Source organism: Zingiber officinale, chromosome 3A (genome assembly GCF_018446385.1).
Source record: "Zingiber officinale cultivar Zhangliang chromosome 3A, Zo_v1.1, whole genome shotgun sequence".
NCBI classification, from domain to species: Eukaryota; Viridiplantae; Streptophyta; class Magnoliopsida; order Zingiberales; family Zingiberaceae; genus Zingiber; species Zingiber officinale.
The window spans coordinates 20,843,701-20,915,249 of NC_055990.1; the positions used below are offsets into that span (position 1 = coordinate 20,843,701).

General features: G+C 38.5%; 5 protein-coding genes and 1 long non-coding RNA gene across 6 annotated transcripts; 1 reads left to right on the plus strand and 5 right to left on the minus strand.

Moving 5' to 3' along the window:
• Positions 1-3,218: 3,218 nt before the first annotated feature.
• On the minus strand, positions 3,219-6,194 carry LOC122051338 (fructose-bisphosphate aldolase 1, cytoplasmic-like). Its single transcript, XM_042612437.1, has 2 exons — positions 5,702-6,194; positions 3,219-4,461 (listed from the first exon to the last, which is right to left on the minus strand). The coding sequence occupies exons 1-2, from the start codon at positions 5,727-5,729 to the stop codon at positions 3,413-3,415; spliced, it is 1,077 nt and encodes a 358-aa protein (XP_042468371.1). The 5' UTR covers positions 5,730-6,194; the 3' UTR covers positions 3,219-3,412.
• A 13,673-nt stretch (positions 6,195-19,867) lies between these two features.
• LOC122051341 lies at positions 19,868-21,205 on the minus strand. The gene is made up of 2 exons (XR_006131431.1): positions 20,872-21,205; positions 19,868-20,750 (listed from the first exon to the last, which is right to left on the minus strand). It is a non-coding gene; the product is annotated as an uncharacterized LOC122051341 (long non-coding RNA).
• A 117-nt stretch (positions 21,206-21,322) lies between these two features.
• On the plus strand, positions 21,323-23,605 carry LOC122051339 (40S ribosomal protein S5-like). Its single transcript, XM_042612438.1, has 4 exons — positions 21,323-21,441; positions 22,055-22,326; positions 23,074-23,277; positions 23,371-23,605. The coding sequence occupies exons 1-4, from the start codon at positions 21,382-21,384 to the stop codon at positions 23,423-23,425; spliced, it is 591 nt and encodes a 196-aa protein (XP_042468372.1). The 5' UTR covers positions 21,323-21,381; the 3' UTR covers positions 23,426-23,605.
• Positions 23,606-25,136: 1,531 nt separating this feature from the next.
• On the minus strand, positions 25,137-34,756 carry LOC122051342 (AP-4 complex subunit epsilon-like). Its single transcript, XM_042612439.1, has 11 exons — positions 33,850-34,756; positions 33,231-33,416; positions 32,927-33,142; positions 32,745-32,855; positions 31,197-31,394; positions 30,977-31,108; positions 29,847-29,903; positions 29,623-29,739; positions 28,348-28,425; positions 28,047-28,190; positions 25,137-26,558 (listed from the first exon to the last, which is right to left on the minus strand). Exons 1-11 carry the CDS (start codon positions 34,456-34,458, stop codon positions 25,506-25,508), a joined length of 2,901 nt encoding a protein of 966 aa, XP_042468373.1. The 5' UTR covers positions 34,459-34,756; the 3' UTR covers positions 25,137-25,505.
• Positions 34,757-35,320: 564 nt separating this feature from the next.
• On the minus strand, positions 35,321-37,812 carry LOC122051343 (GTP cyclohydrolase 1-like). The gene is made up of 2 exons (XM_042612440.1): positions 37,381-37,812; positions 35,321-36,616 (listed from the first exon to the last, which is right to left on the minus strand). The coding sequence occupies exons 1-2, from the start codon at positions 37,631-37,633 to the stop codon at positions 35,421-35,423; spliced, it is 1,449 nt and encodes a 482-aa protein (XP_042468374.1). The 5' UTR covers positions 37,634-37,812; the 3' UTR covers positions 35,321-35,420.
• A 1,834-nt stretch (positions 37,813-39,646) lies between these two features.
• LOC122051344 lies at positions 39,647-40,495 on the minus strand. The gene has a single exon (XM_042612441.1). The coding sequence runs from the start codon at positions 40,440-40,442 to the stop codon at positions 39,852-39,854; it is 591 nt and encodes a 196-aa protein (XP_042468375.1). The 5' UTR covers positions 40,443-40,495; the 3' UTR covers positions 39,647-39,851.
• Between the last annotated feature and the right edge of the window lie 31,054 nt (positions 40,496-71,549).

Consider the following 71,549-nt stretch of genomic DNA (forward strand, 5'->3'; position numbering starts at 1 on the left):
ATATGCAGATTATATCTAAGTCTCTAAAATTTAATTCTCAATTATATATATTTATAAAAAATTTTCTTCTAAATAAAGCAAATACTGGACTTCTAGAATGTCCGCCACGCGTACTTTCTAATTTATCATAATGATCGATAGAAAAAATTTATAGAATCAGACAAATTACCTCAGTAATAATCATTAAGGCTAACTAAATTTATCATTTTCCACTCCTCAACTGACCTTCTTCATTAAGTCAGCAGGGATTTCCTAGTCCATATTTTTGTGGACCAGGAGATGAATCATATGGAATTACGGTCGGATCGTGATCGTGATTCGGTCGTAATTGGTTGTGATCCCTCCTTGGGTTTATCATCCCTCCCATGTTATAGTTTGATTTGAAGCGGGCGGTCGGAAGCCACCGGTGGGCAAGTGGCTAGATTGCTGGGCGCCGAACGGGGGTGGCTTTTGGGCGGCCTCCGACCGCTCGCTTCAAACCAAACTATAACATGGGAGGGACGGTGAATTTAAGAAGGGATCACAACTAATTGTAGCCAGATTATGACTGTTGGTGCAATATCCTTAGGTCAAAGTTGACCTGGTTGACTAAGCTTGAGTTGACTCAAGCTTGAGTCTTGATGTTTGTGTTTCAATATTTGACAATACATGGAGACTGACAATACATAGAGATTACAGATGCAATCGTCTATTTAGGGAAATTATTGATACAATTCGCCTCTGGTCAAGGTTGACCAATTAGATGTGAAGAAGAGTCAAGTAAGTCAAAGGTTGACTGGATACTTGACTGGGAAAGTCCTAATTGGAAGCTAGGCAGTTGGAAAACCTGGTGAGTGAAGCCAGGTAAAAGACCTAGTGAGTGAAGCTAGACAATTGAAAAGTTTGGTGAGTGAAGCCAGGTGAAAGACCTAGTGAGTGAAGCTAGGCAGTTGGAAATCCTAGTGAGTGAAGCTAGGTGAAAGTTCTGGTGAGTGAAGCTAGACAGATGAAAAGTCCTAGTGAGTGAAGTTAGGCAGATGGAAAGACCTGGTGAGTGAAGTCAGACACGTGGAAATCCAGGTGGGTCAAGGATGACCAGACATCTGGTGAATGGAAGTCCAAGTTGGTCAAGGTTAACCGGACACTTAGCATGAGACGGTAAGTCCAAGTGGGTCAAGGTTGACCAGACATTTGGCACGAAAAGAAAAGTCTAAGTGGGTCAAAGGGATTGACCGGACACTTGGTGAAGAAGTCCTAGCAGGTCGAGGTTGACCGGATACCAGACATAAGGTCCCAACATGTTACGGCTAACTAGATGTTGGTTTTGGAAACTTTGGACTTGAGTTTAGTCAAGTCCAAGGATGGTCAATCGATCGACTGATCGATTGAACCAGAGCTCAATCAATCAGCTGATCGATTGGGAGTGTGGCACGAGTGAAGGTTGACCCAATCGATTAGCCGATCAATTGGGAGCAATTGTCGTGAACACAAAACCTTTCCCAATCGATCGGTCGATCGATTGGGGCTGGAATTCTCACGCGATAGCAAGAAAGCCTGAATCGATTGGTCGATCGATTCAGGTCAGTTCTAGAGAGCACAGAGGCGCTCTGAATCGATCGATCGATCGATTCAAGCCTCCCCAACCGATCAATTGGAATTCGACCGTTACACAGGAAGCGAGCGATGGACGGCTGGGATGACACAGATCTGACGTGTCAATTGATTGGGAGCCATAGGAGCACGAGGTATATAGCCGTTGACGAGCTTCTTCTCCGCATCTTTTCTCCCGATCTACACATGACTTCTCCGACTACTCGCCGGTAGTTCTTGGAAGCTCTTGGAGACAAGTGTTGTTGTACTTCCAAGGTTCATGAGGCATCTACAAGTATCTAGTGAACAAGAAGAAAGGTTTTTCAATTATATTCTTTGTATTTTCTTCTTGTGTTGAGTTGTATGCTCGGATGAGTCTTGTATGAGGTTTCTCCACCTCCAGTAGTTACTGAGAAGGAGTATTTTCGTTAGTGGAGTGTGTGTCGCGTGTAGATCCTTGGATTAGTCACCTCTTCTTGAGATGAATATTGAGTAAATCCTACTTATTAGCGTTGTATTGTGTTTCGTGTTCTTTCCGCTGCACATCATCGTCATGAAGCAAGCAACGAACGCACAACGAACTATTTACCTCCTCCCGCCTAGCACCAAATGATCCTAATAATGACCATGATCGTAATTTCATATGGTCCATTCAAAAAATTGGACCAGTAGATCCCCTGTTCTCATTAAGTTCACTTGATTTTTTATTAATCGTCTAATCTGCTCGTTAAATAAAGGTTAATATTTTCGATATTTGTTATTAATTTAATTTTACTATTACGTCACTGGTCCTTTCTTATTTTCCATTATCCTTATTAATTAACATAAATGATTAATACTTTTAGATAGTCAATTTAACAGTAAATGTAAATGTTAGAGACATCTCAACAAGGATCCCTTCACAACTCAACAAAATCACAATTCATAAACAAAATATTCAAAATTGAAAATGTGAAAAATAGCATTAAAGGCAGGACTTAAAATGAATCCGCCTTTAAAATAGTTGTTCAGACTTAATTTTTTTTTTTATCAATTTGAGTATGATTTTTTTATATATTATTAAACTCTTAAGTCAAGCTTATTTGATTATTTAAAATTTTTATATTTTTAAATTTATTTAATTAATTATTAAATTTGATAGTACAAATTTATTATTTGTTGATTTGAAAAAAAATATTTATATTTTATCCATGAATATGATTCACAATTTTATTCGTGAATATAATTCATGAATAATTCATAATTTTTATTCATGAATATTAACAAATTGAAATATAAATATATTTAAAATTATTTATTTAATTAGTCTGATATATATTAACAACATAAATAAAGTCCCACTTACCAAATTCCTCCTAATTAAATTTATTATTTCAGGATACTTTGTTTTTAAATGTCAAATTCTTCTAAAAATTTCTAAATCAATCCATAACCAAAATTGCTATATAAAAGAAAAAAACTAAATCAATCCAGATAAAAATTGGTGGTATCAATTTGAGATCAATTTGCAAAGTGACAAAATCAGTAACCATTTTGCAAAAGTAAATAAAAATTTTAAAATAAGAATCCACAATCATGCCATGCCAATGTTTTAACAATGTGACAGCAATTTGTAGCTTATATTTTGCAGGTAGAAGTAAACATCCATGGAAACTAGAACAGAATTCATTGATCTTGCATTGAAGCATCTTTATGGGAGAGAAAAAGGCAACAGAAATACAAAATCCTCAAAATATAGGAGTTTCAGAGGCATTTCACTCACACCTCCCACCTTATTCCTACTGGAATTTGAAGTTCTCAAAGTAGATTAAAAAAATGACAATGTGGAACAAACAAGCGCAACTTAGTACTTGTAGTCCTTGACATGGAGGCTCTCGGAGACGCCCGCACCTCCAGCAGCATCGCCCTTGTAGGTCCCGAGTGTCGCCTCAGAGTTCGCCTTGCACCTCGCGAGGAAAGCAGCCCTCGCATTCTCGATGTTCTCCGTCTTCCCGGCCCATGCCTTCAGGGTGCTTTGCTGCAACGCCCGTCCAAATGAGAAGGTAAGCGACCATGGCTTCTTCCCGTTGAGCTTGTTCATTGCATTGAGGTTACAAGTGGCCTCCTCCTCGCTCTGTCCTCCGGAAAGGAAGACGATGGCCGGGACAGCAGGGGGGACAGTCCTTTGGAGGGCTCGGACAGTGTGCTCAGCAATCACTTCTGGCTTCACTTTCGCAGAGTCTGCTCCAGGAGTTACCATGTTGGGTTTCAACAGAGTGCCTTCAAGGAGAACATGCTGGTCATTCAGGGCTTTGTAGCATGCAGCAAGCACCCTCTCTGTGATATCTGCACATTTTGCGATATCGTGAGAACCATCAGAAAGGATCTCTGGTTCCACAATGGGGACGAGACCATTCTCCTGGCAGATGATAGCATAGCGTGCCAATCCGTTAGCATTTGCATCGATCGACAATTGTGATGGCTCATTCGGACCGATCTTGAGAACAGCACGCCACTTTGCGAAGCGAGCCCCTGCATCGTAGTATTTCTTGCAGCGCTTGCCCAGGTCATCATGGCCCTGGGTGGTGGTCTCACCATTGGTACCAGCGAGTTCGATGGTGCCCAGGTCGACCTTAATACCAGGAAGGGCTCCACCCTCCTTGAGGACTTCAACAAATGGCTTACCAGAGGCAGTCTTTTGGTAGAGAGTCTCCTCAAACAGGATAACACCACTGATGTATTGGAGGGCACCAGGGGTACAGAAGAGAAGCTCACGAAGGGCACGGCGATTCTCCTCAACATTCTCCACATTGATGCTGGAAAGACGCTTGCCTATCGTGCCAGTTGACTCATCAGCAGCAAGAATACCTTTCCCCGGGGTGCCAATGTAGGCAGCATTGGCAATAAGCTCATCTGCAACAGGAGAGGACGCAGAGGTCAGAGTATTCAGCATCTTACTTCAACAAAATAACGATCTATAGAAACATCGACAGAATTACAGCTATCGACTCTGCAGATAACATTCTCACCTAGACAAAAGGTTTCAGAATGGTAGTAATCTAATATTATGCCAACGATCCATTGAAATGATACAAATATATTGACATCCTAGATATCCACAACTTTTTCCCGTTGCACATCATTGAATTAGGTCCATAAACAATTATGAGAAAGTATTTTGTTCTTGCTGAAATGTTTCTGTTAATTCCTTTACATGACTACATAATATATTCAAAGAAAAACACACACAGATTATGTTCATTGAAAAATTGAAATAAGGATCTTTATGTGCAAAACCTTCAACAGCAATGGTGTAAGATTTTTAGGAGTTTTTTAAAAGTAGATATGAAAGTAGAGTGCCTTCAAATTTGCTAGTTGAGAAAGAAAAATATATGATTTTAGGAATTCCAGCATATAGCGGATGAATAATTATTCAAGCAAAATCTTAAAATTTACAGATATGAAGAATTTCGGTAAACATCTTTCAATAAAAATTCTAAGCTAGAATACAAATTAACAAAAAACCAGCTATACTGAAAAAACTCAAATCATAATGAATATGTATCCTCTCATAGTGAGATCAAAAAATAAAAAATAAAAAAGGGAAAAAAAGGAGAGGGAATTGAAAATTTCCTAGTCTAGGCACTAACAGAGAGAAAATGAAGATTCAGTTGGGAGTTCGGAATGCATAGAAACTGGATCCAAAAAGAAAATCTAAGATCGTCATGTATGCTCGCATCCAGACATTTCAGTGTTAGAGAGATGAATCCACTCCCCATCACATTTACTTGATCTATAAATGGGATATTTGTTTTTATCGAAAACAGATGATCAACGAGACATCCAAGGAGAAACAAGATCTATGCAGATCACAAATCAACCATCAAAGCTTGTTCTGAATCCTAGATTTTAATGAAATTATAGTCCTATGTGATTCCATGCGCTTTGAATAGTACCAAATCTTGCGCGCAATGGATACAGACTACGACAAACCGATTCGAACAAATTCATATTCAGAAATCAGCGAAACTACGAGAGTAGTAATTCTCCAACACAATATCAACACTAGGTGTTAAAAAAACTCGATCAAAGCCGATAATTCATCAAGCACACATCGGAGAACAAACCCCATGATCAAAAACCGAAACTTTACCGTGGTATTTTCCGCAGTAGGCAGACATCTTCGAGCTCGGAACGCGAGATTTTGCGACGAGAACCGAAGAGGCGATCGAGAAGCAGAAAGAGCCACGAGCGACCGATCGATCGATGAATGATCTCCAACATGGCGGGTGGGCTCTAAATATCAATCGGGAAGCGGAGAGTGAGGACACGAGAAGCAGGTCGTCGTCGATAAGCACGGGGCGATCGTTAGGGTAAGCGGTCGCTGGCGTGCAAGATGGCGTCCTCCTGATGGCTTCCCTAAAACAATAAACGCTACTTGCATAGTTCTACCCGTATCATTCACCTCTTGTAGAGGCTTACCTAAAGTGGGACCATTCCCTTCTTTCCGAGCGCCCACTCACCTTGCGGGTACAGAAGCGGGTGATCTCCGATATTTTCGAGGCTCGGAGTTGGTTTCAACGCCCGTGCTCCGAGCCGGGCCATGAAAGGGATGGCTTCCGGTTTAATTAATGAAAATAAATATTTTAAAAAAATCATAATTTATTAAAAAAAAGGAAAGTCAATGGCCATCAAATTTATTAGTAGGTGTGGAAAATACACAATTGGGAATTATATATTTAAGAAAAAAAATTGTAAGAGAAAAATCGATTAGCTCAACTGTAGATATAAAAGTAACAAGTTGTTCATCCAAATTATACAAAAGGGAAGACACTATTTTTTTTTAATAGAGAATTAATATAATTATAAGGTTTGTTAATTAATCTTTTTTTTAAAAAAAATATATACTTACTTAAATTCACATATATCAAGTGATATTGTTTATATAAAGAATAGCTAATCAAATTAAGGTTTGAATTGTCCATTAAAACAAATAAGCTCCCTTTCAATTTTTTTAATGTGGTAGTGTCCTCTCAGTATTAATTTTGGCACCGTTCCTGACTTGGAGGAACTATAATTTCTACCTTAATTTTCTTAATATAAAAATAGAATTCAATTGCAAATTCTATTCCCAAGCGGCCAAGTTTGATTTTATTTCAAATTTGGACTTCTTTTATGCATGCGACATTTATAAGCAAGACATATCCCTTCTCTTTTCTCGCTGAGGCCATGATAATCAAGACCGGTCATAAATTTAGAAGGATCCGGCGTAAAATAAAAGACTTTTGTATTCATAGAAAAAAATAAAATAAAATTGCACAAAGTGGAAATGGATAATACACTTCACCATTATTTATTTCAACAATCATTAATTGTGAAATAATATATATACAGTAAATATGATTTTAAACTTAGATTTAAAAATATGGATCTCATTTTATATATATATATATATATATATATATATATATATATATAATTATTGAAGTAATAAGTTAAATGGGTTAATATTTGTAGTTGGGTCAAAAGTTGAATCAGTTTATTAGTAAATTTTTTCACCAATCCTTTATGTAAAATCTTATTCCGTCGAAATTTTTGTCACATTTTTCTCCTTCTCGCTTTCCACTCAATGCCTGACGACGACTCCTCGCATTTTCTCCCCCTCGCATTTTCTTCCCGATGCGCTACAGCCATCCGATGGTAGCCTTCTCCTTTGTCGTTTTCTCCTCGATGCATGACAACAACCTTCTCCTTCAATGTTTTCTCTCTGGCGCACAAGAGCCACCCGACGCTAGGTTTCTTCCCTCTCCACCCCTTCTTTCCTATGTTGTTCAATTAATGTTTTTCCTATAGATATCTCTTCTTTTTGTTTTGTTTTGTTTTGTTTGTTTGTAAAAAAAATGATGATTTGCTAATCACAACTCCTTTCTTCAACCTTGTTGATGCGGTGATAGAAGGAGACCTACTTGACACGAGGTTAACTATTAAGGTGGAGGTCAAAGTCAAGGGGGTTAACATCCAAGTGTCAAAGGGCCGAAAGGGGGACAATTGTGACGGTCGATCGGGTCAGTCAAGGTCCGATCGGTGAGAGACATGCCCAAGCGGACCACCTGTCTAGCTCGGGAGAATATGCAAGACAACTGATGCTCAGTACAGAACAGCAAGACACCAAAGGAGATGAGATAGTTTATCTAAACGGAGGAGGACATGTTACTACATAGTCACCACACGAGAATGCAATTGAGGTCGACAGAGCGAAGGGGTCATGGCTGAGCGACTATCTCACTTGGCCAACCAGCGGGACCTGTCAACGGAGCGGAGTCCTGGCTGAGCGGCTATCCCGCTAAGCCAAGCAACAGGATCACTGTAGTATCTCTTGACATCGTTTTAGAAGATAGTGCCGCTGACACGAGGCATGGTCGAAAGGCAGATCATACAGAGGAAGCTTCTACTGTCTTGTCAGGGATATGCATGCCCTGTTAAGGTATGATGTCGGAGGTACTTTCTTGATAGGTCCTTTCATGAGATGTATTGGAGAATGCACCCATGCCTCAAGGAGCATACACGTCGCCCACCAAGATTCTATATAAAGGAGGGTCCATCACCGGCCAAGGTACGCGTGATTACTGTTTAGTGCTAGTTCTACTGTTGCTTTGCTTCTTCTACACTTTCGGTGGTTGATTTGAGCGTTGGAGGGCCAACGCCAAGGACTCCTTCCTTGACTCGGCATTGACGTTACTTGTTTTACAGAACGGAACGAGATCTACAGCCAGTCAGCGAATCCACCACATTCCTAGCTTTCCACCTTCCCACTTTCGGATAGGATCATTTTGGTGCCATCTGTGGGAACATAGTCTGCATCCAAACGAGAAAATGAAGGATGTTGGATGATTCACCACAGTGAAGCTGACACAAGAGGAGCTTGATATGCTGATATAAGCCTGAGCAGCCAAGATAGTGGAGTAGCAACAACAATAGACGCTGGCCGAACGCCAAGCGCAGGAGCCTGCAACATCAGCCGCTGGTCGACTAGCTGAGCACAGTGACCGAGCAGACCGAGTATCCGCTCGGGATAATAGTAAGAAGTCGGCTGGCACATATGGGGAAGCACCCAATGCACCTATCCCCTTCCACCAAGTGCTATTCAAGACCCCTTCGGAGGAATGGGGCCGAGCGAACAAGGATCGGGGGTCTTCTTCAGATGATGCGTCCGTTCGACATGCAAGGAAAGGGAAGGTACCTAGGGAAGATGATTCGCCCGAACGAATCAATCAGCAATTTTCGGAGGGGATTCTGAATGACCCTCTACCAACTTGGACGACCATTTGGCCAAATTCGACAACGTGACCACACTTCATGAGTACACCGATGGAGTGAAGTGTTGGGTCTTTCTCACCACACTCTCTGGCTCAGCACAACGTTAGCTCAAGAGGTTGCCGGATGGATCAATCCATAGCTTCAAGGACTTCCGAGGGTGTTCCTACACCACTTCACCAGTAGCTATCGCCATCAGAAGACGAGCGTGAATTTGTTCTCGCTGAAGCAGGGGACCAAGGAAGCGTTGAGGGCCTACATCCAGCGCTTCAATCAGGTGGTCATGGACATCCCAGCGGTCTCCTAAGATGTGCTGGTAAACGCCTTCACCTAGGAGCTCACCGAGAGCAAATTCTTTCGATCGCTCATTTAAAAGCTGTCAAGGGACTTCGACCACCTACAAAAGAAGGTCACTAAATATATCAACGTGGAAGAAGCCCAGGCAGCGAGGAGGAGGGAGACACCCGTCGAGCCCACAGTAGCATTTGGACGATGGCAACTGAGTGGCCATCAACCCCCTAAGATGCCTCGATAGGGAGGAGCCCAACCACACCCTGAGCCCAGGATGCATGCTGTGCAACATGTGGCGGGCGGTCGCCCAAAGGCTATAAAAAGTAAGTATGGACGCCAATGTTTTGTTCCTTCCATCAGTCAATGACACACAACACCCGGGACTGCTATGACTTGACACTGATAGCCAGCAGGTCAACCCCAAGGGGGTATCGCCGTCGATCACCATCTCCTGATCAGAGATACAGGCACCGATCAACAAGGTGAAGGGAAGAAGAAAGGACAACAGTCGAGTCCCGACACCACCAGCCCCAGCGAAGGAGTAACCAAAGTCTCGCTCGAGCATTCACTGAGCGGGGCAAGCCTTCAGCTCGAGAGGAGGAGAACAAGAGCAATGCCTCTCGAGGAGAAATAGGAATGATCACTGGTGGGTCGATCAGTGGTGATTCTAATCGGGCGAGGAAGTCTCACACTCGGCGACTCGAGATTCATGTCGTGCGCTGCAACAAGGAGAGGGTCGAAAGGCTCAAGATCAGCTTCGGCCCGAGTGACCTAGAGGGAGTGGAGATCCCTTATGATGACGTGCTGATCATTCGAGTGGTAATCGCTAACTACGTTATTCATTGAACCTTTGTTGACACAGGGAGCTCGGTGAATATCATATTCAAGAAGGCATTTGATCAACTATAAATCGATCAAAGTGATTTGTTGCCCATGACGACTCCACTCTACGGATTCATAGGCAATGAAGTGTTTTCAATCGGCCAAGTCCGCCTAGTCGTCTCGCTCGGGGAGGAGCCGTTGAAAAGGACAAGAACCACAAATTCCATTGTGGTGGACGTGTCGTCGGCCTACAACGTCATACCGAGCCGACTAACACTCAATGAGTTCTGAGAGGTGGCATCCACCTTATGCCAGAAGATCAAATTCTCGGTGGATGACAAGGTGGGCGAAGTCAAAGGTGACCAGTTGGGCACTCGACGATGCTATGTCAAGATGGCCAAATTCAAAGTAAGGGCCGCTCGGAAGAACCCGCTCTTGGAGGTGAACGCTATCACAGAGAGACCTCATAAACTGGACTATGATAAGACGGAGGGGGGGGGGGGGGGGGCAAATTCACCCAAGCTAGTCGGAGGCAACTACCTTCATCGCTGCCAACCTGGAAAGTGAGAAGAAGGCAGAGTTGGTTTCCTATCTCAGACAAAATCATGACGTGTTTGCCTGGTCGACACATGAGCTCCTTGGGATTTCTCCGAGCGTGGCTCAACACAAGCTTCACGTCCGACCGGACGCTAGGTCCGTGAAGTACAAAAAGAGGGACTTCAGCGCGGAGCAGAAACTAATCATCCGGGCGGAGATCAAAAAATTACTGGAGGTCGGACATATCCGGGAAGTCCAATTCCTGAGCTGGCTCACGAATGTTGTGCTGGTCTTCAAGCCAAGTAACAAATAGAGGGTCTGCATCGACTTTCATGATTTGAATAAGGCATACCCGAAGGATTTCTATTTGCTGCCAAGGATCGATCGTCAGATGGTGGATTCTACGGCGGGCTACGAGCTGATCTACATGCTCGACACTTACCAAGGGTACTACCAAGTGTCGCTCGCCCGGGAGGATCAGAAGAAGGTCAGCTTTATCACGACTGATGGAACGTATTGCTATAACGTGATGCCATTCGGATTGAAGAACGTCGGCGCCACCTACCAGAGGCTGATGAATAAAGTATTCTATTAAGGTATTGCTAATCCAAGACATTGAAAAACCCACTAAAATCTGCTTCAGGCGGAGAAGCTTCTTACAACAGTTAAAGCTCACAATTACAAAGCTAAACTCAAATGGAATCGTTTACAAGTATTATATATAGATTATGAGATTAGGGCTGTATTTATATCTCTAGTCGGGGTGCCTAGAAGGGTTTCAGGTGATTGGACGTGAATAGAATTTTATCCTTTTCGTAATTGATCGCACCACGTCAAGTTTCGATAAGGTTTTTGGTCCGGGCACTTGGACCCAGTCTGGGCACCTAGACCAAAGTTAACCTCTGTGTTTTTCGTCCAGGCTCTCACTCCAGCTTTGGTTGGTTGGGTGATTTCGGTCATCCGGAATAAGGCTCACCCGAACTTATTTTTCGGCCTTTTCAAGCAACCTTCTGCTCCGGCTTTTCGTCCCTCAGAATCGCCGCATGCTTCCTTCTCGTCCGCCAACGTACTTTTTCGCAACGCCTCATCCCTCAGACACACCGAGCACGTCGACTCTCTCCCGTGCCGTCCTTCTCGCTAGCTGCATCTTCGACTTTCTATGCTCCTAAGCTCCTGCACACTTAGAAACAAGGGTTAAACCACAACGAGACCTAACTTGACTTGGTTGATCACATCAAAACTATTGGTGCGGGAAGTATCCGACGATCGAACTTATGTTTTGATTATGTCAAAGGGTTCAAAGTTAAGGTGTGTTGTTTTCTGATATGTTGAATGAGCTTTGCAGGAAAAGTCCTAAGTGTACTTAGGCAAAAGTCCTAGCTGCGGTTAGGCAGGTGGAAAACCTAGGGGGCGGTAACCCTAGGTCCTAGGGGGTAGTAACTCTAGGTGGAAAGTCTTAGCGGGTCGGAGCTTCGGACAAAAAATCCTAAGGGGTGGAAACCCTAGGTTAAAATCCTGGAGTCGTGAACCGGGTAAAGTCTGAATGGGTCGTGGACCGGACGTCCAGCATGAAGACCGGAAGCATCGAGCGCAGAGCAAAAGTCCAGTCAGTCTAGAGGACCAAACTGGCAAAAGGTAAAACTCTCCTGAGTGGAGTAGGTGAGGGCGCGTTCCCCGAAAAAGGGAACAGTAAGCGCGCGTCAACCTAGGGTTTTCGGTAGGAAATCCAAAGTCAGACCTGGACAGTTCGAAGACTATCAATTATTGCTTTTACTATATTTTATGTGTGCTAACTTTGTCTTGCAGGGTATGTGTGTGTTTTGTGAACTAATATGCTTTGCAGGGACAAATGAGCAAGGCAAGCCTCGGATGAACAGTGTCTGAGGCGCCTCTATGGAGCTTGGAGGTGCCTCGGGTACAGAGTGTGAGCTGGCTGCGAAGAGGAGCTGGAGGCACCTTGGACCAGAGCTTAGAGGCACCTTGGAGTGACCATGGAGGCGCCTCAAGCAGGATAAGCGACGAAGGTTTCTTCGCTGATCCACGCGGATGACTCGGGAGGCTTGGAGGTGCCTCGGAAGGGCTTGGAGGCGCCTCCAGCAGTGTATAAAAGGAGCTCTCGAGGCAGCAGTTAATCAAGCTTATCCCAAGCAATCTTTCTGCAACCTGCTGCTAACGAGACGTTCCGATAAAGCTTCAACTCGACGCTGACGACCCAGAGCTTCAGATTTAGTCTTTTGTTGTCGATATAATTTTTATTATTAATGCTTCCAATTGTACTTAGTTTGTAACATTTTTATGAGATATAGGTGTTGCCCAAAGTAAACGTTCAATGAACGTGGGTCTTGGAGTAGGAGTCGCCACAGACTCTGAACCAAGTAAATACCTTGGTCCTCTGTGTGTTTGTTTATTTTATTTCCGCTGCATTTACTTGAACGATTTCCGAATACGAAACGCGTAAAAGTTACGAGTTCTATTCACCCCCCCTCAAGTACGATCTTGATCCAACAATTGGTATCAGAGTGGAGTCATTTCGATTTGGTGCAACCACCAGTCAAGCAAATTTTTTCATGGTCTTTTCAATTTTTCAGAGTCGATCGGAAATAGTATAATTGCTATATTCCAATTTGTTTTCTCGTTCGAATCGATTTTTTGCTCGAAGCTGGTGCAATACCACTCGAGTTCGTTTACTTTTATCATACATCCCGCACTTGTAATCCAGGATCAAGTCCTGAGATTTGTTTTTCGTTTTATTGTGTGCTAGATTCTTTAATGGGTCTCCAAGAAGGTTTCAGCACAGTCTACCTGTCACTCTTTTCCGGTGAGGACTTTGGATATTGGAAGAACCGGATGGAATACCACCTTAAGACGCAAGTCGAGATGTGGATTATTATCCAGACTGATCTCGAACTTCCACGTGACGACACTGGAGAACTAGTTTCATGCATCAACTGGGATACCAGCATAAGGAAGAAGGTTGAAGCCGACACCAAAACAACTTGTATGCTACAATGCGGGTTAACAAAAGAAGAACTAAACAGAGTCAGACAATTCTCAAGCGCAAAAGAGCTATGGGAAAAGCTAATTGAGCTGCACGAGGGCACTCCCGATACTAAGGTAAATAAACGCGACTTAATTTAAATAAATTATATAACATCAAAATGTAGGAAACTGAGACGGCGAGCCTGCTGCATGCGCGCATCCAGGACCTCCTTAACGACCTTCATGCGATCGGCCAGAGAATAGAAAATCGCGACGTAATAAGGTACGTGTTTAATGCCTTTCCGAGGAATACATTATGGGCATCAATGGTAGATACCTACAAAGTTTCTAAGGATTTATCTTTAATTGAACTTGATGAACTTTTTTCTAATTTTGAATTGCATGAGCAGACTAGTGCACGTCCGGTCGAGAAAGGTGTTGCTTTGGTTGCAGGTACAAGCAGAACCCGGGAAACTAAAGCAAAGCACAAAACCAAACCTGAAACCAAAGACGAATTGGAAGATGACGACGAGATTGTTTCCGAGCTATTACGGCTCGTACGAAGGATCTGCAGAAATAAGAAGGCGACTCAAACGAACCCGAAGGACAAATATGGAGTCACCTGCTACGGCTGTACTCAGAAGGGGCACTACAAGCCGGATTGCCCAAACAAAAAGTAACGGAGAAAGAAGGCATTGAAAGCAACTTGGTCTGAGTCATCAAACAAATCAGAGACTGATGAAGAAGAACCGTCGAGCTTCCTCACGTTACCAGTGCAAGCAAACATCATCGAAACCGAGTCCGAGTTCGAGTCTGAAACCGAGAGCGAGTCTGAGCGAAGTCACGGATCCGCATCTGTTTTCGAAGGACTGAACCCTACTGTAAGTTTGCTACTCGCCGAAACTCAATTAGATGAATTAAAGAATTTAGTGCCTTATTTATTAAAGAAGTTGGCTAAATCCAACGTCCGGGTCAAGTCACTTCTAAAAGAGGTAACAACCCTTAAGGAAGTGACTGACTCGAGTTCCTTAACTGAGCCAGTTCAAATTTAAAACTCAACTCAAGTCCAACAACGTGAGGAAAATAATTCTAATTTGAAAACTGAAATTAAAGAACTCAAGGACACGTTGGAACGGTTCATCCTGGGTTCCAAGAATCTTGATCTGATTCTTGGAAAACAACGAGCTGTTTTCAACAAATCCGGACTTGGGTTTAAAACCAAAAGAAAATACAAAGCATATCTATCCTTAGTTAATAGAAATAAAAGAAAAATTGTCCAAACATGGGTGCCAAAGTCCAACTTGGTTAATCAAGTTGGACCTGGTCACTATTGGGTCCCCAAGGATCAGATCCATTTCCTTGATAGACCATATCGAGGCTATGATCCAGGGGAAGCCAATAGAAAAACTATCTCAATAAATAGATAAAATTGATTGATGTCTGTTTATTTATTTTCCTTGCAATATACATGCTTAGACTATGATAACTTAAGGAACTAGACGTAATTTACACTTGCTAGTTAAATCTAGGAGTTTCAAAAAGAAAATTAAATATATATTCTTTGAACGGTTCTGTCTAGGAAGGGATGGATGATCTCATATCCAAGAAGACCTAGAGCCTCGCCCTGACCTAGGAACCAATCATGGAAAGACATATTTAATTGACTAATTGGAAAACCTAAGTTTAACTCAAATGTAAATTAATCCTTAGAAATAACCAAAAATCAAAGATAACCATCTCACAAAATTACTTAAGATTACCTGATTGATATCTTAGAATCGGATGAGATGGACCTAAGGTTAACTTAGTTGAACAAATTCAATTTATTCAATGTTTAATTAAACAATTTAATTTTAACTTAAACAAAATCAATTTCAAAATTATTTGAAAAAATCTTTTAAAAATTATTTTAAAAATTCTTTGAAAAAAATCTTTTAAAAATTATTTGAAAAAATCAATTTAAAAATTATTTGAAAAATCCTTTTGAAAATCATTTAAAAATTATTTTAAAAATCCTTTTGAAAATAATTTAAAAATTATTTAAAAACTCCTTTTGAAAATTAATTTAAAAATTATTTTAAAAATCCTTTTGAAAATCAATTTAAAAATTATTAAAAAAAAATCCTTTTGAAAATCAATTTAAAAATTATTTTAAAAATCCTTTGAAAAAATCTTTTAAAAATTATTTTAAAAATTCTTTAAAAAAATCCTTTAAAAATTATTTTAAAAATCCTTTCGAAAATCAATTTAAAAATTATTTTAAAAATCCTTTTGAAAATTAATTTAAAAATTATTTTAAAAAATCTTTGAAAAAAATCATTTAAAAATTATTTTAAAAATCCTTTTGAAAATCAATTTAAAAATTATTTTAAAAATCCTTTTGAAAAAATCCTTTAAAAATTCTTTGAAAAATCCTTTAAAAATTATTTTAAAAATCCTTTTAAAAATCATTTTAAAAAAAAATTATTTTCAAATCATTTTAAAAATCTTTAAAAAAAATATTTTAAAATCATTTTAATAATCTTTTAAAAAAATTATTTTAAAAAATTATTTGAAAAATTATTTGAAAATTTTAAACCTTTAAAAATTATTTGAAAAATTATTTAAACCTTTAAAAATTATTTGAAAAATTTAAACCTTTAAAAATTATTTAAAGAAAGTTATTTGAAAAATCATAAAATAATTTGAAAAATTGATTTGTTTAAATATTCGCTAAGTCTTGCTAAAAAGTTTTCAAATTTAGATACATATTTTTCAAAGCAAGTATTTAAAGAAGCTAGGTTTTTGTTGAAAGAACTAAGTCTTTTCAAAACATTCAAAATTTGCTAAGGTTTTTTTTTTCAAAACATTTGTTGTTAAAATTTTAAACATTTTCTTTCAAATTTTAGCTACCCTTCAGGGGGAGTTTAAAACTAAAAAAGTTAATATTTTTTAACAAACCTCTCTTTGCTCGAGTTCTTTTTGATTTATGTCAAAGGGGGAGAGGAGAGTCAAAGTTAATTTAAATATATTTATATAACCTTTTGATCTAGGGGGAGCCTTGGAGTAAGTGTTTGTAATTTAAATATTTTTTTTACTCCTATTTCTTGTTAGAAATTTTCATAATTACTGTTATGTTTTACTTAACTTTGAATTTTGTTGCCATAATAAAAAAGGGGGAGATTGTTGGTGTGGTAAGCATCCAATGATCGAACATATGTTTTGATTATGTCAAAGGGTTCAAAGTTAAGGTGTGTTATTTTCTGATATGTTGAATGAGCTTTGCAGGAAAAGTCCTAAGTGTACTTAGGCAAAAGTCCTAGCTGCGGTTAGGCAGGTGGAAAACCTAGGGGGCGGTAACCCTAGGTCCTAGGGGGGTAATAACTCTAGGCGGAAAGTCTTAGCGGGTCGGAGCTTCGGGTAAAAATCCTAGGGGGTGGAAACCCTAGGTTAAAATCCTGGTGACGTGAACCGGGTAGAAGTCTGGACGGGTCGTGGACTGGACATCCATCATGAATACTGGAAGCATCGAGCGCTGACCAAAAGTCCAGTCAGTCTAGAGGACCAAACTGGCTAAAGGTAAAACTCTCCTGAGTGGAGTAGGTGAGGGTGCGTTCCCCAGAAGAGGGAACAGTAGGCGTGGGTCAACCTAGGGTTTCCGGTAGGAAATCCGAAGTCAGACCCGGGCAGTCGGAGACTGTCAATTACTGCTTTTACTATATTTTATGTGTGCTAACTTTGTCTTGCAGGGTATGTGTGTGTTTGGTGAACTAATATGCTTTGCAGGGACAAATAAGCAAGGCAAGCCTCAGATAAACAGTGTCCAAGGCGCCTCCATGGAGCTTGGAGGCGCCTCGGGTACAGAGTGTGAGCTGGCTGCGAAGAGGAGCTGGAGGCGCCTCGGACGGAGCTGGAGGCGCCTTGGACCAGAGCTTAGAGGCGCCTTGGAGTGGCCATGGAGACGCCTTAAGCAGGATAAGCGACGAAGGTTTCTTCGCTGATCCACGCGGCTGACTCGGGAGGCTTGGAGGCTCTTCGGACGGGCTTAGAGGCGCCTCCAGCAGTGTATAAAAGGAGCTCTCGAGGCAGCAGTTAATCAAGCTTCTCCCAAGCAATCTTTCTGCAACTTGCTGCTAACGAGATGTTCCGATAAAGCTTGAACTCGACGCCGACGACCCAGAGCTTCAGATTTAGTCTTTTGTTGTCGATATAATTTTTATTATTACTGCTTCCAATTGTACTTTGTTTGTAATATTTTTACGAGATATAGGTGTTGCCCAAAGTAAAGGTTCAACGAACGTGAGCCTTGGAGTAGGAGTCGCCACAGGCTCCGAACCAAGTAAATACCTTAGTCCTCTGTGTGTTTGTTTATTTTATTTCCGCTGCATTTACTCGAACGATTTTCGAATACGAAACGCGTGAAAACCATGAGTACTATTCACTCCCCTCTAGCACGATCTCGATCTAACAAAAACTACCTCGAGGTACTTACAATATAGACCATTATTTTGGCACAACAAGCAATTTAAGTTTTTTATGTTTCATATCCTAATTTGAAACATGACAAAATTGATTCATGAGTTGTTTGTAAAATGAAAGCACATAAAAAATTAAAGAATGTTGGGAAGACATTGTTATCAACAAGAGGAAATTGCAAATACATTTCAGACTGAGGAATATATTATTCCAACATTACGAGACCCTATGTGGATGCCAGTGAATTTCATGAGAATGATGATGATGAGGAGGAGGACGAGGAAGAGGATAATAATGACTTTGATTTTTGACATGTATGGTCAATTTTTTATGATTAAATTTAATTTTAATGTACAAATTTATAAAATTCATAGCTTAATTAGTTGTCTATATACTGTCTCATTGTTAAATTTATATATTTTATCTGTGTATGTTGTGTATTTTTTTTCCTATAGGTCATTAGAAGTGACATTATCGTCGTAGATTCTCTCCCTCTCATATCTTCATTATGCATATTGTAATTTTTTTTTCCATATTCTTCATTAAGCATCAAGTTTTTATTTGCTTTATTTTAATTTTGATTTTTGGTTGACAATTTCGATGGGGTGATCATAGACAATAGAGTTCTAGCACTAGCCAAACTTATTCGCTACTGCCAACACGGTACCTATACCCCCCCCCCCCCCCCCCCAGACAGGACATTCACATGGCCAGTCTCTGACAAGACCATTCCTTTCACCTTCCCCACTCCAGTCGCCAACAGGACCTTCCCATTCACCTTTGTCACTCTAGTCGCTAGTACCCACCAGACACTAATCATCTATTGAGATTATCGACATTCGACAAGATATAGTCCCTTTCGAAGACTTGTAAGTATTAAAAATATTATAATTTTTTAACCATCTTAATTATTTAACGTTATTTATTTGTAACTTTATGATAGGTTTGAAAATTCTGTATGTGTTATTCACGAAATTAATTAAATCATGAATAATTATTGGAGAGGGGTCTGTATGTGGTTGGTGGTGCGAGTTTAAGGTAACTGATTAATTTATATATAAAACAATTAAGTGAATATATAATCAATTATTTTTTTTCATTTTAGTGGTCATTCACTTGAGACTCTTATAAAGAGATGAAAATTAAAAGAATTTTCAAAAAAATATGGCAACAATCGGCATGTATTGAATTATGCCAAGATTAGTAGGAAAAAGTCAGCCTTCATCACGTCAGACAATTGGAGTAAGAGATCCAATTTTTGGCAAACTAATGAGAGTAAAAAAAGGAGTCATCAGAATAAAATAAATTAAACTTATATTTTTGGAGACTCATTTGCAAAATATGTGGGAGTATCTATAAATATCGAAAAATATTCACGCAGATTGATATTTTTTTTAACTCTATAACTAGTTTTTAAATCAATTTTAAACTATTACATTATTTCTAACTGTATTATTTTTAGTCGAAGGAATTGGGAAAGAAGTCAGAATTTATAGATACTTTTGTCCACATTTTTCCAAAAAATTAAGACTTGGAGTGGAGATAGAGCTAGAACAACTAAAGTTTGAGTTTATCTTTAATTTTAATTTATAACTTATATTTTATTATTTATGTACCTGTTCTAATTTAGATTTTAATTTTTGAGAGATATGATGAGCTATTGCTATCACATAGAAGTTCAGATGATGACGATGATAATGAGGGATATGAGCCGTCTGCTAGTAATAATTTGGATTTATGACTGGAGATACTGTGGAGCCAAAGGGGAAAAGATATTAGGTATGAGTTCTACGAGCAAAATTCATATTGTTGCTCGTACACCTTCTTCTACTCCACTAGTATTAATAACACATATTCATAACTTAATTTAAGAGGTTAGCAATTTAAAAGACATAATATATTAAAGGGATCAACAAATTGTAGAAATACAACAAATGACACAAAGTGATAAGGAATTTTAAGAAATGTACTGACAATAAGAATTTATTATTCAACATTTTTAACATTTAGCTCTAGTTCAAGTCAGATTCCTTTCGGTACTAGTAATGACGGTGACGACAATGACAATGCATTAATGTTTGTAATTAGTATTTTAAAAATTTGTTATTTTATTAAGTTTGTAAATTCTTCATTTTTGTATTTTTGATCAATATTATTATTCTTATTTCAAACAGGCTTGGTGAGCCCAAGAAAGATTGTGGTTGGAAATCCACGTAATAATAAGTAAATTTTTACATATTTATTTTTGTTAGTTTATAAAAAAATTTATTTTTATTAAAAATGATATTTTTTATTTATTTATTTTATGATGCAAGTAGAAGAAGAGGATTGAAATGAAAGGATCTTCCGAGGATGAGTATCTTCTATTCTATATTTCTCCCGTTTGAGACATTTTGGTATGAGATTGTAATTTGAATATCATAACTTAGAAGCATGTTTGGAATATTGGATACACGGTAACTTAGTTGTTGGTTGAAATTTGGTTGTACTTACTTTTATTGTTAATTGTATTGTTGGCTTATGTTTGTATTCGTTTGGATATGGCGGAAGATATTTGGATATTGTTGATGATGAATATGTTTGATAGAATGTTATTGTTGTTTTTGTATTCATTTTATGTATCTATTCGTAAGGTTGAACATATCATTTTTCTTTTATATTGTTTTCAAATTTTGATTTTCATCCTAAATTTGTAAAGAACATAGATTTTTATCACAAATTTAAAATGAATATGGGTTTCCCTAGCAAATATGCGAAATCCCGACTTACTCTGCGGCGATTCTGTCCACGCCCCGCCTCCAAATCTGAAAGGGCCGCCGGAATCCGAGTCGAATCGATCCGGCAGCAGCCCCTAGAGGTCAGTACGGCGACACGATGCAGCGAAGGACGAAAGCCGAAGAGGGGTAGTATGATTGAAAGACGGACCTTTACCAAATCGAAGGCAATAAAACCACGATCGCAGAGACGGAGCGAGAGAAGGTACTTTTTTTTTTTTTTTGCTTCTGTCTGTTGACGCAATTCATGGATCTTTCTCCTCGATCAACCTCTACCTCGTCGCTCGAACTGAGATCGACAAGAGAGGCAGAGAAGACGGCCCTGCCTCTCTCTCTCTCTCTCTACGATTTCCTCGGCTTCACTCGGTTTACTGCACTTCACTCCTTTTATTTTATCGATTTTTATAAAACCCCTATATTAAAGATAAAGTATCAAATAATAAAAACAAAACTTACAAGGAGTTTTTTTTTTACAATCTGATTTTTCTGAGGTATTTTAAAATAATAGAATTTGGAGGGCTAAATAAATTTTTTAAAACAGATCTTGATCAAGTTTTTTTTTTTTTTTTTCTATCTATATATATATCGTTGTGCCGCATTAGGTTTTTCGCCGCCACTGCTCCGCTTGTCCGTTCGTGGCCGCTCTCGCTCCTGGGCGTCAATGGAGATCCAGCAACAGGAGGTTAAGCTGTTCAATCGATGGTCCTTCGACGATGTTGCGGTTTGCTCTCGCTGTTGTTTCTTTTTTATCTGGTAGCATCTGGTTTATTTTGTACTGTCTTCATTCCCTACTCGTCGACTGCGTGAGATCGATTGCGCCCTTTCTTGTTTGGTTTATTGGATAAAATTGTCAATCTTGTATAATCCGCTTTAAGTACGCAAGGCGATATCGTAATCGATTCCTCCATTGTGCTACTTCAAACAAAAAAGTTTCTTTTGACGTTTTGGCGTAGAGAAAATAGGGCTGTGTGTTCAAGTATTCACTGAACGTGGGTTGCAGTTTTCTAGAGAAGGAACTATTGATCGTAGGGAAAATAGGCTTCGAGAATTCAATTCATAAACAAAAGAATTCTACTGTTTCTGTAGATCTGGAGGTTTTAGACAACATTATTCTAATTCTTCCATAAGGAAACAAATCAACTTTGCTTTATGATTGCATAAACTTGTCGTTCGTACTACAGTCGGTTGCATGCATCAAATCACATTTCTTTCAATTTTTCATGATGATGATATCTATAGTAAATTTTAGATGAATTGGCAAATTTTAAAACGTGCATATTGTTCATTGTTTCTGCTAGAAGTTAATTGAAGGATATTTTCTCTGATATTTGCAGGTCAGCGATATCTCGCTTGCTGATTACATTGCTGTGACTCCCCCGAAACATGCTACGTATCTTCCGCATACGGCTGGGAGGTACTCTGCTAAGAGGTTCCGAAAGGCTCAGTGCCCAATTATTGAGAGACTTACGAATTCTTTGATGATGCACGGGCGGAACAATGGCAAGAAGCTAATGGCTGTCCGCATAATCAAACATACAATGGAAATTATTCATCTGCTTACTGATGCGAACCCGATCCAAATTATGGTTGATGCCATTATCAACAGGTAATCATCCACGACTAGAATCTCACTGAAGAAGATGGGCATTGTGGATTCAATGCCTTTTCATTTTTCTTTCTTGATTTGTCATTTATTTTATAGAATATTTTGCACCCAATAACTTTTTAACTTGCATAAGCCAAAGAATATATGTTGGAAACCTATTGGAAAAACACATTACTTATTCAACTTGTAAAGGAGAAATAACTCTTGAATCTCATGGGAAGTTTTCCTTTGGCTATTGCCTGAACTGGATATTTAGCAGCTGAGCAGCTTCTTGATTGTGGTTGAATTCATCACAAGTTGATTTGGAGAAATATATTAATTTCCAAACAAATTGTGGATTTTTTTTATCGTTATACAAGCAATATTCATAGTTGTGCTTCTTTTTCTTTGAATTTGCAACATCTCATGTCAGTCAGATAGATGATTTCTAGCTGAATTCTGATGCACACAGAAATGATTTTGGATGGCCTTGTCTTCCTTGTAAGTTTCTTCTCATATAATAGTGAGAGTGCTTTATGTAATTTAGAAACAAGTACACCATGTTTGATTAACTAAGCCCTTGTTTGTTATCAGTTTCTGTTTTAGCTCAGGATAACTTCGATTTCGATGTTTCCTGCTAAAACTTGCTCCTTGCAATTGTGCTTTCATCAGCTTAACGACTTTTATGTTGCAACTGTAGTATACAAACTTCATTCTTTTAAGTATGATGATTGATGATCACCTATGCTCTTCTTATTTGCATGCCAGTGGTCCAAGAGAAGATGCCACTCGAATTGGCTCTGCTGGTGTTGTCAGACGTCAGGCAGTTGATATCTCTCCGCTCCGGCGGGTTAACCAGGCAATATACCTCCTCACCACTGGTGCCCGCGAAAGCGCTTTCAGGAACATAAAGACCATCGCCGAGTGCCTTGCCGACGAGTTGATTAATGCAGCTAAGGGTTCTTCCAACAGGCGAGTTGCTCCAAGATCTTTCTCTTTCCTAATCGTTTACTTAAAGATTCAATTTACTCCATACAAACCTCACATTGTGGATGTGTTCAACAGCTACGCGATCAAGAAGAAGGATGAGATCGAGCGGGTTGCCAAGGCCAACCGTTGAGCATGCCGACTCGCCAGCATCTCAGAAGTCTACGTGTGCACTCCGATTTCGTCCTAGGTCGTATTATGTCTTTTTGAGTTAAATGAGCTTTTAAATTTGCATTTCTTTTTAGCTAAACTTTAAAAAGAGTTTGGTGCTGGAACGAGTAATTGAATAATTTGTGTGGCAAATTTGTGATGATTTCGTTAGTGTTAAAAACTAAAAAGGCCTCTGTTTTATTCATATTATTAAAAAGGGATTTTCTTTTTTAAATTTGTTAAAATAATACTATATATATTTTTAATTTTATAAATAATTAATGATGATTTTTGGTAAAACTTTATTACTCTCTAAATAGAAACTCTTTTGGTTTTTTTTAAAAACATTTTCTGTGTCAAATGCACCTTAACTAAGGAGTTCCCACAGGTTTAACCCACACAACAAGATGCATGCTGGGGCCCCCTACCGACTTTGAATTGACAAACAGAACCCACCTGGCCACCCATAAGGTAGGTCTATTTTGCATTCACGCTTGATCCTTCATCTATTTTTTCGCTAAGCACTTATTCCACCACTCGAACTCTCGTCGAGCTCCAAGCTCCCTAACTAGGGTTCAACTATTCATCCTTTTCATTCATCCTCATCAAGGGCAAATTGAGATTTTCATCACTCACCTTTTCCCACCCATTTCCGCCCCAAAGTGCACCAATCAAATGCCAAGGAAAAATGCCATCGACTCCGTGCTCTCATTCAACGAACAAGTAAACACAATAGGAAGCCATCTATATCGGTCCCATCCTGGAGTGGTAAATATGCCAAGCCGAATTAAGTTTTAAGTATTCAAGCTTATTTGATAAGTCAAATCGAGCTTAAAATGAATCAAATCATTGAAATCTGTATTTAAGCTTGCATGATTTAATTTTTATGAATTTAACCTTAATTTATTTAAATATTATCGAGCTCTCAATTCAAACTTATTTACTTATTTGAGTCTTTTATTTGTTTAATTTATTATTAAATTTGATAATTCAAACTTGTTTGTTCATTTTTAAAATTTCTTTGTTTATTTAGCATGTTAATAAGAGTTTTATTAATGAATATAATTCGTGAATATTATTCATAAATATTGTTCATGAATATTAACGAACTGAATACATATATGTTCAAATTTATTTATTTAATTTAACGGGTTGTTCAAACTTATTTATTTAACCAATCTTGTATATACTGAACGAATATAAATAAACTTTTACCAAGCTGAATATCAAACTTATTTACAAACGTTTAATTCATTTACAGTCCTACCTCCTCCCATATAAATAGGCCCTATATGATGAGGCCGGATCCTCTGGACCGCAAAGAGGATGGACTACTTCATTCATAGGTGGGATTTCATAGACCCCACCTGTTATACAGGTTGGGTCCATGAGATCCCACCTATTAACAACTCTTGGTCCAAGAGCGGACTAGAGGTTGCGGTCTAGAGGATCCCGGCTGCTATATGACAAGATTAGAGACCACCGTGATCAACCATTGATGGGTATGTGCCAAGAGGGCGAGCTTTATTACTAACCATTCCCAAAGAAATTTCATCATGCAACACAAGGAATACATTCAAAAACTGCTTGCACGAGGACCAATAGAAGAAAATAAATGTTGAGAGAGAAAATTTAAATTCTACAGAAAATACAAAGGATTGAAAGGGAGAAGAAAATTACCAGTGCAGCAAGTCTTGAAGAAGAAGCTCATTAACGCAAACCAATGGATGAATGATGGCACCCTTTTTCTCACAAGTCCAAGTGTCTTTTCTTCTCTACATAAAGAACCAAGTACATCTACAAATTGGCCAACATGTTATACACCTTGTTTAAGGAACAGTCCTATTTCTTCACCTCAAAAAAGAGGGAAAAAAAGAGAAGGAATTGACATTTAGATTTACTCAATACGCCTTGAAGCTTGTGTTCTCGTCTATGGCTTGAAGTCAAGCAAATCTAAGCAAGCACATCATCGATTCACTCTCGTTGTATGAGAAAGAATCCACAGGAGTTCTTGTCAAGATCCATATTATGAACAAACAAGCAAAAAGCTCACTGTGCACTTTTCAGCCCAACAAGTCTCTGAACAAGTTGGGGTTGTTTCCGGTTGGTGTCACACCTACCTGCCTGACGGTTGCATCCTTGCCCAATGCATCTTGAAGATTTGGGCCCTTCTTTACTGCCGGTGTGGGTTTTGCAGTGTGTGAACCCTTATCGGTGGAATAAACGCCTTCAGAAACCAAACCGGACGAACTGCTCCTAGATCCGCTTGGAGGTGTATCCATGTACAGCGTCGCCATCAGATCAGGTGCTTGGACACCACTAGTTGTGATAGAGTTATCAATCACTGCTTGTGCTGGTCCTATAAGCCCTTCCAACTCTTTGAAGGGATCAATAGTTGGAGCACTTATTGGGACTGGCTCCCCAAAATCAAGTAGATCAGGAGCAGCAGTTTTCACCTCAGAATTTCCAGGACTGACTGATCTAGCCACACTGGATTTCTCAGCATTTGCATCACTCCCTTTGGGCATCCTCTGGCCAGATGTTGGTTTCTTTTCAGTTTTACTGGCCGAAGAACTAAAAAGCGAGGCTGCTAATCTTTGTTTTTCTGCTGAAACTTCAGGCTGTTGTCTCCTTGAATCATACACGGTATCTCTTGACTGAGACCTAATACCATCCTGATGTGCCCCGATCCCATTTGTTGTCTTCTCTGCAGAGGTAGCACCGGATGAAGAAGATGAATATGTAGGCTTACCCCACTTCTTCTGAACACCGTCAAGGCGAAGCTTAATTCCAACATCTGCAGAAGAGGCTTCAGGGCCAGTAGGCAGCTTAGAACCCAAGTTATTTTCTCTGTAGTAAGTAGTCCCAGGCACTGGAACAAGATCCCTAGTTTGAGTCAAGACAGAGGCTTGAGGAATAACAGGTATAGAAGATGGCTTTGGAAGCTCATATGCTTCAAATCTAAGTGTATGGCTTGAAGCTTCTTGCTGGTATGGACTTCTAAAGTTGCTTACACCAGACATGCCTAATTGTTCACTTTCCGGAAGGTATGGATTTGCTCCCATCTCAATGGATTGTTGCACAAAATTATTCAAGAACGAAAGCTCTTTGTCAACCTAAATGAAAAACGCCTTGTTAGCTTATTGGAGTACTAAGGGATTAGAAACATTCGCCTTTTAACGTAAAATAGTTGCAATTGAGCATCAGAGTAATTTTCAGAAGCTAAGAGACCATGTAAGTTCTTCAGGAAACTAGACAGCAATGTTTGGTTTGTAAAAATTTCCAACGTTATCAAGAAAAACCAATCATGTTGCCATATTTGTCCCAATTACTTAGGGTATGGGAACATCCAGTGAACTCTAATCAAGGCAATATATTGGTACTATTCAAATCAATTATTTTATTATTACATTATCCAACTAATATTTCATTTAGACTAGCTTTTCTCCTAACACCTACACTACAATAGATTCAACTCTTTTATGTTCTAACAATTTAGTAATTTTGAATATTTTATCCCATCACAATTAATTTTCTCTCAGTTTATCATTCATTGTAGCTGCACGCGCCGCGCGCACACACACAAAGAAAATATGGAAAATGAAAATAAAAGTAAAACAAACAATTTTTGTATCACATCTTGAATTTCTTTAAGATGAAATTATTTCTTATACAAAAGATGACTAATTATTTGGATGCGCACCACAAGTGGCAAAACTACATTTATTGTGATTTTTGATAGCACTCGTTTTCTTGAAAAAGATTCTTACAAAATAAAAGTTCAAATAGATTATTATTTATTTGAGAAGAAGATAAAAATTGGAAACTTTTTTTTTAAAACTAAAGGTTACCCGGTGCACGAAGCTCCCGATAATGCGAGGTCTCAGGGAAGGGTGGGACTATATTAGATCTATTGTACATAGCCTTACCCTTGCAAAAGGTTATTTCTACGCCTCGAACCCGTGACCACAAGGTCACATGACAATAATTTTACCATTGCGCCAAGGACCCCCTTCTTTTTTTTTAACTAACAAAACCTAATTTTCTACAAGCACAAACAAAAGAACCCAAAACTCCAGACTATTCAGCACTTATGGTAAAAAGATTTCTAGAGTGACAGACAATTAAACTTTAAAGAAAAATTGCAATTGTACAAGCTCTTCAAGCTGTTACACCCTATAGTCACATAGTAATTAGCCTGCACCATAAGCTATTCCATCTTACAGCTAGTAAAACTTATGTTCATATGAAAATATCCATTTTGGAGAACTATAATTTAACATCACCCTCATGGCGAAGGTAGGATTGAGCTTGATTCATGAACCCAATGAATTGATAGGTAATGCAAGTTATAATCCATGCACTTTACACAAGCAAGTCTTGATGACCAATTGATCATGACATGCACTCATGCTCTGGAAAACGTTAAGCTAATAGGTAGAGATGCTATCAAAGCTTAAAATGCAAGAAAACTCTATTTAAAGATTTGAGAACAATCAAACATCCATAACCCAACTACAGAAGACCAAATGCAATGAGAAGATAAATTAATCATGCATGCAATGAATTGTGGCAATGCAGTTCAGAAGCTGCATAATGATTACCTCAATATCCTCACAGCTTGCATCTAGTGGCAGGACACTTCCAACCGCTTGACTATCTAAAGACAACAATGCTTGTAGTTCATAAGCACGTTGCTGTAAGTCTGTTGAATGTGATGCAGATAGTTCATCAATGAAGGACTGACACTGCAATAACACAGTACAAACAATTTACTGCAGTGCTAGTAAAAGTATATAATTTAAGCAAGCAAGACCCAATTTACAATACAATGAAGAGAAAGTTCAATTATAGTCTCCAAGCATATAATTGCAAATTCAAATATGAACCATCTAAAATCAATACCTCAGGCAACATTTCCACTTTTCTTCCTGCAGCAATCTCAAATGCACAAATCTTCATGATTGCTGATATTGCATAAGCCTATCACAAATTTGAGCAAAGAAGTAATAAAATAAGCTAAGATCCTTGCCAAATAGCAGGTCAACGAATAACAAAATAAGAAGATTAATATATAACCACTAGTAGACCATACTACCAAAACAATGTCACACCTATAAATATATCCATTTCGGACTTTTACATAAATAAATAAGCTCAGAGCAAACAGTCACTGAATCATGTATCAGATAATTGATTCAGAAACTCTAAGGCAACATCTGTTTCAGTTGGTCCAAGAGCCTGGGTTAGGCGATTTGATTTGAGGTCTCTGACAGTGTTCGCCTTTGGTCCCATTTGGTAGAGCAAGAGAATAACACTCTCCTCTTATAAAAACAGTGAGTCCTAAACCTTTAATTATTCTCTGTTATATGTTTTTTCATGAATGACACATCTGAAATGTTAAAATTAAAAACTAAAAAAAAAATGAAATTAGTATTTTTTAATTACTAGTTTAAAATTCATGGTACATAATTGTTGGCACAGGTACACAAATGGGTGATGCCACCTACTATGATACACATTTGCTCTTTTCATCACTTGTGTCCCATGTCAATCATTAGTTTCACCAAAGCTTCATTATGGGAATTTCCACCACTCTGATCCATTCACCTACTTATTATTCTGTGATACTTCATTATATTTTAACATGCAAATATAATCTTGCTGGCTTCCTGGCAGATACAATTAGACATAAGCAGGACTTCATAAAAATTCTCTAGGACAGCTTTTCGGTTTTTTTTTTCAAATTAACAGATTATATAAATCAAATAAGAAGAAAGATCACTAAGAAGTTTGATGAGTATATCAAAAAACAAAACAATAGAAAAATGGATCATTGACTACCGTGTTCTTTTATTATTTGAATTAAGGAAAGCAAATCCTGCTGTAGGTCTCGATGATACAAATTCTTAATAAGGAATCATTAAACCAAAAAAAAATGCCAAGTGTTAATACCAAATCCGTGTAAGATGCTAACAATCTAAAAAACGAAACAGACATCAATGTTGTAGATATATGAAAAGCATTCCAGCACAAGTCTAAATTTTCCATTGTACACCAGAAATTCTTCTCTATGCCTAGGCTGAGGAATTGTAGGCAATCACAAACATGATAACATATCAATACTGATGGAAGTAAAGTTCTCTATGTCACACGCAAAAACATGATTAAGAGATTGACCTTGACAGTATCATTGCATAGATGGGCCTCAGTAACATCACATAACTTTCCAATTATATAAGAAACAGCGTATTTCCCATCTGCAGTTCCATACTCTCCAAGAACCCAGCATATGACCTGATCTTAAATACATTCTTTAAGTGCATTATAAAGACACAAAGAATAGGTAACCAAATGAATATCAACAAAGAAAAAATTAAAATATAAAGAGAAATACACAAGACCTGCAAAAATAAAGATGGGAGCTTTGGCTCGCCAAGAATGCGCAAGTAAGAATCCACCTGCACAGAAGAAATAGATGTTACAGCTATTCATTAGGGAATAAAACGATGAAAATACAACAGATAATCAAGAGAGACAATGACTCCATGCAGAACCTCTAGTTTTCTATTATTCAAAAGAAATGAGCAGACTAACTTGTCCAGTAAAAAAAAAGGACAAACTTTTGGTGAAAATAAGTATGAGAAACTTTTTATTTCAAAGTTTGCAAAATATAGTTATTTGTTCTAGCTACTATTATTTTTAGCACCAGTGTCAAATAAAACAAGCCAATATTAACTGTGTCTACTTGGAGATGTGAAGCCTGATTGTCGTACAATGCAATTTTATAGGCCACATGGAGGAATGAGAATCAAACTCACCAGTGAACTTGCCAAGGGTGGCAGCCCTGCAAGGGCTATAGAACTAAAATCAGAAAAACTCCAACTTCAGCTGACCCAACCTAGTGGCATGATAATTGATGACCCTACTGCGTGTTCTGCCAGTTCTGTTTGATGAACAACTTACCCTAACGAATGCCAGCCAATGGTGCTATTTTGAATACCTTAGTGCATAGTAATCCTAGAAATATGGTGTTCCTAACCCATCTTCTAGAATTTTTGAATCAATCTTTTATATGACATATCAATGATAATTATGTGATCCACCTATTACGAGATTTGGTATGCGGGCAAATCATAATATATAAAAGAAAGGATAAAATCATCTCATGATTATTCTGCACTAGAGGTGTGATATGATGCATATTTGATGACATCATCATAAGAATCTTCCCTTACGGCAATGGACATAATAAGGTTTGTGAACCATACAAAACATTTCTTCCTTAATCTTGTTTTTTTCAACATTTTTAATCTTCTCTTACTTGTTTCGTCTTATTTTCACATTGTAAAGGAGATTGTCATGTTTCAATAACTGGTAACAGAGAACTATGCAGTTTAGTTACTGGTATTAAAGTCATACTGCGATTCTAACAAAACATACTCTACAAAGTGAGACATTAAATTCCAGATGACAAATGTATAGGCATTCAAATCTACCCAATAAGTGAAAAATCTAACATCCACAAACTTACTGCAGAGGATCTGAGCTGACTGTCAGCGCCTTCATCGTCCTCTCCAAATCCTTCAGAAATTAGCCGCATCAAATTATGTGCCACTCTAACATTTACAAGATCCCCTGCATGCTCAAAGACCTTATTCATGGTCTGGAGAGTAAATTAGTCAGAGACAATGCTGTGAAAAGTTTCAAAGATTGGTACAAAGTCATAAGATTTAAACAACATGGAGTATTACTTGGATAAACCATTGGTTGCTTGGTGCAAATTGTTCAGCAAGCGCCACACAGCGTGATGCAATCTCTGTTTTGTAGTGATTATCATTGATACTTATCATATAATCAATCATACGGTCAACTATTACTTCAACATTTGAGGACTTTGTCATTTTATAGAGTAATTCAAATGTCTTGCGCTTTAAGGTGTCGTCAGGGTCCTGTAGGAAAGAATCCATGAAAATTGATTCAGTAAATTACATTGTTCATATATTAGTTTTTGCAAACGCTGGGTAGATAAGTAATTTGCACTGATATATAAATGAGTCTGAAACATTAATATTAATGTAAGCTTGATTGTACACAAAACCTTAAACCAAATAACATTTGTATCGATCCATTAGAAGGAGATGATTGATAAATTTTTCTGTGACCTGGATTTCTTGTATGGCAGATTGATACATTTGATGTGTAGGAAGTTTAGGGTGCATATTGATCTGGAGTTTTCTTGTATGCTAGTTATTTGCTTTAGAGGCTGTGAAGTTTAAAATCGTTGATTGTTGAGTTGCTATTTAGTACTTGAGAATGTAATTGATAGGTGAAACTATATCTGCTTATCTGGTGCTTTGTAGCTGTTTGGTGTGGCTGGAAGTTGCTGAATCATACTAGCTTGATACCAGAGAGCTTCTGCTATGACTGGGCTGTCTGATATTCATGGCTCTTTGAGAGGGTAGTTGCTGGTTTGGGATATCCTATATGGCGGCTTCTTTTAGATGATGTTAGTTCCTTGAGGGGATGCTGGTGGTACCTCATGCTGGTTGGGTTACTCAAGTTCGACAATTTCTATGTTTGGCATGAAAATTCTGGAAGCAGTTATGATTTATATAAATTGAGTATTAGATCATGTTAAAATTCTTGACAGGTCTTTTTCTCTGCTACTTGTTTACTTGAACCTGCTTATTGGTAACTGTGTTGGAATTGGAAGTTTATAGAGAGAGTTGTATGTTGAGAGGGCTATACAGTCTAAATAGTTTTCCTCTGATTGAATACAAGTTCACTTGCATTTATGCCAAAAAAAAAAGAGATGATTACTTATTGTGCACAAAATAGAATAATCATTCCAGAAGAAGATGATTAGTTATCCTACAGCAAACAGAATAATCATTAGTATCAATCCACCAGAAGGGGATGATTAATTATCCAGCAGATATAAATTGACCCACACCAGGTGCAGTAGGCATGATCTTTGCCTGAGATGAATGCTAGATTAAGAGAATGATAGATTGCTAGAAAATGACCAAATTGATGGAAAAAGTTTATTGTTATGAGTGAAGCAGTGTACATCTAGGTTTACCATATAGCTTGACGCTTAAGGTTGCACCAGTGCATTATCACCTTCTTCACTAATTAATAAGTGGCATTTACTCTTACAATTATGAGCACAGACCAAGTCAATTGATTACAGAGTTAGAAATTATTATTATGATTAATGCACAATGTTTTATAAAAAAAACTCATGAGATGAAACTATCAGTATTTCTATTATGAATACTTTTGAGAGCATCCATCACCTCTAAGCAATCAATTACAGCAAGTTGGTGTTCTTCAGCAATATCTGGATTTATTTTTATAAGTCTTCCAAGAGAATCAATGCCCATGTATTTGAGATTATGACTATCACTCTGCACAACAAAAGTAGCATAATGAGATATATCTTAATATATCATCAACCAAAAATGAAAATTGAGCATGCCTTCAGAAACTTGGAAGTGGCTTCAATAGCAGAATCCATCAATTTAGCATTTGGGTAGATGGATGAGACACAACATATACATTCATACAGCACAGCATTCCCGATGTTGCTTGATGTTTCACATTTCCTGAATATGTCACTAAGTACATTATAAATGTGGCCACTTGTCTGCTTATCACCACTACCAAGCAATGCAAGAATCTTTAGCAGTTTTATCTGCATGAGAAGATATATGATGCTGTCAAAACTAAGCTGGAAAAATATAACTTCAGTCAGAGATCAAGTATTCCATGTAGCAGAGTACCTGAATAAATGGAGCAGGCATTTGATGATAATCGTATGTCTTTGGAAGCTTTCTTTCAGCTACCTGCTTAAGGACGCTAACAAAGCTGGTGACAAGATCCTTATATGAATTTACATCTTCAGTAATGAAATCAAAAAGAGGATAAAGCGATGCACCCATCACTCCAGGATCATTATCACACAGCTTCTGCAACAGAGATAAAAAGCAATGTGTCAACTCCCAGAAAATTAAGGTTTGTAAGATACAATAAGAGCACTTAAAAAACAAAGAAAAAATGTATTTTGATTGATTATGAAAATAGCATATACTGTTTAATAAAATAGTGCCATATCACATTAGAAACCAAACAAAAACTCACAAGGTTTGTAAATGAATAAACATAACTCAAGTTGTTGATTGCTCAACCATTATAAAATCAAGTAGCAACTTTAGATTTAAACCTGATTAATTCTTCTCCTATACCAATATTTCATTTCTTCAATTGGTATATAAACAAGGGTAGGATTTAAATGTTATATGAAATCAGAGAAAACCTACAGTGCCATTCTTTTGCACACAGGAATTGAATGTTATATGAAACATGCAGACAGAAAGGATATGGAACTGGGAAAGAAGTTACCTTTCTGAAGTTGGAAATGAGGTGGGACACGGAGGAGGGCGAGCGCTGGTAGAAGCGATGGAGTGCCATCACGGCCTTCTTGCGGACGGCCTCCTTTGGGTGAGCAAGGAGGTCGACGACCTGAGGAAGAACAGCAGGGATAGTTTCCTCGTTGATGAGCTTGCAGGCGGCGGTGAGGGCGGCGCAGACGATCAGATAGTTATCGGAGCGGAGGTCCTTCTGGATGGTATTGATAATTAGGATGATGAGGTCATGATCGTCGCTGAGAAAGAGCGTGACGGCGAGGTAGCCGGTACGCTTGAGAGCGAGTGAGTCGTCGTGGGTCATCTTAACGGCGTGGATGTAGCCAAAGGAGGCGTCATGGCCGAGCATCTCGGCGTAGACGAGGCGAATAATATAATCCTTCATCCTGCGTCGTGGGACGTCGGGCTCGGCGATCCGGCGTCGAAGGGTCTCGATCTCCAGTAGAATGATGCGGTCCTCCTCCGCCTTGGAGCGCGCCTCCCCGATCGACTTCACCAGGTCCAGGAACTCCTTGGACTGGCCAGCCCATGCACCGCCCTGGGAGCCCATCGCCAACTCCCGTCCGATCGTCTTCAGCTGCTCCATATGCGCTTACAGATTTGCTACTTTAACCAGACCCCAAATCCACCAGATTCAGCTTGCCTAAACCCTACGACGGATCTCCTCCGTGATGGATCGAAATGCCCTGCCCGCGCGAATTGTCCCCGAATCCAAGCTGGTCGGGAAGATTCAGCGCGTCGAAGGCGTAAAGGATGATAAACTCGGATCAAATCGGAAAGGGTGGGCAGATTCGAGATGGAGATCGAGGTTGAGATCTAGAAGACCAACGGAGAAAACGAAGGAAACGTGATTTTTGTTTGTTTTTCTTCTGCCTTTTCTTCTCTCTGATTATTGCTGTGATTTTACACACAAATATTTGGCAGATTTCAGTTCAAGTCCACTAATTTTATTGTTTCTTAAAACACCCTTATGCTTTTAAAATCAATAGAAAAACCTCTAAAGTTTCCAAATTATTACCAACGAAGAGAATACGAGAGGAGGAAATTTATCACTTTTAGTGCCTCGAACCAATAAATATTATTAGGTTGAAATGATAAATATATTATAAATATATATAAAAAATGAATATCTAGATGAACTTGAAATTCTAAGAGCGTCATAGAAATAAAGGTAAACCTCAAGGTTCAAAATGCAAATTTCTGAAAGTCTTTACAATTAGATGAACTTTGTGTTTCTTTAAGTTTTAGCCGGTCTAATCAAACCGGGTCGGCTGGGGCCGAAGAAAGCAACGTTACGCCCGTTCGTTGCGGCTTAACCAATACCGTACACGTGTGCTCTACCTAAATTGTCTTTTCCTTCTAAATAAACAAAAACAAATTCGCGATTCGATGGACGAGCGCGGTCTTGGAGCCTGTGTTTACTTCCACTGATGGGTATTCGGTCTTCATAGATGAACTCTTTTCTAATTGCTTAGTGAAGTAGTAGCACAAAACCAATGAAAAGTTGCATCATAAATGTAGCTCGATCGAAAACGAAATTCATCGAAATCAAACCGCAGACGAAGCATTGCTTGCGATTGTCTGCAAAAATAGAGCCTTCACTTTCGAATCGCTAGAAAACCGGCCAAGAACAGCCATAGTAGCCGTGTTGCTCCCTACTTTCTCGATCCCTCTCGATATCATGCAGTTATGCCGGGCTTCTACTACGACCATTGCTCCACCATTGAAGTTAGAATGCACCGCTTCTACTATCTGTCTGGTTAACCTCTCTTGCACTTGGAGCTTGCGGGAAAAGAAATGAACCATTGATCGCAGAGCTGACTGATCGATAGGAGTAGTTCCTCGTTCGATCAAGTATCCAATGTGCACCACGCCATGAAACGGTAAGAGGTGGTGCTCACAAAGTGAGAAGAAAGGAATGTTTAGCGCCGTCTGCATCTCGCTCGTGCCATCAACATTTCCTTCTTTCGCACCACAATCAAAGTCGCGGTTAGAGCTCTTAAAATTCAGAAGCCATTGAACATAACGGCACGGAGTGCCCGCGAGTTCTTTCCTCAAAGGATCTGCACCGAGGGATCGGAGAATTGAAGATACTGCTGTCACCATAGAAGCTTGTGACTGTGAAACTGCTGTCCTGGAAGAAACCTTTCCATTTTTGGTGTTTCTCACGCAATGTCCATTCGACTGAGGCAGCTCCTGAGACCTTAAGGGGCACCAAGGATAAACATGAGAATTGTCTGTATCTTCTCTTTCGATGACTACACCTCTTAGTCTCAGAAGAAATGAGAAATCATCCCACAAAGAGCTTTTCTCTTCTTTAAAATCTCCAGACCTTGAAGAAACTGATATGGTTGAATGAGTAGAATCGATATCACTTGAATGGTCTTCGGGCAGCTTCATGTGGCGACATTGAAGAGCAACAGCCACACCAGCTGGTTTAATGCTGCTATGCAATGCCGCACAGATTTCACTTGCGAGTCTTTTAGGTTCCTGAAGCCTCCTCGCGAATACATCTGCGGCGCGCGAGAGCTTACTTAGGCCAACGACGCGCCCTCCAGAAGGAATGTAACCGACATGGCACTTGATGCTGAAGGGAAGCAAGCAAGACTCGCAGTATGAGAACAAGTTGATGTCGCGAACAACCACCAGTCCACCGGCTCCTCCTCCATGACCGATTCCCAAATTCAGTCCGGATTCAGGAAACAAAGCATCCTGCACACTGTCCTTCACATTTTGTTTGTAACCTAAGACATTGATAGAATTATTCCAAACATCAATAAAAAAAACCAACCCTTTAATGCCACACATTAATGGAATTAGTAGGAACAATTTGTAACACAAGAAACCGAGACAATTGCAAGATAAGAATGCCGTTAAAACTTAATGGTAGAAATTTTGAAAACATATTCATGTTTCATAAGCAAGTCAAATGGAAAGGAAACTTCAAATGGTCAATCAATAACTTTACGCTGAGTATGAATGAAAGATTTTAAATTCAGATAGTAAATCCAAAAAAAAAAAGGAGTTTGAAGATTTGCTTAGTTTACAGAGAGAAGAAGAACATTCTGACTATAGACAACAATCAAGATAACACATGAGTCAACGAGTTTAAGATTGAAAAGTAAAATAATTTACAACAGCATAGACAATTCCATCACTGATAAAATAGACAAACCTATGGAAGTGTTGAATGGCCTTAGCGAATTGACTTGAGAAAGAACAAACAACAAAGGAAATACAATAAATGCAAGTGGAACAGAACAGCTGCTAAGCCTTGACGTTCATGAAGTCCACCAAACATATTCCTTATCCGTGTAAAGATGGCATTGAAGCCAGTGTCTACGTTATTTGTATTGAAGAAAAATAAGAGGGCAGACAGATCTGTGTAAAACGAAGAGGGACGGAAAGGGGCAGAGAAAAAGTTCCGCCTTTTGCTCCCAAAATGGACAAAGAACCAACAGCATAGCAGCAGATCTACACAAAAGGAAACGAAGGAGGAAACACACACCTCTGGTTCCGCCACGGAACGCCTTGGCTACACGCTGCGGCGTCCTCCGGAGGCCCTCCCGCTGGTGGTCCTCTCCGAGGCCCTGCAGCAGAACCTTCACGGCCTCCTCGATCGACCGCATGCTGTCGGCGTCTGCATCTGGTTCGATCTCCGATGCCGCTTGATCCGTCGCCTCGTTCTCCTTCTCCTCCTCCTCCCATCCGACTCCGTCTTCGAGATCGACCTCAAAGCAGCCGGAGTCGAGCGCGCCCATGCCTACGCCGAGCGAGAGGGAGGAGGCAGTGGCGAGGGTAGAAGAAGGAAACGGAGGGAGGGGAGGCTGCGCCTCCAGATGAGTGAATCCACGCACCGCCGCCCTCGCTTGCCTTTTATGGTGCTACGATTCCACGAAATTGAAGCCCGAAAGCGTACAGGGAGGACGACGCAACAGTCCGGTCTAATTTCGGTCCGGTTCAGTGCTTTCATTCGATGAGTCAAATCCAATTAAAATTTAACGAAAAATTTATTTATTACATTTTTTTTTAAAAAAAATATAGCCTAAGAGCCGAGACACTAAAGGTTCCCAATTTATTGCTAAAATATTTTTTTTTCTATTATTTAAACAATAATTTTAAATAACAAATAGACATTTTGATAAAAATATTTTTTCAATATTAATCAAATGTTTTAAAAAAAATAAAATATGCATCAAGGTAGGTTAGGTTAGGTTTATGGTGCACTTTAATGGTAGGTGTGGAATGTGGTAGGTGAGTCAAGAGTTTGGAAAAAGTTGCTCTCTCGCCAATTAAATCAAACCAAAATTTAACTTTTTAAGCATCACAAAATGTTGCATTTTTTCCAATAAAAAAATGTGCCATTTTCCAAAAAAAAAAAAAACACCAACTTAATAAGAGTAATTATATCACAAAAATCATGCCATATTTTTATGTAGAGGGGTTAGACTGATGCCTATGCCATAAGAAATTCTACCAACACAATGGATAGAACTAATAGATTATTAACGGAGTGAGTAAAAAATAAATTAAATAGAGTTAAATTCTGAAAGTTCAATTCAATTAATTCTGAAACTAAAATATCATCTTATAATCAACTGACATATCTGACTGATAAAATAAACTAATTTCATTATCCAATATCAATCGATAAACTGATTCTATTATTTAATATCAAATATCAATCCAATGATTTCATCATTATCGATTAATTTGATAACCGCTAAATTAACCCATTTGATATAGTGATCAATTTCGGATGTGTACCCTTCAGAAAAAAAAATTCCTCCCATATTCTAATCATTTGCCAGTTGATTATAAATTAAAAAACTCCCCTCCATCTCCTAATCACTTACAGATTGATTATAAATTTACCATTTACCCTCTTTCATATAATCTAGAAACATATTATAAGAGGTGTCTGATGTGAATGTAATCGTTTTTTATTATAATATATATTTTTTTGTTCCTATGAGATGTTCAATTGACTAGAAGATGATAAATTTATTATAATAAAACAAAGATCAATTTATGACGAATATATACTCTCAGAGGAAAACTCCTGTCTCCTAACCATTTAATTTATTTTCCTTCCCATAATTTGAGAACAGATTATAAAAAAAAGTTTTAAATGAATATAATCCTTTTTTCCTATAATTTATTCAATTTTAATGACAAAGATAAGATTTGTGTTTAAAATAAAAAAATTGTCCTAATTAGTTTGTTAGGATTGATAACACCACATGTGGAATGCTATTTGGTGCAAACCTAAAGAAACTAAATGAATCACTTAATTCATTTAAGCAAGGATTGACCACATTCAACCCATCCAGATTCTCTGGTCTAGTGGAGGACCACTTGCATGCATTGGAGTAGTTTGAATTCTCTGTTTCGAAATATCTCTATCCTATGTTTCCTTGTTAATCGGACGGTCATGACATCCTTAAGATGTGTAAGAAGACATCCTTGAAATATAATCTGACTCATCCGATTGGTAAGAAGAGATATTTCTGACCTCGCATTGGTGAGGATCCGCTCTTCTACCATATCAAAATAACTCCGATAAATCCCTTCGATCGGTCAACTAGTGAAAATTAGAATGATGTTGACTGTGATTAGGAGGAAACCTGAGTAATGAATGAAACAGATACTAATGGATCCAATAGTATTACAGATAAACAAGGAGGTTAATAGTTCATGATTGATTCGATGATGTTTCTGTCTTTTGGCACCAGTGAATGCAGATATATCAAGGAAGATGATGATAAAGATCATAAAGTAGAAGTAAGATTTTACTAAAATTTCAAGCCAAGCACTGAGATGACATAACAAAGCCCTATTTTACTAGATAATCAGAGATCATCGGGCTTCGATTCACAATCATACATATCGAGATTGAAATCTTTACTTGTAGATAGAGATCGCAAATTTTAGGGCAAGATTTGGCAAATCCCTAATTGATACTTACCCTAACAGATCTCATGAATGGCTCACCGCATCGCGGTGAAGGCCAGGGAGTCGGAGGGGGAACCGGACAGCCTCATACGAATCGTGGTCGTCGGGGCAGTTCAAGCCGCAGCCGCAGCGGGGGGAGATGTAGAAGTTGCTCATGGCGAAGTCGGCGGAGGCGATGCCGACGGAGAAGCGGAGGGAGTCAGTGAGGCGGCGGACCTCGATGATGTTGACCCAGAAAAGGAGGATCTTGACGCTGACGCCGTGGAGGTCGGAGAGGCGGCCGGGCGAGATGACGCCGGTGATGGTGGATTTGTAGCGGAGCTGGTAGGAGCCATCGAGGGAGAAACTGCAGGTGCCGTTGAGGTAGGCGGAGAAGGCTCCGGTGGGAGCATTGAGGTCGTACCCGAGGGCGCCCTGGGGTAGAAGTCCCGGTGGTAAGTCGTACGATGCGAGGGCCTCGTAGGCCGTCAGATTGTCATTGCCGCCGCCGCCGGCGGCGGCGGCATCAGCGGCGGAGGAGGAATTGAACAGGAAGAAGAAGAAGACGACGACGACGGAAGTGGCTGATCGAGGGGCCATCGTCAACGGCGAGCAGATGCGATCGTTCGCCCCCATCGGCTCCTTGCTAAGAACGCACTCAATCCACGGCCCTAAAGAAGGCGTGTCCGTGGTGTGGCCCCGACCCACGATATTCAATGTTCGTTAATAGACTCGTAGGTCAATTCGTGGTTGAAGATAAATATCCTGCACTTGACGTCAGTGTGCAGTTTAATTTCTTTTTTTTTTCTTTTATATATATATAAATCAAAATTGATGTTACATTGATTATGTACTTATTATAAAATCAAAACTACAAATTTAATTCAATTAAATTCTCTTACTTGTGAGAGACGAGAACTTTACTGTCTAAATAATCAGTCTGAAAAAATTTGGAACTTCATCTGAGAGGTCTATGCATTACTAAAACTATATGCACCTCATGCATTAATAATGATCTGCTCTAAATATAATAACACTCCTTTTTCCTTCCTAAAATTTAAATAATTTTTTCACAAACTATTTATGGTTTTTATAGTATAGCTAAGAATTCAACACATTGGAAATGAAACAAATACAGATGACCAAGTATAGGATGTATTAGAAAGACGTGAACTTAGTCTTAATACTTGATATTTAATGGAATAGGAAAGATAATTAAACTTCTTATCTATTAGTTACTGCCATAGTTTTCAGGTAATTGAACTGCCCAGAAGTATTCGATTATCCATTCCTTGCTTTACATCCATATTAGTATATTGACACTAAGCTTTTGCTAGTGCAAGAGAAATTTTATTTTCACTAGCAACAAATACTTCTAATATGTCATATGTGGAAATATGTAATCAATTTATGGAGCTAAAATGTTCAAAACTTATAAGCTAAAAAAAAACAGATAACCTGATGAGGACAGTCTGAAATCTTCGAAAATAGTTCAAGATAACCTGATGAGGACAGTCTTCCTTTCAAGATAACCTGACGGCGCCGGTCGCGAGCGGAGTTCTGCTCGCGGCGAAAGCGAGAAGATGAGCGAGGCGACGGAGTCGGACTGTAGAACAAAGGGAGACGCAAGGGTGTGACGACGCCGAACGCGAGCAGGACTTGCGAGCGAAGTGGAGTTCTGCTCGCGGCGAAAGCGAGAAGATGAGCGAGGGAGACGCAAGGGCGCGACGACGCCGGTCGCGAGCAGGACTTGCGAGGGAGGGAAGCGGAGGGCAAGGGCGCGACAGCGCCGGTCGCGAGCAGGACTTGTGAGGGCGGCGGGAGGGGGAGGGAAGCGGAGATTTAGGGCACAAGAGAAGATTTGTGAGATTTAGGGCAAAACCACGCGGACCAAAAAAAAAAAAACAGTGACACGGAAAGTCCACGGGAGCAGGTCCGCACCGTTTCGCACGAGTTGTTCAACAGGGGAACAACTCTGACATATATATATATATATATATATATATATATATATATATATATATATATATATATATATATAATCGTTTACTTGCGGAACGATTCGTGCGAAACGCTGCAGACCTACCCCTATGGAGTTTCCGCGTCAATTTTTTTTTTTGCGTCAGTTTTTTATCCTAACCCTAATTTCTAACGCGCACAAATCTTCCCCTCACCTCCGCCACCCTCTACTTCGGGTTCTGCTCGCGGCCTTGCGTCGAGAGAACAGGAGACTCCGCTTCCCTCCCTCGCAAGTCCTGCTCGCGACCGACACCGTCGCGACCTTGCGTCTCCCTTTGTTCTACAGTCCAACTCGCCGCGTCCTCCTTCGTTGCGACGCACCCGCCGAAACGTACTCCTTACTCCTTCCTCCTTCGTCGATGAGTCCTCCTTCCTCATTCCTCATTCGTCGTGACGCACCCGTCGCAACGAAAATCCACCGCCGCAATGAAAATCCTCGCTCTTCTTCTTGCTTTCGCCGCGAGCAGAATAGAAGACTCCGCCGCCCTCCGCTTCCCTGGCTTGCAAGTTCTTCTCATGACCGACGCCCCCGCGGCCTCGTCTCGACTTGTGGAACAGAGCTAGGGTTCCCGCCCCTCACTTGTCGCAGCATTCCTCGTCCAGAAGCCGTCGGTGTATCTAGGGTTCTCGTCTCTCAACACGACGAATTTCACGGAGCTAGTGTTCCACACGAATCGTTCCACAGGCAAACTCCACGGAGCTAGGTTTCCCGTCCCTCACTTGCCGCAACCTTCCTCGTCCAGAAGCCGTCGGTGTATCTAGGGTTCCCGTCTCTCAGCGCGACGAATTTCTGTTAGAGTGTATACTGAAAGCCTAAGCTTTTGTAAACATTTGTCTTGAATAAAGAATCACATTTGGTCAAATTATCTACATTTGTTTGTAGTTGTTCAATTAATTTATATTGTAGATAACATAGCATGTGGTGTCATATGCAGAAGATAATGTTATCAGTACCTTATAAATTATAAACAGTAGCTCACGACCAAAATGGAAAGGAACAAACCATTAGAAGGTCGTAGTGTAATTAGGTATCAGTTTATCTTGACTGTATAATTACACTAGTACACTTAGAGTGTATTGAGTAGGACCATTTGAGGTCGTTTCTTTTATACTGATTTTATAAAGAAACAAAGACCTCGGTTATTATGGAAGTGTGTGCTCTTAATCCTAATATAATAACAAGCACATATATTTGATATTTATTTCTTTAATTTATCAATGGGTGAGATTTAGTTCGATGAATCAATAAGCCCGATAAGTTGGGAAATGGTATCACTTATAGTGTGTGTTGTTGATTATAGAAGGAAACTGTGTCCTAGAGATACTAGGTTGAGAATGTCCCAAGAGGAGCTCATAAGGATTGTCATGTTAAACCTGCAGGTGGACTTAGTCCGACATGACGATAAGGTTGAGTGGTACTACTCTTGGACTTAGATATTAATTAAATGAGTTGTCAGTAACTCACTTAATTAGTGGGCATTCGATATCTTAAACACAGGGAGACTAACACACTCATAATAAGAAGGAGCCCAAAATGTAATTTGGGATTGGTGCGGTAGTTCAATAATAGTTCTCTAGTGGAATGAATTATTATTGATAAAATTAAGTTGTGTGTTCGGGGCGAACACGGGATGCTTAATTTTATCGGGAGACCAAAACCAATTCCTCCTCTCGGTCCCTATCGTAGCCTCTTATTTATAGAGTTCTATACCCACCTATACCCACCTTATATACCCACCCAATAGGGGCCGACCAAGCTAGCTTGGGAACAAGCTAGGGCCGGCCTAGGTGCCTAGGTATGAATTTGGGTGGCCGGCCCTAGCTTGAACCCAAGCTAGTGGGGGCCGGCCAAATTAAATTAAAAAGGAATTTTAATTTTAATTTTTATTATGTGGAAGAAATAATTTATTAAAGAGAATTTAAATTAAAATATCTCTCTTATAAAAGATCTACAAAAGATTAAAGAAAGAGATTAGATCTCTTTCCTTATTTGTAGATTGGTGAGATATTTTATTTTCTCTTTAAAATTATTCACATGATAATAAAATTAAAATTATAGAAATTTCCTTTTATTAACCATTAAGAGATTTTTAAAGAGAAATTTTATTTTTTAAAATTTCCGGAAACAAATTAGGAAGTTTTAATTTGTTGATTGAAACTCTCCTAATTTTCTCTTTTGATTGTGGCCGGCCATCACAAGTTGATTGGGAAATTTTATTTTATTTTTCTCAATTAATTCATGTCAAGGAAAACTAAGGAAATTTTATTGTAATTAAATTTCCTAATTTGCCTAGGCCAAGGAATATAAAAGAAGGGGTGAGGGTGCCTTCAAGAGATACAACATCTATTATTCCTCTCCCTCTTTTGTTCCTTGGTATGGTCGGCCATCCTCTCCCTCTCTTCCTCTTGTGGTGGCCGAACCCTTCTCTTCCATTGGAGCTCTTGTGGTGGCCGGATACTACTCGGAGAAGAAGAAGAAGAAGGAGAGAAAGCTAGCATCTCTTGGAGCTTGGTTAGTATTTTGGTTTTCCTCCTTGGTGAAGTTTTTCCTTTGTGGCTGAACCTTGCTTGGAGGAGAAGAAGGTGGTTGGTGGTTTCTCATCTCGGAAGATCGTTGCCCACACAACGTTCGAGGTTAGTAGAGGAATACGGTAGAAGATCAAGAGGTTTTTCTACAAGGTATAACTAGTAATTTTTATTTCCGCATCATGCTAGTTATTTATGGAAATAATACCAAATACAAGAGGCTTACGTTCTAGAATTTCGAATATGTTTTTTCGATGCTGTGTTCTTTTGTTTTTTCTTTTCCTTGTGATTTGATTGTTCTCTTTGGTTAACCTAAAGTTATTTTAGGAAATTAAATATTAGCTTTCTATAAAAGATTTTGTCTAGTCGGTGGTGGTTGCTCCCATATCCAAGAAGATCATGTGCCTCGCCACGTTAGTACTGAGAACCAATTATGGAAATTAATATTTAATGGAATTAATAACTTAAGGAGACTTGGGTCGAACGTGTAAAGTTCCGTAGGAGATCCAAGTCAAAACCTAAAAGAACAAATAGATTAAGTTTTGGATCAAACGTGTTAAGTTCCGCAGGCGATCCAAAATTTTAATTTAAAAGAACACATGGTAGCTAGGAAAAGGTTCAGACCTTTGTACAAAATTTTTGTACAGTGGAACCTATAGGTTTTCCGAGTAGCAACCAACAATTGGTATCAGAGCTAGGGTTTTGCCTCTGTGTATTTGGTATTTAGTTTAATTATGCACATGTCATACATAATTTAGGCAGAATAATAGTAGGATGTGCTAACTTTGTGGATGCAGGATCCAACTATTATGACTTTTAGTTATTATGTGTGTGATTGGACCCTTGGACATGTCAAGGGCATTTATCTGTATGTGCATGATTGTATTAAAATACAGCAGGAGCTGTATTTAGTTTTATTAGGATTTTATTTTTTGATCTAGATACATGTACATTCCTTTTATGGAATATAGGATCAAAATGTAAAATTCTATTTATGTCGCGGATCGAATCTTGCAAAGCGTGGAACCTTCTAAGGACCAGAGGCACAGCGGAACTAGGAGCAAGATGGATGCGACAGCTAGACCCGGTGGCGGTGGCCAAATATGGCAGCAGCTTGGGATGACAACACACGGAGAACAATTAGAGATAAAAGCCATAATAGTTGAAAATTTAATTTTCTATTTATTGCTTTTATATAATGCTGTGTGTGCATGTTAGTTTACAAGTTTTAGTAGGCTAGCATAGTTAAAATTCCTCATTTATAAATAACTAAGTGGGAGAGGGATTTTTAAATAAATCCCATGGTCTCCATTACTGGTTTGTAAGTGATGCAAATAAGCTTGCGCGTTGGCTCTGAGTGCCTTCCTCCATAACGGATGAGCTTGTTTGCGGATCACTAGAACAGACTTCCATTTTTGGATGACTATAGGAAGTTAATTAAGAGCGTGTGATCTTCCCCAACGGAAGAGGCATAATCTTATTAATGGACTTAGTGTCAAGTAATGGTATACACTTTAACACATCTAATAGTATCCTCCCCATCGGAGTCACTGCTATTATTTGTGTGACCAAAAGATACCAACTATTAATTTTATTTGTCAAAAAGTTAGGTTGACAAGATAATAAAATTAATGGGATAAAACCCTCCTTTTACAAATGTTGAATTTGTATACGTCCACACTAACATGACATACAAAATTCACGGTGTTTTAAGGTGTTGGTTAATTTAAAATAGTATTGTTTGAGGAATCAATATTATTCTAAATTTAGAGTTCTGACCAAAAGTTATTTGTGATTCTTAGGATGTCTTTCAACCCACTGTCCATCATACTTCAATAGAATAGACTTACTGGACCAAACTACATAGATTGGAAAAGAAACCTGGACATTGTTCTTACTGCTGAAAGCTATAAATATGTACTGACTGAGCAGTGCCCTGATGCACCTACTGGTGAATCTACCCAAGATGAGATTGAATATCATAGGAAATGGGTAAAAGCAGATGAGATGGCGCGGTGTTACATTTTGGCTTCAATGTCAAATGTATTGCAACATCAGCATCAAGATTTACCAACAGCCTATGATATTATGAACAATCTCAAGGAACTCTTTGGTCATCAGGATAGGGCTTCTAGGCAAGAAGCCATGAGAAAGATAATGACAGCCACCATGCAAGAGGGTACTCCTGTAAGGGATCATATCCTAAAGATGATGGCTTATCTGAACGAGATACAGATCCTTGGAGGAGAAATTGATGGGGAAACCCAGATCGATATGATCCTCCAAACGCTACCTAGAAGTTTTGAGCAGTTTCGCTTGAACTATAATATGAATAAGAGGGTTTATTCATTAGCGGAACTACTGACAGAACTTCAAGCAGCAGAAGGATTATTTCGTCACAATGCTCAAATTCACTATGCTGAAAATGGTTCTACTTCTAAACCGAAAGGAAAGAAGAAGAAGAAACAAGTTGGTTCAAGAAGAAAGTGAATAAATCTCAGTGTACGAGATTTAAAGCTGGAAGTGCTTCATCTGTAAGCAGGCAGGACATTGGAAGGCGGACTGTCCACGTAGGAACCAAAACAAAGGTATATCTCATACTCTAGTTGTTGAAACATGTTTAGCGGTGTTATCTACCAGCACCTGGTGTGTAGATACGGGAGCCACTGATCATGTCTGCAATTCCTTGCAGGGGTTCCAGGAAACCCGACGACTATCTGAAGGAGAAATTACTGTCTACATGGGCAATGCTACTAAGGTGGCAGCTGTTGCAGTGGGAGACATCTACTTATCTTTTAGTAGAAATAGAAATTTGATTTTAAGAAATTATCTTTATGTACTCAGTTTTAGAAAGAATTTAATTTCAGTTTCTAAACTGTTTTTAGATGGATATTCAGTTCTTTCAGTAACGATGTAGTTTTTAAAAGAAATAAAGTGATTATCTGTTCTGGTGCATTAGTTGGCAATTTGTATACTTTAAATCCAATTTCTTCCACAAAGCAAAATATGAAAATTTATAACTCATCTTCTAACTCTAATAAGAGAAAAGAACCTTCGGAAATGAACCAAGCATATCTTTGGCATCTAAGGCTTGGTCATATTAACTTAAGTAGGATTCAGAGGCTTATAGCCGATGAACTTTTGAGTTCATTTGAGTTGGAAAATTTTTCAACTTGTGAATCTTGCTTGGAAGGTAAAATGACCAAGAGGTCGTTCAAGGCCAAGGGGTATAGAGCCAAAGAAGTGTTAGAGTTGGTTCACTCTGATTTGTGTGGTCCTATGTCTGTCCAGGCAAGAGGGGGTTTTGAATATTTTGTCTCTTTCATAGACGATTATTCAAGATATGGATATATTTACCTAATGCGCCGCAAGTCCGAGTGCTTTGATAAGTTCAAAGAATACAAGGCTGATGTGGAGAAACGACTAGGTAAAAGTATCAAGACACTACGGTCAGATCGTGGTGACGAATACCTCTTAGGAGAGTTTAGGAATTACTTATAAGAGGCCGGGATTCAATCCCAATTGTCTGCACCTGGAATACCCCAACAGAATGGTGTAGCAGAACGAAGGAATAGGACTCTTATGGAGATGGTTAGATCAATGATGAGTTATTCAGAATTACCAAATTCGTTTTGGGGATATGCTCTGGAAACAGCAGTATATGTTCTGAACTTAGTACCTTCTAAATCAGTTTCTTCTACTCCCACAGAATTGTGGAATGGGCGAAAGCCCAGTCTAAGACATATTCGGATTTGGGGTAGTCCAGCACATGTGCTGAAACCAGATGCTGATAAGTTAGAATCCCGTACAGAAGTTCGCGTGTTTGTAGGATATCCCAAAGGAACGAAAGGTGGTTTATTTTATAGTCCTAAGACGGAAGGTCATTGTTAGCACCAATGCCCGCTTTTTAGAAGAAGACTATATAATGGATCACAAGCCCAGTAGCAAAGTTGTTTTAGAAGAACTTAGAGAGGACATGTCTACTTCAGTACCAACAGTACAAGATGAAGTACCACAAGAGACTGCAACACGTGCCACACATGATACACAACCACAGACAGTGCCTCGTCGTAGTGGGAGGGTTGTCAGGCAGCCTGAAAGATTCATGTTTTTGGGAGAGTCTTCGGACTTGATCCCGCGTAAACATGAACCTGATCCACGAACATACGACGAAGCACTCCAAGATATAGATGCAGCATCTTGGCAAAAGACAATGAATTCTGAAATAGAGTCTATGTACTCTAATAAAGTCTGGGAGCTTGTAGAACCACCTGATGGTATAAAAGCCGTTGGATGCAAGTGGATCTACAAAAGGAAAAGAGGGACAGACGGGAAGGTAGAGACCTTCAAAGCTAGGCTTGTTGCGAAAGGGTACACTCAGAAAGAGGGAATCGATTATGAGGAAACCTTTTCACCGGTAGCCATGCTTAAGTCTATCCGGATACTCTTATCCATTGCAGCTCATATGGATTAAGAGATTTGGCAAATGGATGTCAAGACAGCTTTCCTTAATGGAAGTCTTGAAGAGAACATTCATATGAAGCAACCAGAAGGGTTCATTGAAAAAGGCAAAGAGCATCTAGTGTGCAAGCTCAATCGGTCCATTTATGGACTGAAGCAAGCTTCAAGGTCTTGGAACATCCGGTTTAATGAAGTAATCCAGTCATATGGATTTATTCAGTGTCTGGATGAGTCTTGTGTATACAAGAAGTGTAACGGAAACGTGGTGGTATTTCTTGTACTATACGTAGATGATATTTTGTTAATTGGCAACAATGTCAAGGTATTATCAGACGTAAGGGTATGGTTGTCCAAACAATTTGATATGAAGGACTTAGGAGAGTGTGCACACATTCTTGGGATCAAAGTGATAAGGGATCGCAAGAAAAGAATGTTGTGTCTGTCCCAAGCTTCATATATAGACACAATCCTTGCTCGTTTTAGTATGCAGGATTCCAAGAAAGGTTTCTTACCTTTTAGGCATGGAATAGCTCTATCTAAAGAGATGTCTCCGAAGACATCAAAGGAGATAGAAGACATGAAAGCGATTCTGCTTCGGTGTAGGAAGCCTAATGTATGCAATGCTATACGAGACCCGATATCTGCTTTGCCGTGGGCATGGTCAGCAGATACAAGGACATTGGACTGCGGTAAAGCATATATTAAAGTACCGAGAAGGACAAGAGATTATATGCTAGTTTACCAAGCACTCCCTGTGGGTTACACGGATTGATTTCCAATCGATAGGGATAATAGAAGTCTACATCAGGCTATGTGTTTACTTTAGGAGGTGGAGCCATTTCATGGAGGAGTGTTAAGCAGAAATGCGTTTCGGACTCAACCATGGAAGCTAAGTATATAGCAGCCTCTGAGGCAGCTAAAGAAGCAGTATGGCTCAGGAACTTTCTAATGGACTTAGATGTGATTCCTGGTTTGCCCAAAATCATCATAATTTATTGTGATAATAGCGGTGCAGTTACAAACTCGAAGGAACCACGAGCTCATAAGGCAAGTAAACATATAGAGCGCAAGTACCACCTGATACGAGATATCGTGAAGCGAGGAGAAGTTGTCATCGCCAAGATTGCATCAGCGGATAACCTGGCAGATCCTTTCACTAAGGCCCTTCCGGCGAAAGCTTTTGATCGGCATGTGGAGGGAATGGGAATCAGATGTATGGTAGAAGATATGGCAGCTTAGTCATTAGTATAAGTGGGAGATTGTTAGAGTGTATACTGAAAGCCTAAGCTTTTGTAAACATTTGTCTTGAATAAAGAATCACATTTGGTCAAATTATCTACATTTGTTTGTAGTTGTTCAATTAATTTATATTGTAGATAACATAGCATGTGGTGTCATATGCAGAAGATAATGTTATCAGTACCTTATAAATTATAAACAGTAGCTCACGACCAAAATGGAAAGGAACAAACCATTAGAAGGTCGTAGTGTAATTAGGTATCAGTTTATCTTGACTGTATAATTACACTAGTACACTTAGAGTGTATTGAGTAGGACCATTTGAGGTCGTTTCTTTTATACTGATTTTATAAAGAAACAAAGACCTCGGTTATTATGGAAGTGTGTGCTCTTAATCCTAATATAATAACAAGCACATATATTTGATATTTATTTCTTTAATTTATCAATGGGTGAGATTTAGTTCGATAAATCAATAAGCCCGATAAGTTGGGAAATGGTATCACTTATAGTGTGTGTTGTTGATTATAGAAGGAAACTGTGTCCTAGAGATACTAGGTTGAGAATGTCCCCAAGAGGAGCTCATAAGGATTGTCATGTTAAACCCTGCAGGTGGACTTAGTCCGACATGACGATAAGGTTGAGTGGTACTACTCTTGGACTTAGATATTAATTAAATGAGTTGTCAGTAACTCACTTAATTAGTGGGCATTCGATATCTTAAACACAGGGAGACTAACACACTCATAATAAGAAGGAGCCCAAAATGTAATTTGGGATTGGTGCGGTAGTTCAATAATAGTTCTCTAGTGGAATGAATTATTATTGATAAAATTAAGTTGTGTGTTCGGGGCGAACACGGGATGCTTAATTTTATCGGGAGACCAAAACCAATTCCTCCTCTCGGTCCCTATCGTAGCCTCTTATTTATAGAGTTCTATACCCACCTATACCCACCTTATATACCCACCCAATAGGGGCCGGCCAAGCTAGCTTGGGAACAAGCTAGGGCCGGCCTAGGTATAAAATTGGGTGGCCGGCCCTAGCTTGAACCCAAGCTAGTGGGGGCCGGCCAAATTAAATTAAAAAGGAATTTTAATTTTAATTTTTATTATGTGGAAGAAATAATTTATTAAAGAGAATTTAAATTAAAATATCTCTCTTATAAAAGATCTACAAAAGATTAAAGAAAGAGATTAGATCTCTTTCCTTATTTGTAGATTGGTGAGATATTTTATTTTCTCTTTAAAATTATTCACATGATAATAAAATTAAAATTATAGAAATTTCCTTTTATTAACCATTAAGAGATTTTTAAAGAGAAATTTTATTTTTTAAAATTTCCGGAAACAAATTAGGAAGTTTTAATTTGTTGATTGAAACTCTCCTAATTTTCTCTTTTGATTGTGGCCGGCCATCACAAGTTGATTGGGAAATTTTATTTTATTTTTCTCAATTAATTCATGTCAAGGAAAATTAAGGAAATTTTATTGTAATTAAATTTCCTAATTTGCCTAGGCCAAGGAATATAAAAGAAGGGGTGAGAGTGCCTTCAAGAGATACAACATCTATTATTCCTCTCCCTCTTTTGTTCCTTGGTGTGGTCGGCCATCCTCTCCCTCTCTTCCTCTTGTGGTGGCCGAACCCTTCTCTTCCATTGGAGCTCTTGTGGTGGCCGGATACTACTCGGAGAAGAAGAAGAAGGAGAGAAAGCTAGCATCTCTTGGAGCTTGGTTAGTATTTTGGTTTTCCTCCTTGGTGAAGTTTTTCCTTTGTGGCTGAACCTTGCTTGGAGGAGAAGAAGGTGGTTGGTGGTTTCTCATCTCGGAAGATCGTTGCCCACACAACGTTCGAGGTTAGTAGAGGAATACGGTAGAAGATCAAGAGGTTTTTCTACAAGGTATAACTAGTAATTTTTATTTCCGCATCATGCTAGTTATTTATGGAAATAATACCAAATACAAGAGGCTTACGTTCTAGAATTTCGAATATGTTTTTTCGATGCTGTGTTCTTTTGTTTTTTCTTTTCCTTGTGATTTGATTGTTCTCTTTGGTTAACCTAAAGTTATTTTAGGAAATTAAATATTAGCTTTCTATAAAAGGTTTTGTCTAGTCGGTGGTGGTTGCTCCCATATCCAAGAAGGCCATGTGCCTCGCCACGTCAGTACTGGGAACCAATTATGGAAATTAATATTTAATGGAATTAATAACTTAAGGAGACTTGGGTCGAACGTGTAAAGTTCCGCAGGAGATCCAAGTCAAAACCTAAAAGAACAAATAGATTAAGTTTTGGATCAAACGTGTTAAGTTCCGCAGGCGATCCAAAATTTTAATTTAAAAGAACACATGGTAGCTAGGAAAAGGTTCAGACCTTTGTACAAAATTTTTGTACAGTAGAACCTATAGGTTTTCCGAGTAGCAACCAACAATTTCATTACTGGTAAAACCTCATTTTTAGAAATGTTATTATTTCTGTTTTTTTATGGTATCTGTTTGAAACTGTAGCAACGTCCGCACCTAATTGATGTTCGGTCTTAGGACTTTGTTCAGATTGACTCTTCAAATTTTTCCAATGATAGTATTTTGTTCAAGTAAGAGAATTTAATTGAACTTACAGTTTTAATTTTATAATAAGTGCATGATCAATGTGACATCAATTAACAATATCAGTGTAGATGAATCTGTGATTTGTTATGTAACATCACTTAATTTTTTTTATTTGACACTGTATCATCAAGTCTAATTGAAATTAATTGTATCATATTATACATTAAAATGATATATAATTATTGTGATGTAATTTTGTGTTGTAAGGAGTGACTATTGTTGGTGCGGGTAGCACTAACGGTCTAACCTAGGTTTTGACGAATGACAAATAGGTTAAGTTAGTTTTGTTGTTATCTGACACTTTGATCGAGTGTGCAGGAGAAGTCCAGACAGGTCGACGGACTAACCGGATGTCTGGCACGAAGTCCAGCTAGGTCGACGGGCTGACCGGATAGCTGGCGAGAAGTCCAAGTGGGTCGACGGGCTGACCGGACGCTTGGCAAGAAGTCCAGCTAGGTCGACGGGCTGACCGGATAGCTAGCAAGAAGTCCAGACGGGTCGAAGGGCTGACCTGACGTCTGGCAGGTAAGTGAGGTAAGTCACTAGAGGGGAGTGACTGCGAGGACGCGCTCCCGGGAAGGGAACATTAGACGTCGATCCGGCTTAGATTCATTTCGGATGTCTAAGTCGAGATCGTGACTAGATTCCGGTCTCGGAAAGACGGAATCTAAGTCATACTATTTGTGCTAATTCATACTATTATAAAATGTGCTAACAATCTATTTTGCAGGATATATATTGCCTCGGACTAACTTTGTTTTGCAGGAAAAGAGAGCTTTTTGGAACAAAGTGGTCCGGGCGCCCGGAGGGGATCCGGGCGCCCGGAAAGCAAATTATATCCAGGCCAAGTCGTCGCTACGTGGAGCATCTCGGTTTGAGCAGCTACGTCACATTCCAGGCGCCCGGAAGGAATCCAGGCGCCCGGAGCAACATATAAAAGAAGCCCCAAGCAGGAGCTTCAGAATCATCTTTCACATCTGAGAACTCTGAGATTACTCGCTCTGCTGCTCTGTGCTCCAACGACGCTCACAAAGCTCCGACGACACGTTCCCGGCTCTTTTAAATTCCTTGTCTGTCGGTACAGCTTTGTTTTTCTTTTCATTAGCATCTTTTTGTACTTAAATTATAATTATCCGAATTGCTAGTGAATTGCCCAACGAAAGTACTCAAGGAGTACGGGCCTTCGAGTAGGAGTCGTCACAGGCTCCGAACGAAGTAAAAACACCCTGTGTCTACTTTACTTTTCCGCTGCGCTTATACTCGATATTTTCGAATCGATATTCACCCCCCCCTCTATCGAATCTAACGGTCCTGCAACTATGAATGACTAGCACATGAACTAAAGATGATTATTTCATTTTCAAATAAGTCCTCTTTAACATAAACAAAAAGTATGTTGTCTTGAAAATGTTTCACTTTTTTGTGAATTGAAGGAAATTTTAGGCCTGATGTGATGTATGAATTGCTTACTTCTATCATAGTGACAACCGTGTGTTTCCCAACCTACTATTTTTTTTTTGTTGTCTGTAACATTTATTTTTTAGTTGGATAACATCAGTTGCTTGTTTATTATATAACATCTATTCATTATCATTTCTTAATCTTCCTGATTGCATTCTTCAAAATGACACTGGTCCGTTATCATGAATCTGTTACTGCTTCATGACACTTTTTCATTAATTTGTCTCACTATAAACACTGATATTTACTTATTACAAAATATGATGTCATAAAATTTAGGTATTTTAATGCAAATTGTGGCTACTTTTAATGCAAATTGGTCAAATTTATCATAAAATTATATGATTTCCCATTACTTAAGCAAATGGCTATTGTTTAGCTTAATTTGGTCAAATTTATCATAAAATTGTGTGATTTCCCATTACTTAAGCAAATTGCTATTGTTTAGTTTAATTTGGTCAAGTTTTTTACTTTTTAGGTTGTGCTTGAATGACATCATCAAGTAACAACAACATCAACCATACCAAATATGAAACTGTATGATGCAGGGACTGCGGACTAAAAGCATTGGTGCTAGTCTCTAGATCAATCAAGAACCCAGGAAGACTATATTATGGATGTAAGCATCATGGATGGTTAAAGTGGGTGAGGTCTGATACTATACTAAATGAAGATACTAATGATATACATTTTAGGATGTTGCCAAGAGCGGAGTCAAGGGTGGGGAGTGAACACATTGCTTATCCTGATCATAATATGGGAAATTGGAATGTACCGCTTATGGTCTGGATATTAGTGATAGTGAACTTAATTCTTTTGGCTATATACTTGTTTTGTTTGTTGGTTGACCTAGTTAAATAGTACTAGTGTTGTAAAGTGATAAAGAAATGTAATTATGGATGATGTTGACATTTGTTTTTTTTATTTATGGATGATGTTGACATTTGTTTGCCAAAATTTATGTTGTAAACATGTCTCTTGAACTTGTTCAGATTGAATGAAGCTTGTGCTATTGAGCTTGGATTCCACCAACATTATTCACTATAATATTGTGAAATGAGATTTTGACAACCTTGCATTTATCTTTTCTTTGGGAATTTGGGGATGAAATTGTAGTAATTGTATGTATTGATGGTATTGGATTCCTATCTATTTACTGATCAAGTTAGATTCCTATCTATGTATTGTTGGTGCGGGAAGTATCCGACGATCGAACCTTAGTTTTGATAATGACAAAGAGATTCAAAGTTAAGTTTAATTGTTATCTAATATGTATGATTGAGTGTTTCAGGATAGTCCTAATTGTGGTTAGGCAGGTGAAAACCCTAGGGGGTGGTAATCCTAGGTGGAGAAAAGTCCTAGCTGCGGTTAGGTAAGGAAAAACCCTAGGGGGTGATAACCCTAGGTCATAGGGGGTGGTAACCCTATGCGGGAAGTCTTGGCGGGTCAGTGCTTCGAGCAAAAATCCTAGGGGATGGTAACCCTAGGTTAAAATCCTGGTGTCGCGAACCAGGTAGAAGTCTGGATGGGTTGAGGATCGGACATCCAGCATGAAGACCGGAAGCATCGGAAGCTGAGCAAAAGCAGAGTCGATCTGGAGGATCGTACTGGCAACAGGTAAATCTCCCGAGAGGAGTAGGTGGGGGCGCGTTCCCCTGAAGAGGGAACAGTAGGCGTCGGGTCGACCTAGGGTTTCCGGTCGGAAATCCGAAGTCAGACCTGGACAGTCCGAAGGTTGTCAATTCATTTGTTTACATATTATCTATTGTGTTCTAACTCTGCTTTGCAGGAGACTAACCTTTTTGTGTAGAGTTAGAAGTGACCGGGATCGGTCGACCGAACCTTGGGATCGGTTGACCGAACCTTGGGATCGGTCGATCGAACCTGGGATAGGTGTCGATTGGATCAAGCCGAGGTGAGCGGGTCAGAGGAGACTGATCGGTCGACCGGACCCTGGGATCGGTCGACCGAACCCAGGGACAGAGTTTGACCAGATCGAAGCGGAGCGACAGATCGACGGATCAGATGCGGTGGAGATCATTTGATCGGTCGACCGAACATGAAAATCGGTCGACCGATCCACTTCAGGTCAAAGCTGATCCCGAGACTTGGGGATCTGGATCAAATCTTGCAGAGCTATAAGAGGAGGCCTCGAGGTGCAGCTTAGACATCAATTCGAACAGAAGAACGTGTGACCTTATACGCTGCTCCGAAAGCTTCAACTAGACTCTGCTACTTCGACAATCGGCAACCACTTCATATTTGTATTTGTCGGTATAATCTTTAAAAGTTTAATACTTGTACTTATTCACTTGTAAAAGATTTCCGCTATATAGTTGTTGCCCACCGAAAGCGGTCAACGACCGCGGCCCTTCGAGTAGGAGTCGAGGTAGGCTCCGAACGAAGTAACTCCTCTTGTCTTCTGTGTTATTTCTTTTCCGCTGCATTTACTTTAACTATTTCCGAAAACGAATTCTGAAAGCCACGAGCGCTATTCACCCCCCTCTAGCGCTTTCGATCCAACAATTGGTATCAGAGCGGGGTAGCGTTGATCTGGTGTAACCACCAATCGCGCATCTTTTTCGTGGTTATTTTCAGTTTTTCAGAGTCGACCGGAATTAGTATAGTTACTATTTTCCGATCTATTTCTCGTTTGAATCGGTTTTGCTCGAAGCTGGTGCAACACCACTTGAGTACATCTTATTTCCTTATTCCCGCACTACTAATCTAAGACCAAGTCTTGGAATAGATTTTTTGTGTTTTTGTTGTGCAAGGTATCAATGGCCCAACAAGAGGGTTATAGCACTATCCGTCCCCCGCTCTTCACCGGAGAGGACTTTGGTTACTGGAAGGGCAGAATGGAGAACTTCCTGAAGATCCAGTTCGAGACGTGGATGATCATCAAGACTGGTTTGGATCTGCCAACGGATAAAGACGACAATCCTACACCCTGCGAGGACTGGGAACCTGCATTAATCAAGAAGGTGGAGGCAAATGCCAGAGCAACTTGTACCCTCCAGTGCGAACTAACAAAGGAGGAGCTAAACCACGTCGGTCCATTCTTGAGCGCCAAGGAGTTATGGGAGAAGCTGATCGAGCTTCACGAAGGGACCTCCGATACCAAAGTAAGTAAGCGAGATTTATTATTCAATAAATTGTATAACTTAAAAATGCAGAAAAATGAGACAGCAAGCCAGCTTCACGCACGCATTCAGGACCTCCTAAACGGCCTTCACACAATCGACCAAAGAATAGAAAATCGCAACATAATAAGGTTCGCACTTAGCGCTTTTCGAAGGAACACCTTGTGGGCATCCATGGTTGATGCTTACAAGGTTTCTAAGGACCTCTCTTCAATCAAATTAGATGAACTTTTTTCAGAATTAGAATTGCATGAACAGACTAATGCACGCCCGGTCGAGAAAGGTGTTGCTTTGATTACAGGTACCAGCAGAACGCGTGAACCAATGCCAAGGCGCAAAACTAAGTCCAAGTCCAAAGATGAATCAGATGCAGAGGACGATGATGAAGTTGTTTCCAAACTGATAAAGCTCGTACGGAAGATATGCAAGTCGAAAAAGGTGAATCAAACAAATACGAAGGACAAGTCTGAAGTCACCTGTTACGGCTGTAACCAGAAGGGCCACTACAAACCAAATTGTCCAAACAAGAAGAAAAGAAGGAAGGTATTAAAGGCAACCTGGTCCGAGTCATCAGATGAATCCGAGTCCGATGAAGAAGAACCAACAAGCTTCCTCGTGTTGCCAGTACAAGTAAATATTGACGAAACTGAGTCCGAATTCGAGTCTGAAACCGAGAGCGAGTTGGAAACTGAGTCCGAGTGAAGCCACGGATCCACATCCGTTTCCGAAGGACCGAACCCCACTGTAAGTGCCTTGTCGAAACTCAATTTGATTTGCAAAAGTTAATTCCTTACTTGCTTAAGAAATTGGCTAAATCCAATGTTCGTGTCAAGTCACTCCAAAAGGAGGTAACAACCCTTAAGGAGGTGACAGACTCGAGTTCCTTAACTGAGCCTATTCGAATTGGAAGTTCAACTCAAGTCCAACAACTTGAGGAAAAAAATTACAATTTGGAAACTCAAATTAAAGAACGGTTCACTATGGGTTCCAAGAAATTGGATCTGATTCTTGGAAAACAACGAGCCGTTTACAACAAATCCGGACTTGGATTTAAAACCAAGAACAAATATAAATCATATCTATCTTTAGTAAATAGAAATAATAAAACCATAGTTCAAGCATGGGTCCCCAAGGATCAGATCCATTACCTTGATAGACCCTATCGATGCTATGATTCAGGGGGAGCCAATAGAAAGACCATCTTTACCAATAGATAGATTGATGCTTGTTTATTTATTCTTTTTTACATTATGCATGTTTAGATTTAGGATAGCTTAAGGACCTAGGCATAATTTACACTTGTTAGTTAAATCTAGGGGTTTCAAAAAGAAAATTAAATATATATTTTCTTTGAACGGTTCTGTCTAGGAAGGGGTGGATGATCTCATACCCAAAAAGGCCTAGAGCCCCGCCCTGACCTGGGAACCAATCATTGAAATATATATTTAATTGACTAATTGAAAACCTAATTTTAACTCAAATGTAAATTAATCCTTATAAATAACCTAAATTACAGATAACCATCTCACAAAATTATATAAGATTACCTGATTGATAACTTAGAATCGGGAGAGATGGATCCAGGTTAAAATTAGTCTTAAATAAATTCAATTTAATCAAATGAATCGACTTAATTAACTTAAATCAAATGAATTAATTATTTGAAAAATCTTTTAAATCAATTTCAAAATCTTTTAAAACTTAATTTCAAAAATCATTTGAAAAATCCTTCGAAAAATCCTTTGAAAATTAATTCAAAAATCATTTGAAAAATACTTTGAAAATTAATTTCAAATATCATTTGAAAAATACATAATTTCAAAAATCATTTGAAAAATCCTGTAAAAATTAATTTCAAAAATTATTTGAAAAATACTTTGAATATTAATTTCAAAAATACTTTGAAAATTAATTTCAAAAATCATTTGAAAAATCATTTGAAAAAACCTTTGAAAATTACTTTCAAAATCATTTTAAAAATCCTTTGAAAAACTAATTTAAAAATCCTTTGAAAAACCTATTTGAAAAACTTATTGAAAAATCCTTTGAAAAACTTATTTAAAAATCCTTTGGAAAAATATTTGAAAAACCTATTTGAAAAATATTTGAAAACCTCATTTTAAAAATCCTTTGAAAAATTATTTGAAAATCATTTTAAAAATCCTTTGAAAAATATTTGAAAAACCTATTTGAAAAATATTTGAAAAACTTATTTAAAAATCCTTTGAAAAACTTATTTAAAAATCCTATTTGAAAAATATTTGAAAAACCTATTTGAAAAATATTTGAAAAACTTATTTAAAATTCCTTTGAAAAATATTTGAAAAACATATTTAAAAATCCTTTGAAAAATATTTGAAAAACCTATTTGAAAAATCCTTTGAAAATTAATTTCAAAAGTCAGTTAAAAAATCTTTTGAAAATTAATTTCAAAATTATTTGAAAAATCCTTTGAAAATTAATTTCAAATATTATTTGGAAAATACATTGAAAATTATTTAATTTCATTTCTTAAACTTAGAGTTTAGAAGGATTTTTTCACTTTTTTTTATTTATAAAATGAATTTTTTTTAAGAATTTATAAACAATTTTTAAAAATTTTTAAAATGAATTTTTAAAGAATTTTTAAAATGAATTTTTTAAAGAATTTTTAAAAGAATTTTTTAAATGAAATTTTAAAATGAATTTATAGAAAAACTTTTAAAAAAAAATTAAAATGAATTTATAGAAAAAATTTTAAAGACTTTTTAAAATGAATTTTCAAAGAATTTTTAGAATGAATTATTAAAGAATTTTTTTAAGAATTTTTAAAATGAATTTTTTAAAAAAAAATTAAAATGAATTTTTTTAAAGGATTTTTAAAATAAATTTTTAAAGATTTTTTTAAATGATTTTTTAAAATAATCTCTAAAATTATTTTTTAAAATAATTTTTTTTTAAAAAAAATATTTTTAAAATAATTTTTAAAATGAAATTTCAAAAAAGTTTTTAAATGAATTTTTAAAGATTTTTTAAAATAAATTTTTTAGAAAGTTTTTAAATAAATTTTTAAAATGAATTTTAAAATAATTTTTAAAATTAATTTAAAAAAATAAAATCAATTTTTATAAAAAATAAAATCAATTTTTATAAAAAATAAAATGAGTTTTTAAAAAAAATTAAAATGAATTTTTAAAAGAATTTTTAAAATAAAATTTTAAAGAATATTTAAAATAAATTTTCAAAGAATTTTTAAAATGAATTTTAAAAAAAATTTTAAAATGAATTTTCAAAGAATTTTTAAAATGAATTTTTAAAAAGAATTTTGAAAGAATTTTAAAAATGAATTTTTTAAAAAAATTAGAATGAATTTTTAAAAGAATTTTTTTAAAAAAAATTAACATGAATTTTCAAAGAATTTTTAAAATGCATATTTTAAAAAAATTAAAATGAATTTTTTAAAAAAAATTTTATGAATTTTTAAAGAATTTTTAAAATGATTTTTTTTAAAAGAATTTGTTAAAAGAATTGTTAAATTTTTAAAAGAATTTTTAAAATAATTTTTAAGGGGTTTTTAAAATAGTTTTTAAAAATTTTTTAATAGAAAAATAAAGTTTTATTTTAATTTTATTTTTTTATTTAATTTAATTTAATTTAATTTTTAATTTAATTTAATTTTTAATTTAGTTTAATTTAATTTAATTTAATTTAATTTTATTTTCTTTTAATTTAATTTAATTTAATTTTAATTTTAATTTTAATGTAATTTAATTTAATTCTAATTTAATTTAATTTTAATTTAATTTAATTTAACTTAACTTAATTTAATTTAATTTAACTTAATTTAATTTTAATTTAATTAAATTAAATATATTTTATTTTATTTAATTGAGTCCTTATTTATCTCATCAAATCTATGTTTTCAATCAGGGAATCCTATAATTTTGTAAGATGAATTACGTTCAGTTTTAGGGTTTGATTTAATTTTGTGATAGATTCAGGTTTAGCTTTGGGCTCAACAAATAGGCATTCTCTGGATAAACTTTTGAGCTATGGTGAGTCACTTGGACATCTTTAGAGTAACTATGCCTTCGAGGTTTTCCAAATAGTTCTATCCACTGAACTTAATACAAAACCTTGGTCTAACTGGTTATGATCCATAAAGGGTGGTTTCGGTTAGTTCCATTTAGCCAAATGCACCATGTCGAAGTCATATCTTCCTAGACATGCATACACTACGCTTTCCTAATATACTATCATCCAAAACTTCACTAGTACCATAGGTCATGTTTAAACTTGATCTCTTTCTAACTAGTCCTAATTGTCCTGTCGGGTAGCTTAGTTTGGGTTAACCTGTCGGGTAGGATAGTTTCAGAGGTGTCAACTATTCTGGAGCCTCCCTTAAATTATTGGCCTTTATTTTTGTATTTTAGTTTTGGTTTTATGTTTGTTCTTTTTATAGTTATAATTGACTTGATGATATTTTAAGTCTTGGTCGGGTTTAAAATATTTAGATTTTGAATTTATTGGTCTAGGTTTGTATTTTGGTTTTTGATTTGATTTATTTGATTTTATATAATATATTTTTTTCTTTGGATATGTAGTATTGGTTAAGTCCTACTTGTATGGTTAGGCACGCTTTCGGAACCCAAGCTTTACTTGATTGTTTGTGTTGGGTTATTAACTATTTAAATGTTTTATTTGAACTTGACTTGTAGCCAAGTCCGATTTTGTTGTAGATTACTTTTTGATTATTTAAAATTATATCTAAATTCTTAGATCTTATTGTAAATTTTTCTAAGAGATCTTTTAATTTATTAATTTTTATTTTTAGTGATAAATTTTCCTCCTCAAGTGTTAGGTCTTGAGTTGGATTTGGATTTTTGATTTGTTCCTTGAGATTTTGATTCTCTTCAAGAAGCAATTTGTTTTCTTTTTCTAATGTAATTAATTTACTATTTAGACATGCAATAGTTTTAAATAATTTTCTATTTAAATTAAAGTTTACCTCATCGGGACTTTCGGAAACGAGTACGGACTCGTGGCTCAATTCAGGTTTGGACCCGTCTTCCGATTCATCCTCCGACTCTGCTTCAAGGGCCATCAGCGCGAGGTGACTCTAGTGCTTCTGATCTTCAGCCTCCGATTCGTCTGAGGAAGAGTCATCCCAAGTTGCTTTGAGAGCCTTCTTTTTTGTTGTTTTTGTCTTGTCGCTCTTCAGTTTAGGGCACTCGTTCTTATAGTGGCCCTTCTTATTGCATCCGAAGCAGGTCACGTTCCTCGATTCGTTTGGGGAGTTGATCTTTTGCAGGTCCTTCTTACTGAAGCTTTTCTTTCTCCTGGTGAACATTTTCCTTACCAGGTTCACCAGGTATTCTTCGTCTTCAGAGTCCTGGTCAGACTCCTCCTCAACCTTAGGCTTGTTTTTCGTCCTTTCCTTAGATGAACCTGCAAACAAAGCTACACCTTTCTCGGTCCCGGCATTAGTTTGCTCGTGCAATTCTAATTCGCAAAACAGTTTGTCTAATTTTAATTTTGATAAATTTTTTGAAATCTTATAAGCATCCACGATGGATGCCCACAAGGTGTTACATGGAAATACATTTAACGCATACCTTATTAAATCGCGATTCTCCATTTGATGGCCTATCACGTGAAGTTCGTTGAGCATGTCCTTGATCCTCGCGTGCCGTTTCTCCTTCCTGCATTTTAATATTGATCCGGATGCAGGTTATGGCATCAGATGTAATAAAGAGGGGGAGAAAGGGCAATTTGGTCTTTTGGCTTTTTGAGGGTTTGTTGTACTAATATGACACTGTTCATCCGAAGGAAGGGGGTTGGGTTTTTTTTTCTTTGGCTCAAGGCGGCCGCCGCACAAGAAGGAGGAGGCTTCGTTCCTTCCTCCACCACTCCTTTCAGAGAGGCCACCACGCGCGGGCAGTCCTCTTCCCTGCTCCCTCTCCTCTCGCCGACAGAGGTAAACCTCCGGTCGTCGCTTTCCCTCTCTGGCACAGTTTCAGCAACGGTGATACCGGCCGACGACTCCGATGCTACTCCCATCTTTCCTCCTCGCTCGTGTGACGTGGCCTCTTCATGCCATTACAACCGCCGCCGGGAGCATATCGCCGCCTCCGGTTTTAGCCACCTTCGAGGCTGACGGCCATTGCAGCCGCTGCCGGGAGCATATCACCCCTCTCTGTCCTTGCCGCCCTGCACTACTATTCCCAGCAATAGTCCCACATATGTGGTTGTTTACCTGTACATTGTCGCTACCTCTCCGACCACTGTCGTTGCCGACCAACGGCGCCGTCGCCTCCAGTGGTCATCGCCAGCGACTCCCGCGGCTACCGCCTTCGGTCAACTGCCATCGCATCCGTCGGCACCTCCCACCACCACAACAACTCCCAGCGGCTACTACAGCAACCTCCGGCGGTCACCATCACGCAGCCTTTGGCGGCCAGCGCTGTCATCACCTCTAGGGACTGCCATAGCCGCCTCCAACAGTCGACCTTGCCGCCTCTAGCAGTAGTCGCCACACGCCGTCGTCACCCTCCGAGCAGCCGTCGCCCGAGTGTTTGTGTTTTGTACTATTTATTTGATGCGACCTGCGAGCCGATAGAGTGTTCGGCCTTCGGGCCATTATTGTATTCCAGCCATTATGCCCTTTAGCCCGGCCTGCGAGCCGATGCTGTAGTCAGACCACGCGTCGTCCTGCGGATCTGTACCGCGTCCGACTTCGAGCCACCGGAGCCAGCTGACGACTCGATCAGTATCCCGACCTGCTCATCCATCCATCCGAGGGCGCCCCCCGAGGCCAGGGTACGTCGTCGTATTCATTTTGTACTTATTTTATTGTCCTGTTATTATGCGGATGCATATATATTCGTGGGACTCGCGTCGAGCATCGGGGTACCAGAGACCGGGGTGACCCGGTCGCTGGCTGCAGGTAGCATTGACCAGAGGATTTCTGATGACTTGGTCAACACAGAAGACAGCTCATCCTCCGGGTCATGGAGATGCGGTCAACATCCCAGCCACGTCATCCCGGAGACTCCGTCTTCCCAGATTCCTGACAGGATCAAATATTAAATAACTTATTTAAGAGGAGGTCGCATTTTGTTACCTTAGCGTTGCTAGTTCCTTCGCGTAGCTCGATCAATTTGTCTCATAACTCTTTCGCGTTTTGATGCGGTCCTACCCTGTTCAACTCTTCCTTTGTCATTCCGCATTGCAGGGTATTGAGGGCTTTGAAGTCTGTTGACAACTTTTTCTTCATGTCCAGAGTCCACTGTTCCGGGTCCAGTGGAATTCCGGAGTTGTCAACCGACACCTTGTAGCCTCTTGTGACGCTGAACCATTGGTCGAAGTCTGTCTTCAAGTAGAGTTTCATCCGCTTCTTCCTGTAGGAAAAATTATCCCCGTTGAATAGGGGAGGACGTATTGTGTTGAAACCTTCAATTTGAGACATTCTTTAACCTGCACACAAGTAAAGAAATAGACAAGGAAAATCCCAAGACTTAGTCTTGGATTAGTAGTGTGTGAAGAAATAAAAATAATATAAAAGTTAAATTGGTGTTGCGCCAATTCAGATAACATGCAATGAAAAATATTTCCAAAAAGGTAACAATACCAGTTTGGAATATAACGAAAAAATTGAAAATAAAAAAAAATGGAAAAATCTTTTCACCCCCTTATCTGATTGGTGGCTGCACCAAATCAGAGTGGTACATGCTCTGATACCACTTGTTGGATCGATGAGTTTTGCTAGGGGGGTGAATAGAGAATTAAAAAATTTTGTAGAGTAAGCACGCAACGGAAAAAGAATAAACAAAAAGAAAGAGCAACGCTAAAACAAGTTGATTTACTTGGCTCGAAGCCTTCGGCGACTTCTACTTCAAGGCCTGCACTCATCGAGTGCTTTCATTGGGCAATCACTAATAATTCGAAAGGATGTTACTATTGGGGTTGCAAGGTTGCAAACATAGTCCCACATTGAAAACATATGGAAAAGATCATGAGTTTATAAGAGAAAAGATATCTCCATTGGCATGAGGCCTTTTGGGTAGAGCCTAAGAGAAAAACCATGAGGGCTTAGGCCCAAAGTGGACAACATCATGCAATTGTGGAGATATCTAAATTCTTTTCGATCCTACAAGTGGTATCAAAGTATGGATTGCCAGAAGGTTTAACCGTCGACTATGCACAAGAGCTATGATCTGATTAAGTCATGTGGGTACAATATTGACCTCGAACAAAGAAAGGGGGGCTCCTATATTCGGATCAAGAGGACCAGACACCAGGCAGGAAGTCCTAGTAGGTCGGGTGGACCAAGGGGCAGGAAGACCTGGTGGGTCGAGGATCGGACGTGGGAAGCCTGTGGTCCTTTGTTCGAGGGGGGATTGTTGGGGTTGCAAGGTTGCAAACATAGTCCCACATTGAAAACACATGGAAAAGATCATGGGTTTATAAGAGAAAAAATATTTCCATTGGCATGAGGCATTTTGGGTAGAGCCCAAGAGCAAAATCATGAGGGCTTAGGCCCAAAGTGGACAATATCATGCAATTGTGGATATATCTAAATTCTTTTCAATCCTACAGTTACAAAATGAAGTACAAGAATTATTATAAATGAAAAATCGATAATAATTAAAAAGATAGAAAAATAAAACTTGTCGGAGAATCTTCGCAGCTTTGCAGGAGCACAGAAGAGCAATTTGTTCGTTGTTGTTCTGACTTTAGCCTCTACCCTTCTTATATAGGAGGTTCGGGGCGCCTGAATCCTTTCGGGCGCCCTGAATATGACGTAGCCGAGCCAACCAGGGATCTCCACATGGCGAAGTGATGTTTGGGGATAAAATTCACCTCCGGCGCCCCTTGTTTTCCAGCGGTTTCCTTCCTGCAAGAAAACGTTAGTCCAAGGCAAATATATATCTTGCAAAATAAAGTGTTAGCACAATTTATCATCAAATAAAATATTAATTAGATTTCGTCTCCTTGAGATGGAATCTAGTCACGATCTAGACTTAGATATCCGAAATGGATCTAAGTCGGATCGACGCCTAATGTTCCCTTCCCGAGAACGCGTCCTCATAGTCACTCCCCTCCAGTGACTTACCCTCATTTACCTGCCAGACGTCTGGTCAGCCCTTCAACCCGTCTGGGCTTCGTGGAAGCTATCCGGTCAGTCTATCGACCTAGCTGGACTTCGTGTCAAATGTCCTGTCAACCCATCGACCTGTTTGGACTTCGTGACAGCTATCCGGTCGGCTCATCGACCTAGCTGAGCTTCGTGCCAGACATCAAGTCAGCCCATCGACCTATCTGGGCTTCTCCTGCACACTCGGTCAGAGTGTTAGATAACAACGAAACTAACTTAACCTATTTTGTCATTCATCAAAACTTGAGGTAGACCGTTAGTACTAACCGCACCAACAGTGAATTGTAGGAATTTTGCCACTCCATAGTTCAGAAGATATTTTTCCTAAAAACCTATGAATTAAGATACGATGTTGAATATAGAAAGTGGCATTAACCGCTTCCGCCCACAAGTAGCTAGGTAAAGAATAAGCATTAAGCATAGTCCTAGCCGCTTCTTGTAGAGCTTGATTTTTCCTTTTCACTGCCCCATTTTATTAGGTTGTTCTTGGACAAGAAAAGTCATGCTTGTACCCATTTTCTAGACAAAAACGAGAAAAGTTTGAATTTTTAAACTCTCCGCCATGATCACTCCTAATCCGGTTGATTTTGAGGTTCCTTTCATTTTCTACCATTTTGGTAAATCCTATAATTATTTCTAGAGTCTCATCCTTATGTTTCATGAAGTAGACCTAAGAATATCTAGAAAAATCATCAACAATCACTAAACAATATTTATTTCCTATCAATGAGGGAGTACTATGACAATCAAAAAGGTCTAAATGCAATAATTATAATGGTAAAGAAGTACTAGTTAGAGTTTTACCTTTGTGTGATGACTTAGATTGCTTGTCCTCTTGGCATGCATCACACATCTTGTTCTTAACATATTTGACCTTTGGTAGTCCTTTTCCAACTCCATTTTGGCTGCCTTGACTAGGTTCTTCATGTTGATGTGTCCAAGTCTTCTATGCCATAGTTATTCTTCTTCTTCTTTTGATATGAGACACTTAGTAGAAATGTTAGAAGAATAGGAAAGATTGACATAGTAAAGGTTTGTTTTCCTATAGCCTTCCAACATAACATTTTTCAAGTTATTATATTTAACCAAGTATTTATTTGAGTGAAACTCTACTTTATATCCGGAATCACACAATTGGCTAATACTAAGTAAGTTGAATTCCATATTCTTAACTAGTAGTACTTTATGAATGGTGATTATAGGTGATACCTCAATTGTACCTCTACCTATAATCTTGAGCTTCCCACTATTTCCAAATAATACCGTTCCTTTCTTTATGTAGTTGATTGTAGAGAACTTGCTCACATCACCGATCATATGCCTTGAGCAGCCGCTATCCACAATCCACATGTTTGAATCCTTCTTGTCTTCTACCTAAACAATATGAAACACATAACTTTTTGGTATCCATGCACTTGATCCGGTAATATCATGCAAGTATTTCTTAGGGACCCAAGCTTGTTTTACCTTGCTCTTAATGATTGACTTCTTAGGTGCATCATTTCTTCCTATGAGAGAAACATAAGGAACCTCTTTGGTTTTAGGTCTATATCCTAATCCGGCCTTATTGTAAACGACTCTTTGGGTACTAAGAACCATATCAAGATATTTTATTCCATTTGTAAATTTTTCTAAACATGTTCTTAATTCAAAGACTTGATTTTTCAAATTGTCATTTTCCTCCTGATTCACATGACACACATGCATCACTCCTAATAGTCTTAAGTTCTCCCTTTAAAACCTTAACCCTAGATTATGGCTTAGCTAAGGTATTCTTGAGATACGAAATTGTTTTATAAAAAAAATTCTACTTTGGGAGATTCTTTTACCTCATCATCACTAGATGACGATTCATCTTCACTTATTTCTGTTGAAATCCCAAGGTTGTTTTGATGTGATTAACCAAGTCAGATTAGGTCCTGTGGTGTTTTAACCTTTTGTCTAAGTGTACAGAAGTTTAGGAACATAAGAAGTCGAGAAAAAGACGCAGTTAGCGAGAAGGATGACACGGGAGAGAGCCGACGGGCTCGATGCGTCCGAGGGACGAGGTGCTGCGGAAGAGTACACGGGCGGACGAGAAGGAAGCGCACGGCGTTTCCAAGGGACGAGAAACCGGAGCGAAAGGTTGCTCGAGAAGGTCGAAATTGGGTTCGGGTGAGCCTTATTTCAGTTGGCCGAAATCGCCCAAGCGAGCGGAGCCGGAGCGGAAGATCCGAACCTAGACGAGCTAAATCGGAGCAGAAGGCTCAAACCAAAAAGGTCAACGGGGTTGACTTTGAGGTCTGGGCACCCGGAAGTCCGGGCGCTCAGAACCCTTCCGGGCGCCCAAAATGTGACTTTGACTGGATCACGTTTGACCATGATCCATTGCGAAGGGGATAAAACTTTATCCCCGTCCAGGCACCTGGAACCCTTCAGGTGCCCCGACCAAGGCTATAAATATAGTCTTGGTCCAGAAGTTTTTCAATTAATGAGCAATTGTAATATAACACCTGTGCGCTCTTCATTGTTAGTTTAGTTTCTCATTTTGTGCTTTCACTGCTGTAAGAGGCTTCTCCGCCTGAAGGAGATACTTAGTGTGTTTACTTCCTTGGATTAACAACCTCGCCGGTTGTAACCAAGTAAAAGTTGTGAGCCTCTTCTTTTAGCTTATTCCTTTATTTCAACTTATACAAGTGTTCTTTTAAAAGTCTGAGAAAAGTATTTATTTTTAAATTGTGTAGGGCTATTCAACCCACCTTCTAGCGGGCCACCAAGGGACCAACAAGTGGTATCAGAGCCAAGACGCTTCAGGAGAACTAACTGTCGATCGAAGCAAAGACGATGGTCGGACCAAGCATATACCTGCTAAAGTTCGAGGGGGAGTTCGCTAGCTGGAAAAAGCAAATGGAGGTATTTTTTAAAACTGATTTCGATTTACTTCTAATAATGGAATTCAATTTTATAGTACTGGAAGGTAAAAAAAAATACTAGTGGATGGCAAAGCAGAGTTCCATCTGTTGGTTGGTCCTAGGAGAATCGTATCGGTTCCACTGTACTAAAATTTTATACAAGTGTTGAACCTTTTCCTAAACAACCTATTGTGTTCTTTAGAAGTTAAATTAGGAATCACAAACGAAACTTAACATTATTGATTCTAAATTTAACTTATCTGTTCTTAATAGTTTAGACTTGGATCGCAAGCGGAACTTAACACTATTGATCCAAATCCACCTATGTTATAAATTTAATTAAATATTAATTTCCAAAATTGGCTTCCAGGACTGCATAGCGAGGCACATGACCTTCTTGGGTATGGGAGCATCCACCACCGCCTAGACAAAGTCTTTTAAGGAAAGCTAATATTTAATTTCCTTATATAACTCTAGGTTTAACAAAAAAAACAATCGAATTACAAATTCAAAAAATAAAACAAAAGAAACACAAATTCGAAACAAATCCAAAAACTCTAGAATCATATGCCTATTGTGTTTGGTATTTCCAAAAATAACTATACAAAGAAAACTAGTATGATGCGGAAAACAATTACTAGTTATACCTTTCTTTGTAAGCAAATAACCTCTTGATCTTCTATCATATTCCTTTTCTTATCCCGAACGTTGTGTGGGCAACGATCTACCGAGATGAGAATCCACCTAAGCCACCTTCTTCTCCAAGCAAGATTCGGCCACCACAATTCTCCAAGAAAAGTAGAGGTCCGGCCACCACCACCAAGCTCCAAGGGATGCTAGAAACAAAACCTCCTTTCTCTCCTTCTTCTCCTAGCTAGAACCGGCCACCATGGACTTCTCTTATGTTGATGCCGCCGGCCACAAAGGAGGAAGAGAAGAGGAGAAGAGACCCTAGGGACGGCCACCACCAAGGAAAAGAGAGGAAGAAAAAGAATAGAGTTCGCTCACCATGAAGACACCTCTACCCCCTCTTTTATAATCCTTGGCCTTGGCAAATAAGGAAAGTTTTAATGAAACTTTCTTATTTTCTTTGCCATGAAAAAGAAAAAATTAATTGATAAAAAACAATTTTATTTTCTCTTATTAAAGTGGCCGGCCACCTTAAGAGCTTCCAAAACTAGGTAAGTTTTAAACAAAATTAAAACTCCCTTATTTGTTTCCGTAAATTTTAAAAATAAAATTTTTCTAATAATTTTCCCTTCATGGTGGTTTGTAAAAAGGAAATTTTATAAATTAAAATCATTCTTTTAAACATGTGGATGATTTTCAAAAGGGAAAGTTATCTCTAAAAAATTAAAAACTCCTTTCAATCTACAAATAAAGAAAGATATCAAATCTTTTCTTAATCTTTTGTAGAAACTTATAAAAGAAATATTTAATTTTTTAAACTCTCTTTTAAATCATGAACATGGTTAAAAAAGGAAAGTTTTCTTAAAATTAAAATCCACCTTTCAATTTATAAATAAGGAAAGATTTCAAATCTTTTATTAATCTTTTGTAGAAAGTTATAAAAGGAAAGATTTAAATTTTAAACTCTCTTTTAAAACTATGATATCCACATTAAGAAAAGATTAAAAATAAAATCTCTTTTAATATGATGTGGCCGGCCACACCAAGCTTGGGTTCAAGCTAGGGCCGGCCACACCAACTCAACTCATCCTATTTACTTGGCCGACCCAAGCTTGGGTTCCAAGCTTGCTTGGCCGGCCCTAATAGGATGGGTATAAAGATGGGTAAGAAGTGGGTATGTGGTGGGTATAAATCTCTATATACAAGAGGCTACGATAGGGACCGAGAGGAGGAATTGGTTTTGATCTCCCGATGAAATTAAGTTTCCCGTGTTCGCCCCGAACACACAACTTAACTTCATCAATAATAATTCATATCACTAAAGAATTATTATTGAACTACCGCACCAATCCCAAATTACATTTTGGGCTCCTTCTTATTATGAGAGTGTTAGTCTCCCTGTGTTTAAGATGTCGAATGTCTACTAATTAAATGAGTTACTGACAACTCACTTAATTAATATCTTCGTCCAAGAGTAGTACCACTCAACCTCATCGTCATGTCGAACTAAGTCCACCTGCAGGGTTTAACATGACAATCCTTATGAGCTCCTCTTGGGGGCATTCTCAACCTAGATTACTAGGACACAGTTTCCTTCTATAATCAACAACACACACTATAAGTAATATCA

Excerpts from the sequence above, each read along its gene's own strand:
- LOC122051338 (XM_042612437.1), bottom strand. The coding sequence starts at position 5,729 with ATGTCTGCCTACTGCGGAAAATACCACG. Across the intron at positions 4,462-5,701 it reads CTACTGCGGAAAATACCACG|ATGAGCTTATTGCCAATGCT; the intron begins GTAAAGTTTCGG and ends CTCCTGTTGCAG.
- LOC122051339 (XM_042612438.1), top strand. The coding sequence starts at position 21,382 with ATGGAGATCCAGCAACAGGAGGTTAAGCTGTTCAATCGATGGTCCTTC. Across the intron at positions 21,442-22,054 it reads GGTCCTTCGACGATGTTGCG|GTCAGCGATATCTCGCTTGC; the intron begins GTTTGCTCTCGC and ends TGATATTTGCAG. Across the intron at positions 22,327-23,073 it reads GTTGATGCCATTATCAACAG|TGGTCCAAGAGAAGATGCCA; the intron begins GTAATCATCCAC and ends TTTGCATGCCAG.
- LOC122051342 (XM_042612439.1), bottom strand. The coding sequence starts at position 34,458 with ATGGAGCAGCTGAAGACGATCGGACGGGAGTTGGCGATGGGCTCCCAG. Across the intron at positions 32,856-32,926 it reads CCACTTCCAAGTTTCTGAAG|AGTGATAGTCATAATCTCAA; the intron begins GCATGCTCAATT and ends TTTGTTGTGCAG. Across the intron at positions 28,426-29,622 it reads TATGCAATGATACTGTCAAG|GCTTATGCAATATCAGCAAT; the intron begins GTCAATCTCTTA and ends AATTTGTGATAG.
- LOC122051343 (XM_042612440.1), bottom strand. The coding sequence starts at position 37,633 with ATGGGCGCGCTCGACTCCGGCTGCTTTGAGGTCGATCTCGAAGACGGA. Across the intron at positions 36,617-37,380 it reads GTTCCGTGGCGGAACCAGAG|GTTACAAACAAAATGTGAAG; the intron begins GTGTGTGTTTCC and ends TCAATGTCTTAG.
- LOC122051344 (XM_042612441.1), bottom strand. The coding sequence starts at position 40,442 with ATGGGGGCGAACGATCGCATCTGCTCGCCGTTGACGATGGCCCCTCGA.